This window comes from Anser anser (genome assembly GCF_964211835.1).
Source record: "Anser anser genome assembly, chromosome: 30".
Lineage (NCBI taxonomy): Eukaryota > Metazoa > Chordata > Aves > Anseriformes > Anatidae > Anser > Anser anser.
The window spans coordinates 1,049,380-1,104,005 of record NC_139751.1 but is presented as its reverse complement, the minus strand read 5'-3'; the positions used below and the strand labels follow the sequence as shown (position 1 = coordinate 1,104,005).

The window sequence follows — 54,626 nt, the reverse complement described above, 5'->3', positions numbered from 1 at the left end:
CCTCCCCAGTTTGGGGTTGGGGCTGTGCCTCGCAGGGGCAGCAGAAGGTCTGCGCCGAGGCACGGATGGATGCAGGGGGAAGGCGCCGCCGCCTCCCTCCTGTTCCCCCCCCAAGCCTTGGCTCGCGCCGGGCTCCCCGCGCCGCCTTCCTCCGGTGCCAGCTTCTGCCGCGGCTCGCAGATGAGCCGGGGGCGGACGTGCACGGAGAGACCTTGGCTCGTGCCACGCTCCTGCCGCACAGGGGACGGGGACAGCCAGGGACAGCGGAGGATGGAGGCTTGTGTCCCCTCGGTGAGACCCGCAGGGGTGGCTGGCTGCGATCCGGTGGGGGCACGGGCTGCTCCGCTCTGCCATAAGCGGCCGGAATGATTTAATGAAGGCTGATTTTTTTTTTTTTTTGGCTCGGAGGTGGGAGTGGTTGGGGAGCTTGCGCCATCGTGCTGGCGGCACTGCCCCGGCGCGGCCGGCACCGCGAGCACCCATCCCGCTCTGATTCAGCGCAGGGCTGGCACCCCGAGAGCCCGGCACGAAGCGTGGCGGGTGGGAGGCATCGGCCTCCTGCTGCACCACGAGCTGGGGGTGGCCCCGAGCTGTGTGAAGGCGAGGAAATATTCGGGTCAGGGCAAAGGCTTGGTGCTCCTGGGTTCGGCTCTGCTGCTGCCGAGCTCGGCATCGCCGCGGTTTGTCCGCCTGTAGAGGCGGGCAGCGCTGGTGCATGGGAGCCGGGCACAAGGCTTCTCCTCCCCTCTCCTTGCTGCTCAGCCTCCATCTCCCAGCCCTTTCTCATCCCGGTGCTGGAAATCACTCAGAACCATCCTTGCCCTGCTGAAATCCTGGTGGCAGACCTCAGCTGTCGAAACCCCCCTTGGTCCGCCTGTTGTTACAGCCGGTCCCGGTCTCGGGATGAATATTCCCGAATTCTCCTTCAGCTCCAGCGCGAGGCGCGCGAGCCTTCCCCTGCAGTGGGGTTCGAGCCCTGCCCTCGTTGCAGCAGCAGCACTGCTGGCAGTGACGGATCAGCCGTCCCCAGGGCTCCCACGCGCTCTCCCTCCTGCCCCTGCGCTCCTCAAGCCGCTGCACCGTGGGAACAGGGACACACAGCGGCTTCTGAAAGTTTTTTAAAATCTCTTTAATTTCCCCCAGTGGAGATCACGGTTAAAAACAAATCCAGGTTCCCAGCGCGGAAGAGAGCAGCGCCTGAAGCAGAGCCCTTGCTGGAAACCGCGCATCCTGTGCCCGGCTGCTGAGGGCAAAATTCGGGGCCGCTGCCCCCCCCTCGAGCCCCCCCCCCCCCCGGGAGGGGCTGGCGGCTGCAATCTGCGCCGGGGCAGAGATGGTCACGGCGATAGGGCGGCTGCAGCACAGACTTCCTCCGGCAGACAGCGGCTGCTATCTGATGGAAACTGCCCGTTTCCCATGCGTGGACGCCGGCTCCGCAAAAATTCCTCCCGCCTCCGCCGCGGGCAAGGTCACGCACGAAGGCTCCGCGCGTTTGATCCTGGTTTTGTGCTCTTGTTTGTCTCACTTCCTCCGTCGAGGGTGATCGGGGAGATAGCGGAGGAACCTCGGGCAGGACCTCAAAGCTCCACGGCCGAGCTCTGCCACCAGTGCCCAGGCGGGGAGGCCGCGGCGGCTCCGGGAAGGGTCGTGCTGCAATTTTGGGCTCCTGATGCAATTGGGGTTTGTGATGAAACGGGGAACGGCGAGGGAAATCAGGCCACGTAGCTCGGTTAGGAAAGAGGATGCGACGCCAGCCCCGGTGCTGCCGGCTGCATCCACGTGAGCTGCTCGAGGTGTCTGGAAGGAGCAGCTGGGGGAAAGCTGGGGCTGGGGGTGCTGGGGAGGAGGTGGGGGGGGGACAGACGGACACAGGACCCCATCCAGGGTGGCTGAAACTGCAACCCCGGGGCAGCAAAAGGGGAAGCGCCGTTTCCGCTGCCCGCAGTGGGGTTGGCTCCGTGCGCCCCACGCCGTGGGAACGGCACCACCGTGGGTGTCCCAGCGCAGCTGGGCGGTCTCGAGGATGGTGGCACGTGGGAGACGTGCCCGTGGGTCCCTTTGTCCCAGCCCTGCGGAGAAGGCTGAGCACCCCTTGGTGCAGTGCTCCTTGCGCTCCTAAAGTCCTACTGGGGACAGCACTGGACAGCTGGAAAGCCCCTTTGGTCCCCCGTAATGTTCCCATCCCCACAGGGGACAAGCACTGGTGCAGTGGGAGAGGTGGCCCAGTGCTCTAACGCTAACCCACAGCATCCTCCCTACCCCTGGTACCCCCAGATAAACCCCACAAATTGAGCGGCTGCGACTCTGCCGGGTGCAGGAGCCTTTGGGTGCTCTGGGTGCAGCCCCAGGGCCTCATCTGGACTCAAAAGTCAGGAAAATTTGGGGAAGCAGCTGGTGAGGGACAGGGGCGGGAGGAGCGGGACGAGGGAGAGCAACCAGGATGGAGCTGGGGCCCGGTGTGCGGGAGGAAGGGAGGCTGGATGGGGATGTGTGCTCAGCAATAGGAAATGCTTTATTAGCTGGGAGTGGTGGAGAAAAGCCAGGCAGGAAGAGGCAGTAATAAGAAACATTTTTGTGACTTCTCCCACATCCAGACCACAGAGCGTTCGCCAGGCGGCTGCGTCGGGGCAGCGGGGCCAGGACGGGAGCCGAGCCTCTCCGGGGTCCTGGGAGCAGCCCCATGAGGCTCCCCAGGGTGCAGGGCACGGCCAGGAGCGTCCCTGGCTGAGCCTGGTGTGGGACACGGGGGGCCACGGCCAGGAAGCCTCCCCAGGAGCAGCAGCACAGCCGGGCAGCACCCACGGGGCCGGTGCGGATGCTGTAGGTGAGTCGCAAAGCGCCGCGCGCTCTCGGGGTTCAGCCGTGGGGAAGCTGCAGGGAGCGGAGCCGCGTGGGACCCCCACCTCCGTGGGGCCGAGCCCCCCAGCCTGGCTCTGCCTTCCGCTCCCGGGGGTCCCCGCCTTCTTTCCTCAAAGCTTCCATCACCTTTTAACTCCCAGGGCAGCTGCTGCCGAGCACAGGGCAGGGGCTGATCTCTGCCGAACATCTCCAGGCTCGGAGATCGGCCGGTTTCCCTCTGGATTTTCACCAGCGTGGCCAAAGTCAGGAGCTGGCCCCATTCCCATTGCATTCAGTGGGACACCAGGGTTTATGTCAGGGTAGCAGATGCTGGAAGCTGGATTTTGGGAACATAAATCTGGATTTACAGCAGCGTAGCTGAGAGCAGGACCTGCCCCCGGGCCCTCGGCAAAGAGCTAAAATAATATACAGCTGCTAACAAGACCCTGAGCTAATGAGAGGGCTGGGAAATGGAGGACAGGGGTGCATCTTTAAAAGGCATGAGTTACAGTGAGGGAAAGTTCAAACCGCAGCAGCCGGGCTGGAGGCGAGGCACGGTGCAGTGCCCCACGCTGCCTGCAAGCACGGCTTCTGCTGGGCAAAACCCGGTGCGAGGGCCGGGGCAGGAAACCTCTCCTGCACTGCTGCGTGCAAGGAGATGCGTGCAAGGCTGGCATCGCGTTCCTGTTTCTCTTATTAATGTGTCTGAGCTGGTTTTGCTGCTCTCTGCGTGCGTCTTATGGCGCAGCAACCCCCGTTGGTGCAAGGGGCCGGGGTGCGCAGCCTGTCCCCGCGGGTCCCCGCTGTGCCTGAACTTCGCCTCCATCCTTCCTGCGCCGTTTGGAAAACCTTCCTCCTGCAGGAGATGGGGTTTGCTCAGCTGGAAGCATGCAAGCGTGGCCACGGGGCGCTGCAGCCCCGTTTCTGCCCGGGCACCCAGCGGGTCCGGGCTTTCCCGCTGGCTCCTGTCCCCAGTGCCGCTTCCCGAGCAGCCCCTTGGCCTCTGCCTCCATTCCGGGGCAGGGAAATTCCTCTTCCCCAGGCTGGGTCTTGCTCAAGACTTTCCCAACCGCAGGGACTTCCATCTTTTCAGCCCCTCCAGTGCAGAAGGCTATTAGTGCTACAGCCGCTGCCTGGCCAGGGATGCTCCTGCCCAACCCTAACCCCCCCCCCAAACCCCAAGGGTGGATTTGTCCCATTTTTTTTCCTCCCCCTGTGGCCGAAGCTGCTGCAAATCCCCAGGGATGACAGGACGTAAAGCTGTGGGGTGACTCGCTGCCAGCCCTTTGGGGCTGGAGGTGCTGCTGTGGACCCCCGGGGGGTGCGAACGCTGCAGCTGGGCCGTGTGCGTTGAAATGGGAAGGAACTGGGGGGGCGTCGGGGCTGGGGCTGGTTTTGACCCGTTGCAGATGTGTCCCGGGACATTTCTGACCCTGGGCCTCTACAGCTCGGTGCTGGGGACGGCTCTGGGTTAGGGTTTGCTTTGCTTGCGAGCCGTGCAATTTTGTCTCGTGTGCAGTGAAGTTTTAGGTGAGGTCCGGAGCATTTTGTGTTGAATGGCAAAAACCCCGCAGGCCTCTGACAAGGCAGGGGTTTGCTTGGTGGCTTCCTGGAAGCGCCTCCAAGGAGGGGATTCACTGCACGGGAGTCTCAGCTCCCATCTAAAAGAGACGCACTCCCTAGCACTCCAAATTGCGAGGTAATCAACATGCCTAGGAGCATCCCAGGGGCTCACAAACCGGGAGCTGAACAGCTCCAGCTGAATTTATTTCCCAAACCCCATCCTTGGAGGGTTGACCCCGTGCTAGCCGAGGGACCGGACGGTGAGGAGCGCTGCGAGCGGCCAGGCACCGCTCCTGCCGGGGCGGATCCTGCTCTCATGACAGCCCTGAGTTCGGGTCACCGTTTCCTCTCCACGAGCTACAACAAAGTGAGCTATTTTGGGGAGGAAAAGCCCATTTTATGCTGCGCAGTGGCTGGAGCCGTCGCAGCTCTGCCCGGGACGGCCACGTCCGTGTGCCTTTCAGCGCGCCGTGCTTGCGTGACTGCCTTTCCCCATCAAGGCCAGAATCTAAACAATCTTGATTCCTGTCCTGGCTGCCATGGGCAGGGCTCCTTGAATTGCAGGAAACGGCGACTTCGGCGTGTTTATATTGGGAATCGCGGGCGACGGAGAAGGGAGCGAGGTGGGGCTGGGGAGCCAGGGCCCGGCCTCGTGGGAAGGGAACGCGCGGCGGTGCCGCGAGGGGCTTGGCCAAAATTTCCTCCTTTTACGAGGAGCTATTGAAAAAATAAAAATCATCATAACAAAAAATAAAAAATCACGGCCAAACCTTCCCCAAAGGCGCAGCTGGGGAATTCTTGGCTGCCCGCAGTGACTCCGCTTGTGTCATTGATAAGCTCTGTACAAAAGCCCCCTCCCGGATTGCAGCCAGCCGCCGGGGCGGCTCCGGCTGCGGCAGGGACCTGGGGGTGCGCAGCGGGGCGTGAGGGCTTCCAGCCCCATCCCGCGGACCTCCAGCCCCACCGGTGTCAGTGGGACACGCCGAGGTACGACCTGTGGGGATGGGGGAGGCTGTGGGGGCCTCGTGGCCGTGGCGATGCCCCCTTCCTAGCCCAATTCTCAAGCGCTGTGGGGCTGTACGGGGCGTCCCGGCATCCCGCCGGCTCCGCATGCGTCTGCAGCCATCCCGGGGAACTGCTCGCAGGAAGGGCTGCAACCGGGACGTCCGGAGCCGAATTCCACTTGCAAGCAGCACATCCTACCTCGCGCCGCTGCCCTCCCTCCCTGTCGGACACCGCGTCCCGCTGCTTCCTTCCCAAAGCCACCGCGCGGCTGCGCCCGCGTTTCGCCCGGCCGCCAGCCCCGGGATGTTGGGGGTGCCCAGGGCTGTGGCTGCCATTGTCACCCCCTTTTTTTTTTCTGCAGGAAAATGTCCCAAGAAGCCTGTGGCGGGGCCATGCTGGCGCTGCTGACCTTCTCCCTCAGCCTTGCTGCCGGTGAGTAGCAAAACAGAGCAGAAAATGAAGCTGGGGCCGTGCCCGACGCCTTCCGCCACGCGCGGGGCGGTTAAAATAAACTCGTGGCTGTTTGGAAACTTAATCGCTTGCTCTGCTCAAAATAAACGGCTGCAGGACGTAGCTCCGGGGAGGTGTTGCTGGTGGTGGGGAGCAGCAAGGAGCTGCTCGTGGTCCCAGGAGAGAGCCGGGGGGACCCGGGATGGATCCAAGCTGGGATCGTCCCCTGTGCCTGCTCTGGGCAGGGGGCACGTGGAGCCCCCGAGCAGCACCAGGGATGGTCCCCAGCCCACGCCACCAAGCACAGGTCACCAGCATGGGGCCGTGGGGGGCTGCGTGCGGCCGGCCGGCCGTCTGTCTGTCCCCTTGCCACCGTCCGTCTGGCTGCCCTCGTGCTGAACTTGCTGGTTCCAGGAGGGATATTTTCTGCGCCAAAGGGCAGAGCTAAATCGGGAGGCGGGAGCGCAGCCGCCCTCTGGCCCCGCAGCGAGGGGCTGCACATTCGGTGCCTGGATCCCAAAACACAGCACCCCCAGAGTCCAGCTCCAGCTCCAAAGCTCCCTGGGGCTCCACGGGCAGGATGCGACCCCCGGGCTGTGCGCTGCGAGCTAGGGCAGCCCAGTTTGTTGTTACAGCCCATGGGATGGATCCGTTTTCCCTGCACATCCCCTCTGCTGCCTCCTGGTGGTCCCAGGCTGGTTCAAGGGTCTTGAGCATAGATCCCGTTGACCCCAAAGCCACCAGCATCCCCGAGACGGGTGGCCGCTGTCCCCGAGCGGCGCGTCCCGGCCCCGTGGCACAACGCGCGCTGTCCTCGTGCCCGCAGACGAGCTGCTGTGCGTGTGCGACGTGCCGCACTGCAGCGTGCCCACCTGCACGGGCAAGGTGTGCTTCGTCAGCAAGCGGCGGGAGGACGGGAGGATCACCCAGCACCGGGGCTGCTTCTCCAACAACCTGCTGGAGAACTGCCGCCCGCACGTGATGGAGCAGTACGGCACCAGGTGCTGCAACTCCAGCATGTGCAACGCCGAGCTGGAGATCTACCTGCCAGGTACGGGAACCCGCGGCTGCCCCCGCCTCGCCTCTGGGCTGCCGCCCTTCCCTTCGAGGAGTCAGGGGGAGAGGGGCAGAGCTTTTCGAGGGGGTGGAGACGTGTTTGGGTCTCGAGATAATCCCTCTCCTCTCTCGGCATTGCCAGGGTCCCCCTTTGCAATGCAGGATGGGGCCAGCGAGGTGCCCCCAGTGCCCCTCCTTGGGCTGTGCCCGCGGAGCTGCCACCCATGGGGGTGACCCCAATGCAGAGCCCCCCTCCCATGCCTAAGCCCCAAAACCTCCCCAGGTCCAAGTCCAAGCCCCACCTTCATCCCCCCACCCATTGTTTCCCCTCCACCAGGAGAAGAAGCCCTGGAGAAGGCGCCGTCCCTGTCCAACCTCCTCCTGATGATCTTCGTCCCGCTGCTCGCGCTCCTCGTCCTCGCGGCGCTCACGGCGCTCTTCTTCTGGAAGCTGGCCCAGCACCGCCGCGAGAGGCTCCTCTTCAAGCACAGCGACCTGGGAGACACGGACCTCATGCTGAAGGCCTCCCTGGTGGGAGACAGCACCCTGGAGGTGGGTGGGCTCCAAGGGGGACCCCGGCTGTCCCCAAAGGAGGGGGACGTGCTGTGCGGGGTGGCCACCGAGCTCACCCGCTGCCTTGGCTCCGCAGGACCTGCTGAACGACGACTGCACCACGGGCAGCGGCTCGGGGCTGCCCTTCCTCGTCCAGCGAACGGTGGCTCGGCAGATCACCCTCGTGGAGTGCGTGGGTGAGGACAGCAGGGCCCAGAGCCCTTTCCCGCAGCCGCCAGCGATGGCACCGCGATGCCAAACCCACGGGGAGGTGTTGGACCCAAGCCTTGTAGCCAAAACCCCGTAGAGACCCCAGTCCTCGGGGTGGGTGGCACTTGCCCGAGGTCAGCCCACCCCGATATAAAGGGCCCTGCATCGCCCCGTTGCTATTCCCCACCGGGAGCTGGGTTTATCCCGCTGGGACGGGGACGGGGTTGGGATCCCTTGGGGTCCGGAGGGGCCGTGTGACGCGGTGCCGTGGCTGCGGCAGGCAAAGGGCGCTACGGCGAGGTGTGGCGAGGCGTGTGGCACGGGGAGAACGTGGCCGTGAAGATCTTCTCCTCCCGGGACGAGCAGTCGTGGTTCCGTGAGACGGAGATCTACAACACCGTCCTCCTCCGGCACGACAACATCCTGGGTGAGCGGGGGGCCCAGGGGGCTGGGGACGGCGGCGCGGCGGCTCCATGACCCCGCTCCTCTCCCCACCCAGGCTTCATCGCCTCCGACATGACGTCGAGGAACTCCAGCACCCAGCTCTGGCTCATCACCCACTACCACGAGAACGGCTCGCTCTACGACTACCTGCAGAGGACGGCCCTGGACGTGGAGACCTGCCTGGGGCTGGCGGCCTCCATCATCTGCGGCCTCGTCCACCTCCACGTGGAGATCTTCGGCACCCAGGGCAAGCCCGCCATCGCCCACCGCGACCTGAAGAGCAGGAACATCCTGGTGAAAAGCAACCGGCAGTGCTGCATCGCCGACCTGGGTGAGACCCCGCTCCCCCCGGGGGACGCGGCGGCGATGCCGGCGTGCTTCTGACCGCCGTCCGTCCGTCTGTCCGCCCAGGGCTGGCCGTCATGCACTCCCAAGGCAGCGACTACCTGGACATCGGCACCAACCCGCGGGTGGGCACCAAGCGCTACATGGCCCCCGAGGTGCTGAGCGAGCAGATCCGCACCGACTGCTTCGAGTCCTACAAGAAGACGGACATCTGGGCCTACGGGCTGGTGCTCTGGGAGATCACCCGGCGGACGGCGGTGAACGGTGAGCGGTGCCGCGGGCTCCAGCCCTCCGCGGGGAGGCTCTGCCTCCGCTCCCTCCTTCCCTCCTCCTCCTTCTTTTTTTTTTTTTTTTCCTTTTTCTTTTTTTTTTTTCCCCCCCTTCGCCCAGAAGATTAGCTGTAAATTATAAACACTGTAATCTAGTGTCAGCACCCGGCTCCCTGATTAAAGGGCCCATTAGACTCAATCAGCGTTCTGTTTGTTCAGTGCTGATTAGAAAACAAGCAGCATCCAGCGCTGCCTGGAAGCTGGCCACGGCCGGGACCTCCGGCCACGGGGCTTTGCTCGGGGACGGGGGCAGAGCTGGGGACCCCCGCAGAGGAGGCTCCTTGCCCCAGCCAGCGCCGCTCAGCACCACCGGCATAGTCCATTAGCGGCATTAATTAAATGGTGGGCGCTGGAGGGTGAAGCAGCAGGTCCCCCCCAGGCGCAGTCTGGTCGGGATAATCTCATTTACTGCCCTGGGGCTCCTTCAGATTAAACATTTACTCCGAATTACCGTGGCCATGTGCAGGGGACGACCTTCAGCCGCCAGCTTTAACCCTTGCAGGGACCCTGGGCATGCGTGCACAGCCCCGGGGCACCGAGGAGCCGGGATGGGGCTTGGGGTCACCAGTACCCCGGGGGTACACGGGGCTGTGGGGTGCTTGGGGCAGCCTGGGGGGAGGTAAAACCCCATGGACGCACAGCCATATGGAGGCACTAAGCAAGGATTAGCAGGGCCAGCTGGCGGGCTCACCATGGCTGCGGGGTGGTATCGGGGCTGGATTTGTTGCTGGAGCCCCCATCAGGGTTGGAGATGGTGCTGGGCCCCCCCCTTGCATTTCTGAGACGTCCCAGCAAGTGTCCCGTGATGCATCCAGTGCTGGGGCCGGAGCAGTGCACCCCAACACAGGGCTGTGTCCGTGCCACCCCGGGGACAGGCACAGGTGACAGCCTGGGCACCCCGTAGCCCCCGTTACCATTCCCCGTGCCCCCCGCTCTAAGTGCCCTGGAAGCGGGGACGTCGCCGCTGCCCGGCCCCGTGCGGGACCAGGGACGCATCCCGCACCCCGGCCACGCTCACGGCTCCCGCCCGCAGGCATCGTGGAGGAGTACCGGCCGCCCTTCTTCGACGTGGTGCCCAGCGACCCCAGCTTCGAGGACATGAAGAAGGTGGTGTGCGTCGACCAGCAGACCCCCGTGATCCCCAACCGCCTCTTCTCCGATTCGGTGAGGCTTCGGCGAGGGCTCGGCGGCCTCTCGGGAACCGCAGCTTCGGGGTCCCCCGGCTGCAAAGCGCCCATGTAGGGGCCATGAGCTCCTGGTGGCAGCGGGGGCGAGGACGGACGGAACCCGGGACCCCCACCCTAAAGCTTTTGCAAACCCTGGGGAAGGTGGGGGGAGCCCAGGGAGGTGAGGGGAGCCCTGGCATCACCCAAAGCATGGCTTTGACTTCCACCAGAGGCTCAGAACCACCGGGTGCGGGTGCCGCATGCAGCTCCCCACTCTCCCTCCTTGTCTGTCCCCCCTAGGTTTTGTCTGCCCTGGCTAAGGTGATGAAGGAGTGCTGGTACCAGAGCCCCTCGGCGCGGCTCACAGCCCTGCGGATCAAAAAGACGCTGAAGAAGCTGCACCACTCCCTGGACAAACCCAAGCAGGAGTGCTGAGCACCGGGCTGCAGACCCCTTCCCCGCGGCCCCTTGGCTTTTCCCACCCCAGTGGCTTCTAAATTCGCAAGGGAGAAAAAAAAAAAAAAGGAAAAAAAAAAATAACAAGCAAGAAATCTTCCAGCCCATTTATAAAAATATCCCCCGGAGCCGAAACTTGATGCTGGCTGGGGAACACAGCGGGCAGCCTGCGCCCGGCGCCATCCCACCCCGCAGCCCCCTGCCCGGCCGGATCCAACCCTGTGCTGTGCCCCAACGGGGCAGCACCAGGAATTCCCCGTCGGGACCCGGCACGGCGCTGGGTTTGGGGTTTTGCTGGAAAAGGCTGGTCCCAGGGCGCTTCGGGGCTGCGTGCCCAGGCGCTTGGAGCTGCGCGTCCTGGGAGTCCCGCAGAGCCACGGGAAGGTGCTGGGGGTTGAGACTGCTGGGGCCCGATCCTTCACCCGACGAGCAGCCGGCGCTTCTGCTTTCCAAGCTGTTTGGGTGTTTTCTCAGCGTTTTGGTGTTTTCCAGGCATTTTCATACATTCTGCGGCCGGCTCCTGCTCGTTCCCTGTTCGGGTCAGGGACTACTCACGGCCTAGCCCAGGACGTTCAACAGAACAAGACGCGTGCCCTTATTATTTAATTATTAAGATTTAATATATTTAATAAAGCATAAAGCTATTTTATCGCTTCACAGCTGCACAGCCTCCCCCACCAGGCGCTGAGGAGGGGACCCCGCGGCCCGGAGCTTGTGCATGGCTTAATTTATTGCTTCGACACGGGTGTAGCTGTCGTGTATCGGTCCCGCGCGCTCGGATCCCACAATAAACCTCGCTCCAGCCTCTCCGCAACCCTCTCCCTGCGACCGCCCGAGCTCGGGGCTGCCGGCCCTCGTGCTTCTAGGAATTTGCACCAAAAAAAAAAAAAGAGGACCCCGAGATGCCAAGAAAGCGCAGACAACAAAGGCCAGGTCTTGTTTGCGTGCGCGGGAAATCGCGGCACTGACATTGTTCAGGCAGGATAGCCCGGGCGCCTTATCGCAGCGGGTGCGCAGGAGGTTCCTGCTGATAGCCCGGGGGAGCGCGAAAACGCCCCCGAAGATGAAAGAGGAACTTGCTCAGAAGAGCTCGGCTGACATGGGGATTTTTTTCCGGCTCAGCCCCGTGCGGGATGTTGACCTGGCCTGGGACACAACACGCGCCCGGCGCACGCTGACACCGCAGGCGCAGCCCGCGGCGGGTGCCCTGCTCCCAGTTAGCAGCTGGGAGGAACTGGTCAGCAAAGGGCGGCTCTTGGAAGTGGGGCGCGGGCCGGGCGTTGGGGTGCTGAGCCAAGGGGTCCTGCGTGGGTACGGATCAGTCCCCGGCAGGCGGGAGCTGCACCGGGTCTGCAGCACGCAGCGCCCTGCCGGCCCTGTATTGCACCGCTGCATGCGCTGCACGCTGTGCATGCACTGCACACTGTGCGTGCACCGCACACGCACCGCACATGTACCGCACACGCACCGCACACGCACCGCAGTGCACAGCCGTGCAGGTGGCTCAGCACTGGCATCCCCAAGCCCTACCAGCACACACATGTATGGCCCTGTGCGCATGCATGCACATGCACGCACTCACATGCATACGTGTGTATGCACACATGCACACGCATACATATGTGCACATCCATGTATGCATGCACACACGTGTGCGTGCATGTACGTGTGTACAGGCATACATGCATTTAGATGCATGTTCACATGGATACATGCACACACATGTTCGTGCATACATGCACATGCATGCACACGCATGCACACACATGCATACACAAGCACGTACACACATGCACATACATGCACACATGCATGTGCCTTAGTGCACAGCACACATACATGCAATAAGCATGCATGCACATGTGCACATGTATGGATGCACACAAGCACGCACGTCTGCATACACGTGCACGCATGCATGCACACAAACACGCACACACAAGTATACACATACACATATGCTTATGCATGCACACATACACATGCACACACATGAATGCACATGTGTGTGCAAATGTATACACAGGCAAGTACACGTGTGCATGCAAACACTCACATGTATACACACATGCATGCACATGCATATGCACGTGAATGCACACATGCATGCACACACGTATACACACACACCTTCGAACACAATTTGCACACACACATGTATGCACCCATGTTCACACACATTCGCACACATGCACACACACATGCAAACACGCACAAACATGCTTGCACACACACACAGACACGTTTACACACATTAGCACACACGCACACATGCATGCACACATGCAAACACATTCGCACACGTTTGCACACACCTCCACACGCGCGCACACACACACACACACACACACACACACACACACACTCACACACCCTCGAGGAGGGGGGCGAATGTCACGACGGACAGACAGACCACAACAGACCCCAACCGCAGCCCCTTCCCAGCCCCCCCAGCTGACCTCATGCCCCCCCCCCATAGCCCATCTCTCCCCCCAGGGCCTCCCCTTCCGTTCTCCTCCCCCCCAAGCCCCCCTAATATGCTCCCCCAGACCCCCAGTTCCCTCCCCAGCCCCCCCAGCACCCCTCAGCCCTCCCAGATCCTCTTTTCAGCCCCCCCAGCTCCCCTGAGCCCCCCCCAGCCTCCCCAAGCCCCCTCCTCAGCCCCCCACTTCCCCCACTACCCCTCCAGCCCCCCAGTTCCCCCCTCCCAGTTCCCCCACTACCCCCCGTGCCCCCCCAGCCCCCCAGTTTCCCCCCTCCCAGTTCCCCCACTACCCCCCCAGCCCCCCCAGCCTCCCAGCTCTCCCCTCCCAGTTCCCCCACTACCCCCCAGCCCCCCAGTTCCCCCCTCCCAGTGTCCCCCACTACCCCCTCCAGCCCCCCAGCTCCCCTCACTCCCCCCATCTCTCCCCCTAGATCCCCTTTTCACCCCCCCAAGCTCCCTTGAGCCCCCCCCAGCCCCCCAGTTCCCCCCTCCCACTTCCCCCACTACCCCCCCAGCCCCCCCGTTCCCCCCTCCCAGTTCCCCCACTACCCCCCCCAGGCCCCCCAGACCCCAGTTCCCCCCTCCCAGTTCCCCCACTACCCCCCCAGCCCCCCAGTTCCCCCTTCCCAGTGTCCCCCACTACCCCCCCAGCTCCCCTCACCCCCCCAAGCTCGCCCCCCCCCCGGCCGCGCGGCCCCTTTAAGGCCCGCCCCGCCCCGCCCCGCCCCTCCCTCCCCTCCCTCCCCTCCCTCCCCTCCCCCTCCCGCTCCGCTGCCGCCCGCTCGGCTCCGAGGCCGCGGCGCTTCGCCATGGCCGCCTCCCCCCTCCGCCGCCGCCGCCGGCCCCCGCCCGCCCCCGCGCCGCCGCCGCCGCCGCCGGTGCTGCTGCCGCTGCTCGCCCTGCTCCTGGCCGGGGCGCCCGGCGGGGCTCGCGGTGAGTGAGGGCGGCGGCAGCGGGCCCGGCCCGGCGGCCGGCACAACATGGCGGCCGGCCCCGCCCCCGCCCGCACCGGGAACCTGGGGGGGGGGGGACCGGGGGGGGGGGGGGGGGGAAACGGGGGAGTTATGGGGGGGATTGGGGGAGCTGGGGGGCGTATGGGGGCGAATTGGGGGAGATGGGGGGGGTTTTGGGGGCTCTAGGGGGGAATTGGGGGAGATGGGGGGGGTTTTGGGGGCTCTAGGGGGGAATTGGGGGAGATGGGGGGGTTTGGGGGGCTCTAGGGGGGAATTGGGGGAGATGGGGGGGTTTTGGGGGCTCTAGGGGGGAATTGGGGGAACTGGGGGGGGAGAAATGGGGGTTATGGGGGGAATTGGGAGAGCTGGGGGGGGCCTTGGGGGCTCTAGGGGGGAATTGCGGAGGGGGTTGGGGGGGCTTTGGTTTCCCTAGGGGGGATCTTGGGCACCTGGGGGAGAGCTGGGGGGGGTTGGGGGCTCTAGGGGGGGTTGGGGGGGAACTGGGGGGGGGTTATTGGGGGAAGTGGGGGAGCTGGGGGGGTTTGGGGGGATGCTAGGGGGGAACTGGGGGTACTGAGGGGAGCTGGGGGAGCAATTGGGGGGGTTATGGGGGGGAATTGGGGAAGCTGGGGGGGGCTTTGGGGGCTCTACGGGGGAACTGGGGGGGCTGTAAGGGGAATTGGAGGTGCTGGGGGGTTGAGGAGGGGAATTAGGGAGCTGGGGGGGAATTAGGCGGCTGGGGGGGGGTGAGGAGGGAAATTGGGGGGCTGAGAGGTTCTGGGGAGGCTGAAGAGGGGATTTGGAGGGGCTGTAGGGAGAACTGGGGCACTGGGGGGGGCTGAAAAGGGGATCTGGGGTGCTCGAAGGCGTAGCGGGGGAACTGGGGAGCTGGGAGGGGGTAACTGGGGGGCTGAGGAGGGGAACTGGGGGGGTGGGGGAGGGCTATGGGGAGGAACTAGGGGGGCTGGAGGGGAACTTGGGGTCTGGGGGAGCATATTAGGGGGGCTGGGGGGGGGGAGAACTGAAGGGGGGGCCCTGGGGGGAGAGATGGGCTATGGGGGGGGGGGCATGAGGTCAGCTGGGGGGGCTGGGATTGGGGTCTGTTGTTGTCTGTCCGTCGTGACGTTCCCCCCCCCTTCGAAAAGGGGGGGCTGCATCGTACAGGGGAGGCCCCAGGGGGGCCTTGGGGTGCAGGGAGGGGGGAGATGGGGGCTGAGGGGGGGGTCTGGAGGCATCACGGGCGTGTAGGGTGTTGGTGGAGCCTTTTGGGGGGGGGCACAGAGGGGAAACGGGGGCTGATTTGGGGGAATCCTCCGTGTCTGCGAGGGATGTGCCGAGGGATGCTCGGGGAGAGACCGCCGGCCGGGGGGGGCTTCTCCCTGAATGAGAAGGGACCGGGGGGGGGGGGTCTGGGCACATCAGTGGGGCCTTGTGGGTCCCAAAAAGGCCTCTGGCCCCCCCCCCGATTGTGTGTGTTGGGGGGGAAGAAGTTCCCCCATGTCAGTGCTGAGCCTCGGGCAGAGACGTGTTGGTGGCCGTGACCAGGCCGAAATGGGGGGGGCCCCGGCCCTTTGCTGGCCCCCGTGCCCCACAGGCTGCAGTGCCCCCTCCTCGGGCTGCCGTTTTTTTTGGCAAAGGAACCTTTCTTTCAAACAAAACAACCCCCCCCCCAAAAAAAAATCGCCACAGCGTTGTTGGCGACTGCAAATATTTGTTTGGAGGGAGGGCAAACTCTTTGTTTCGGCTGCTTGCGGCCTTCGCCGCGCGCCTTTTGCCTTTCCCCGAGGGGGGGGGGGGAGCGAAAAGTACCACGTTTGTGCTTTTTATTAAAAAAATATCGCCTTTTTTCCTCACGGCGTGGGGTCCGATGCCTCGGGGGGGCACCTGTTGGCAGGGAGGGAGGCCGCGGCCTGGTCGGCCACCGAGGGGCTTCGCTTTTGGGGGGGTGGGGGGGCGACGGCCGCTTGTGCGAGGCCGGTGCCTGTTGCAGGAGGAGCCTTCCTCTCCTCCCCGTCCTCTCGCCTCGTCGTGGCAGGCGCTTCCAGGCGGCTTTCGAGAGGCAACCGCCTCTCCTCGTGCAGATCCGGACTTGTTGGCCTCACCGAGCGGCCCCGCCGGGGCGCTGGACGTGGGCGCCTTGGCGATGCCGGCTCCTCCGGGGTGGAGGTGGCAAAGCTGGGCACCGCAGGAGGCTCCCCACGGGTCTCCCGTCAGGCTTTCCTCCGTGGTTTGCACCGAGCTGCTGCTCGGGGAAAAATAAATATATAAACAAACAGGAAAGGGCCGATTGACCCCGTGCAGCTCGGCGGACCCGTCCGTGCCTTTGATCAGGGCTCCTATTGTTTCCGCCGAGCACACGCCGGCCGTTTGCAGCCACGCTGCCCGGCGGAAAGCTGCGGCCCCGGGGACCCCCAGGGAGCCGCTTTGGGGACCCCAGGGAGGTGTTTCGGGGTCTGGCATCGCGGCCACGGCTCCGCCGGCGCCGCGGCGGGGACCGGAGCCTCCGACCGTGCGTGCGTCGGCTGCTCGAGCAGCCATGATGCGAGCTCGGCGTGCCTCCGGAGCCAGCCAGGGCTGCCCTCGCTGTTGTGCTTTCTGCGAGAGATCTTAGCTGCTTATTTCAGGGTAGGTAGGAAAAAACATCCGAATTTCTGCAGTGCTTGGGTGCTGTAAACCCAACGTGTGCGTTGGTAAATAGAGGGGAAACCTCCCCCCCCCACCTCGCTTTCCTTTTTAAAAAGAAAGCGCACGGTGCCCGTGCAGTGATTCTTCCAGGGTGGCTGTAGGTAGGCTTCGTTTTCTGGCCTGAAACAAAGCAAAAAGAGTGGGTTTTGGGAGCAGTCTCTCAGACCAGCGGGTTTTATTCTCAACACCTGCTTCGAGTACGTATTTACGCAGATAAATCAGACCGAACGGAGCGGTCCGCAAGTTACATCTTAGAACTTTCCAAGAAAGATTTCTCCAACTGGAAATTAAAAACAGTGTCCAACGAGCATTCTTGAACTCCTTCGGCTCCTTGGCCAGACAGCCCGGATTTTTTTTTCCCCGGGTACGCGGCCGCTGCCAGTAGTGGATGCGCCGGAAATCGCAGTTGCGAAAGGAGTGAAGTCAAAAACGTCAATTCTCTGAACGCCAAGCAAAGTTCACTGGGTGTTGACCGGTGGAAATATGCTCCCCAGCACGCGGCCGGGGCGGTTATCAGCCCGGCGCGGGGAGTTGGTCCGTCTGCTCCTCTCAAGGGAGAAGAAAGCCGCGCTGGCATTCGGCGTTCGCTGGTGCTGAGCCTTTGGAGGCGAGCTGCTGCGTGCGGGCTCTTTGCAGGGGTGGGAGCGCTCTTTTTGTCCGGATTATTTAAGCCCAAGCTTTCCAGCCTCCCTTTTCTTTGTGGATTTTTTTTTTTCCCCTTTCTTCGCAGCAGAAAAGCAGACTTTGCTGCACATCGTGGCCCCCTGACAACGCTTGCTTTTCGAACGCTCGCTTTTCGAACGCTTGCTACCTTCTCTGGGCTTCTTAGAAGTAACCCGTGGCCTGCTAGGTGCTGGGATATCAACGGCACAGTAAGCAGCTGGTTATTTAGACCCCCCAAAAAATGTGCTAGCTGCCTGAGAATGCAGAGTCCTGGAAACCATCAGTGAGGGGCTGTCCATCTGCCTGGCTCGCAGGACTTTGTTCTGCAGCGCTGGTAGGGCATGGGTGGCTCCTGAACTGGTTCCCGAACAAGTCAAAACACAAAATAGGTGTCAGACCGGAGCATGGAGAGGGAGTTTGGAGCCATATGTCTGTTTTCTGGGTTTGAAGAGCAACAGCAGCAGAAATGTCAAGGCTCCTTCTAATTACGCTATTAATGATGAGGCTCCTGTCAATTCGCTTGTTTAAAATTCATTTAAAGCTCTCCTTTTGTGTTACTTGACTAGATGCAAGGAAAACCCTTCTTTAAAGGTGAAAGCACATTCTTCCCTCCCCCCTTTTTTTTTTCCATTTAGTATGGCTTCTAGTCAGCCAGGATATGTTCTTGTTGGGTTCAGTGCATGCCAGGGGACTGCAGCCAGCTTGAAGAAGTTGGGACTCTTGTTGCTAACTTTAAATATCCTAGTATAATTTTTAGTTTCTGGATGACTTGCATGCAAGTGCTTTTTTTTTTTTTTTCATAGCACAGCTAATTTTAACTCTGTTTCATTTAGCAGCAGTGGGTCAGTAGATTTCAGAAGCACCAGCAAGGAACAGAAGAGATGTTGAGATCCGAAAGTAGAGGGAGATGCTGATGAGGCAGCGAGATGTAGGGAAGGCATTCGAGATGGTGGCACTGTATCTGCAGAAGAGCAAATCTTCTGGTTTCTTCTGCCCCTCGGTAGGGTAGCAGGGGCAGCGTGAGCTCTAGAAACGTCCTGGTGCTCACTTTTGGAGGTGGAGGTGTCGGTGAGCTGGCACCGGGGCTCGGAGAAGATGCTGGTGTGCCACACGGCAGAGGCATTTTAGACCCAGACATATCCTGGGTGGGGATGTGGGGGGGTGCCAGTTGTTGACCCCAGGCAGCAGCAGAATTGAGATGAACGTGATGGAAAGAAAATCTTTGTTCCTAAAGACTTCATCAGGGAGCTTTGTGTATTGTCCTCCCTGCTTTTTTTGGAAATGAAGCCTGGATTGTTTTCTTGAAGTATCGTTCTTGGGGTCGTACGGTTGAACGAGGAGCATGCAGAGACTCGGAACAGACCTCAGCTCCCTCGCCGCGTGAGAATGGGTTTTATTTCTAGCCTACTCTTGGGCAAAACCCTCCATGATAATGGTTATTCTTTATTTCAGCACAGCATATAATGAAACCCTGAAAGGTATTTCTTTCTTCCAAGCATGTTTACACATGTCCCTCTTCATTATAGCATCTAAAGAAACAGCAGAGGTACAAACCCAATTGTTTTCCATTTCTCTTGCTAACATTATGCTGCTGCAGCATTAAAACATCACTACCAGATTGGGTCTCATTAAGTTAGGTGCTGTACAGAGACGTAATAAATTGCAGCTCCTGTTCCAGAGCCTTATGAAGGCTCAGAAGTCAGGGGAATCATTGTTCTTCCAGCCTCGATTCAAACTGTTGAAAAAGAACAGCAGCTTACAATCTCGGCAAAAATCTGTTTATCTGGTAAATACGTGGGTGGGCATTGGCAATTTTACCAATGATCATCTTCAGGTTAATTATCTTAATACATCTTGATCAGGTAGCATTTTCCCCCGGGGAAAATGTCATCTTGCGTAGCGCAGCTTTGGGAGATTTGGGGAAATGTATTCCAAGAGGTGGTTTAACACCATTACGTTAGATTTCGCTGTGAAACTTTTCTCCTGTCTAGCTGCGTAGACATCTTGACACATGCATTCCTGTGCGAGAATAAATATGTGCAAAATGAGCTCAGATAGTTGCTGCAAAAAAAAAAAAAATGTTCTTTGGCTGTCAAGGCTTAATATTTTAGCTCCCTGGAGCTGTAATCCAAGGACCCCCACCTGCTGGTTGGGATTCATTTTATGAAAGCAGGTTGTGTTTAGTGGGGGAATTTGGTACGAGGGGGCCTTCTCTTGTTCCCCCCCTGCTGTAGTTAGGGCAGGAGGATGCCCTGGGTTCCGCCGCAGCGAGGCTTTGCTTCGGCAGGGACACGAGCCCGATCCGTCTCTCTTTGGGAGAACAAAGCTTTCATTCTGAGGATCCGCAGCTTAATGCTAGGCTTGTTTAAACAGCTTCGTTTAAGGGCTGGGTTTGTGTCTGAGCAGAATGTCAGGAAGAGCGCGGAGCGGATAGAGCAGGCTCTGCTGCCAACTTCTGCAGCACCTTTCGTGCAGACTTATCCCCAGGCGCTCCTGCGAAAGGGGAGCGAACCGCCCCGGCGCTCTGAACTGCTCTTTTGTTTTCCTCTGCCCGATCTATTTTCTTCAGCCTGGTCGGTTTCTTTTATTAAGTAGATTATATGTTTTGCTCAATAGGAGCTTTTCTTCCCGAATAAAAGGAATGCTGTTTGGCATGAAAGATTCTTTCCTTCGCTCCTGGCTCCTGCTTTGCCCGGGCATCCCCGGCTGCTCGCGGGAGCCCCGCGGAGACGCCTGGCGTGGGGCTCTGTACCTGTCGCTTTTCCGTCCCCCATCCAAAGGAAAAGAACGTCTGCGTGTTCCTGGCTCCCAGTGCTACTGATATGTGAAGAATTTTCCCTTCTGGTTAATCAAACCTGAAATGCAAGCCCTGCGCAGGGGCTGCCCTGTAATTGTGCTGGCTGACGGAAGCCCGGGCTCCGGCACCGCCGCAGGACCGGCCCTCGGTGGGTGATGCCTGGGGAGGAATCCGGCTCCGGGCGATGGCAGGCCTGGAGGTGGGCTCTTGCGTGATACAGGTGCAGGCAGAATTGGCTCCTGGCTGCTCAAGGGAGGCTGGAGCTGGACTTCGGGGTCTACCAAGGACTTAATAAGCCCTAAAATTGGAGGGCGCCTGCCTGCAGCCCTCCCGTGGCCACCTGGAATGTCTGGAGGGCCCCTCGAGGGTCTCATGGGTGGCGCAGCAGCAGCACACGTGCCTGCTGGAGTCTTCATTTCCTTTGTTCACGCTGCTCTCCTTACCCTAGGGGTTTTGGAGAACCACTGTTAAAAAAAAAAAAAAAAGAGCAGCCGGCTCGGAGGGGGAGCGCGTCAGCTGGCGGCACCCCAAGGGGGAAACGAGGCTTTGTGGGGCTTACCCCTCCTTGGGAAGAAACTTTGTCTTTCTGCCCAGAACAGATAAGGATCTTTTGTCTCCAGTCCCCTGTGCACGGGGGTTTTGGTATCGGGGGTTTTGGTATCGTACCTTGCAGGTAGACCGATTGCTTTGTGTTTGTGTTTGTGTTTTTTGTTTTTTAACTCTGCAAATGAAACCGAGAGGATACAGCCAGTGCCTCAGCTTTTGTTCTTGAAAGGATGCTTAGTTTCGGGCCAGATATGGAAGAAAGAAAAAGTTTACAAAACCAGCTTTATTAGAGCACTGAAGTGTTTTGTTTACTTTTGAGCTTCTGGAAGTGAAATCGCCGTAGCCTTCATCTTTGACTTAGAAATGAGACTAACAGGAACCAAGTTCGGTTTTACTGCATCTAAATCAAGTTGCAAAGAGCCTGCATGGTGAAACGTGTTGCTTAAATGATTTTAATTTATACCTTGAGGTTTTGATAAAGTAATAAAGGAGATGCTTTAAAACACTGTTTCCTTTTAAGTAGACTTGAAGGTAGGAATGTGCCCTGGCTGCTCTCTCCTTTCTCGTGTTTTCCTAAAAGCTCCATTACAGCCAACCTTTGTTCCCCCGAGCGTGCGTGTCTTTTGGAAGACCTGTCCTTTCGCTGCCCCGCTGACCACTGGAAAGCGGCGTGCTCAGAGCTGCGGGGCGGGCGGGCGCAGGGGGCTTCCCTTCGTGAACATCCCCCTGTAAAAGCCGAGCGATCCTTGGGTACGGTGTGCTCGGCTCTCCTCCGTAGGGCTCGGTCTTGGAGTCATCCCCCTCTGTTTTCTGTCCTACGTCCCTTTTCTTCGGCTTGTGCTAAGCACAGAGTAATAAGCTACAATTGCTTACGGCGCTTTTTAAAGCCGTCTCGCTCAGCAGCTCTTCTGTATTTCACTGGCTTTTTAGTGCTGCTTTAGTTTTGGATCTGTTGGTTCAAACCCACTTGTGCCTGCATTTAGCCTCTCCAAAATACTGCAGCCTGCCTCGGAGCTGTTAAGCAGCACACAGCAACAGCTAGGAAATGAAGAGCACGGTGTCCAGAGAGAATTGAGTGAGTAGCAACGTAATTAGCCTAACTGATTTACCTAGGACACTGGAGATAAGGGATAACGGGTGTCTTCCTCCCAAACAAACCCCAAAGAAGTTGGTCAGGACCTGCTTATTTTCCCTTCGGCTCACGGTGCCCCCCGCAGCCCGACTCTGCTGCGCGTTGGCTGGGAGCAAAGGGGCTCTTCCCGGGCCGTGAATATCCCTGGAGGTTTGGTAAACGTGCAGATGGCAGCGATGGTGCTGACGGAGGGCTCTGCGCTCCCCCTGCCCCGCAGGAAGGTGTCTGACACACACGAGCATCTTCATGACTTTCGTGCGTGTCCTGCCGCTGGCAGAGCACAAACAGGCGGAGAGGATTTAGCTGCCGGGCTGGGGAGAGTTAACCGTGGCGCTTGTATCTTTTAAAACCCTTCTTCAAACCCTCTCTACCTGAAAGACCATTTCTGCAGCGGGTAAGTACATGTTTCTGAATCCCTCCGGGGAGGCTGAGAGATCTGATGAAAGCCGAAGGAAAAAACTGCGTGCTGCTCTCCAAGCCCCACCCTTCTTCTTGACATTGTTGTACTCGCTCTTTGTTCCCAACCGTGGCGATGCCTGGGGATTTGCTTACAGTTTTTCAGGCAGCTTGAGAAAAGCACAGTGACGGCTGGGAGGCCGAAAAATGTGGGAATCCGCCTCGGAGTGTCTCCTTCGCTCTTTACCCAAATAATGTTCACGGAGAGCAGGCAGAAAGCCAGGAATGTATTTGACCCAAGGTAGCGTCTCGGATCGGGAAAGCGGTTACTAAATAAGTGACCGATCTGGTTGGGTGCAGCACGCTTGGCTTGTGGAGTCGGTTTGGGTTTTGGGTAGGCACCTGCCAGCTGCCCGTGGAGGCGGATGCCCCTCGCTGGCCTGTGTCGGGCAGCTCGTCCGTGGCGTGGCCAAGGCCTGTGCAGGGCATTTGGGTGCGATCGGTGCGCCAGGAGGAGCGAGCGCTCTGCCTCGGTTTGCATTCCGACCCTAGGTCGGACTGGGAGTGGGTCTTGGTAGAACGTAGCCTAGTTTGCAGGGATGACTTGGGTCATCTCTGCTAATGGTTGGTTGCAACAAGGGCAAGACGAGGGCAGTGCCACCAGTCACCTTCTGGAAAGGCGTTGGTCTTCCACGTTGCATTCGGTGCTCAAGGCAGGTTTTTGCGTCTACAGTACCAAATATGACTTGTTCTGCTACCAAAGCCAATTCTTCCCGGACCTAAGAATGGCCCGTTCCCTCTGAAGTGGGCAGACTGGGGAAGAAAGTTTTCTTTTTGCTTGAACGCCTGGTCTCTGGCGAGTTTTAAGGAGCTGATCTTGTTTTGATTTCTGCAGCTTTGACATGTTTGTGCTCCGACTGCAAACAAGCAAACTCCACGTGTGAAACGGACGGCGCGTGCATGGTGTCCGTCTTCAACCTGGACGGCGTCAAACATCACGTTCGGACCTGCATTCCTGAAGCAAAACTGATTCCTGCTGGGAAACCCTTCTATTGTCTGAGTTCAGAAGATCTGCGTAATACTCACTGCTGCTACTCCGATTTTTGCAACAAAATTGATTTAATGGTTCCCAGCGGTGAGTAGAGAGCTAAATAAGTCGTCTGTTTGAAGTGCGGAGGATAGAAGCTGTCCGTTTGGGATCAGGAATGAGGTGTTCTCGGCACTGTTTTCACTTTTTCCCTTAGGTTGCTGTGTGAACTCGAGCGCTTGGCTTATTCCCTTGATTTGTAAAGTGGAAATAATAACAAACTACTTCAAATTAAAATGTGAAGTTGCTTGAACTCCCCTGTGGCAGACAAAATGTCACCAGATGATGAGGTTGTACTTAGGGTAGGAGAAGCTTCCAATGTTTGGTTGTGTTTTTCCTCCCCCCACCTTCACTCAGCAGCTCCGTGTTATGAGACTCCTCTCGCCTTATCAGCCCTGCTGCTGATAGCCGCACAGGCCCCTGAAAGCAACAGCAGATACGTTCATCTGCAGTTAAATTTGAGCTTCTGCTGCATGGTGCTCTGTGTCTGCGATGGCCTGAGGTCAGTGCATGCTTTGTGGGCACAGCTCGGATCCCTTTTCCAGCGCTGCCTTGCGCTGCAGCCTGCCTTTTATCTGATAGATTTGCTTTCCTTCCTTCAGGACCACAGATCTTTTCAGTGATGAGGCACGAGGATGGGAACGGTGCAGCAGCTTTGGAGGAAAGCGTGTGGGGTGGAGGGGTGCCCGAATTCTGAATAAGCATAGAGGAAGCAGCCCTGCCTTTGAGTGAGGGTGTGGGAAATGGCTGCTGCTTTCCAGTTCTTGGGACAGAGAAGGCACGCAGTACTTCCTCATACCTTGTTCCTCTCCTTTTTGGGCTGATATTTAGTGGGTCTGGTAAAGACTGCAGTACCCATTTTCCTTGGGTGCACTAGGAGAAGTCCTGTTTGTTCTCAAGACAAGTAATTGCTGTCTTTGTGTACAAGTCTTCATTGGCTATTGCAGGACGAAGGGGACAGAGGCAGAGCTGAGTCCTTACTTCTGGTTGTTTGGTGTTTTTTTCCCCCACTTGGAGAGTTCCAGTGGAAGGTAGTATGCAGGCTCTTCTAGCAAAGGTGGCCCAGAACAGGCTCCCACCCCCTTTTAAATAGCAGGTGCTGTAACCCCCGATGCCACAAATGAAGCACCGTCATCTTTTGTGGGTTTTCGCTGTAGTTTGCCTGCCTGGTGAATCGATCATTCCCATGTTACCACTGTTATTTGATGTGTCCTTTACCATCCTGGAGCAGCAAGCTAAAATAGTCTTGGCTCTGAGAGGATAATTAAAACACAAGAAGAAGGTCTTTAAAGAACACTGAAGGAGTGACAATTTTCTAAAAGAGCCTCTGTTTTTTCTCCTCCCTTTTTCTCTCAAGGGCACCTGAAAGATAACGAACCCCCATCCAGCTGGGGTCCTGTGGAGCTGGTGGCGGTGATTGCTGGACCTGTCTTCCTCGTGTTTGTGGTCATGATCATCGTCGTCTTTGTTTTTCACCACCACCAACGAGTCTATCACAATCGTCAGCGGCTGGATATGGAAGACCCCTCTTGTGAGATGTGCCTGTCGAAGGATAAGACTTTGCAAGACCTAGTCTATGATCTCTCCACCTCCGGCTCTGGCTCAGGTATTAAGATACGACTGGAAATGACCTGGTAACGTGTAGTTGTAATGGAGTAGTCTGTTCTGGCTCTAGTCCTCACAGCTTTGCACTGGTGGAAGGTCCTTGCCTCATCAGCCTGTTCAGGTTGCCTTGTCATGAGTAATACGGAGGGCATATTTTAGTTTCGGTCATGCAGCAGACTCTGTAACGTCAGTGTCCAGTGCTTAGACTAGGTAAGAGCAATGGTTTAACTCCTCCTTAACTGGCAATGTGTAAAAACAGCTTTGTGTGGCTTTCCTCCTTGTCTGCAAAAGCATAACTCACACGGCTGCATTTATTTCAAATTTAGCCCTGAAATTGGATTTGGGTTGGAAACAGATGTTAATTGCTAACCTGTGGGTTATTGGCTTTCAAAGGGGGGTGCAGGATTTCACCTGCATCAAATCGGGCAGGAAAATAGGAGAGATTCCAGCAGCTGAAAATGTGTGCAAATGCTCTTTGTGCAGCCTGTTTCATCCCAAAGAGTCCTTGGGTATTTCAAAGTGAACAGTGTGTTCGTGAAGTGTACAGTGTTCACTTTCGTAGCAGTTAAAAGAAGTCATTCCTAGAATAGCTAGGGGAGTAATCATTTTATTCATGGCTTTGAACTATGAAAGCAGTTAGGTTAAAAAAAAAAAAAAGAACACACAAAACACTGAATTTTACAGCAGATGGAAACTGTAGGATAATCCACAGAGGCAGAGAATATAGCAACCTGATATTCAACCAGGGAATAAACCTTCAGCACCACATCTGCTATATATAAAGTGTTTAGGGATCTCTTCTGTACTCACGGTCCGCAGGTGAGCTCCGTAACTTACGTAAGAGGTGGCAACTTCGTTGGGACTGCTTTCTTAAGAGAAGTTCGGGGAATTCACTGCTTTTTAGCAGAGTCTGTCTTCGAGTTCCCCTCTCCATATTCAGGCTAAAGTTTCTTTGATCTGCTGTGGAGCTGTAGTTCCCTGACTGCTGAATGCCTAATCACTGGTGGTTTGCAAGCTACTTCAAAGCGATATGCAGATGCTTTCAGAGCAGCCAAACGGTACATCCTACAAGGCACAGGAGCTACCACCGTTTGCTGTTTTGGGTCTTAGGCAAGCCGAGCGTTATCAAATGCAGAGCCTTCTAGGTTTGATAATGCTCCGCTTCAGACTCCAGGGCTTCAGGAGTTTCTTTTGCTGCAGCAGACATTCAGTTCTCCATTTTCTTGTTCATAGGCTTGCCACTTTTTGTCCAGCGGACCGTGGCTCGGACAATTGTCCTTCAGGAGATCATCGGCAAAGGCCGCTTTGGGGAAGTGTGGCGTGGCAGATGGCGTGGAGGTGATGTGGCTGTAAAAATCTTCTCTTCACGTGAGGAGCGTTCCTGGTTTAGGGAAGCGGAAATATATCAAACCGTTATGCTGCGACATGAGAACATCCTGGGATTTATTGCTGCAGATAACAAAGGTAAAATGTTCCCCAGTCCTGCGAGCAGAGACTTTGAGTGTGTAGTCTGCTTCTAGGAGTAGTTTCTTCGTTTGGATTTGCAGTTAAATGGTTAAAGGAAACCATCAGCGTGCTTTTCAAATACTCTACGTATTTGACTGTTTCCCACCAAAGGATGGTAAAATTTACTGCTGTTGTTGACTCACTTGCCCCCAGGTTGGCTGTTGAGCTGCAGCCTTACCCGGTAGTTCTCCTCTGTACCAAAAAGAAGGGGTGCAGGATGCTCGGGGGTTTTGTTCTGTCCCTGCATTGTACCCATCTGAGCGCAGTCTCCTTCCTGCTGCAGATAATGGAACGTGGACTCAGCTGTGGCTTGTCTCTGATTACCACGAGCACGGATCTCTCTTTGACTACCTTAATCGATACACGGTGACTATTGAGGGGATGATCAAGCTTGCCCTGTCTGCTGCGAGTGGGCTGGCCCATCTACACATGGAGATTGTGGGCACTCAAGGTAAGAGCAAAGTCTGGGAAGATGCTGGGAGTTCTTACTGGGAGAATAAAACAGAATTGCTTTCTTTTGGTCAGTATTCACCAGCAACGGACTGATTGTTTTTGCTGGCAGTGGAGTGTGTTCGCCTTCCTTCTGGGAATTAGACCAGCATTTCACATCTGCATCCTAAAATTGGTGCTGCTTGGGTGGGAAGTTAGCACAGGCAGCAGCAGTTACAAACTCCTTAAGTCCACATAAACATGCCTGGTGCCTGGGATGGAGTTTATGTCCCTCTTGAGGCCTCTGGATGCTACTGCATCAGCAGTACCTCTGAAGCGTAAATGGAGCCTTTGCAAGCCATAGGCGGGCAGCACTGCTCTTTTTTTCATCACTGAAGTGTATCCAAACAGGAAAATGTGTTGCAACACTGAGAATTTAAATAATGCCGTGAATCCAGTCCTGCCTCTGTGCAATTGAGGCTAACGGATCTCACCAGACCTTGATCCCTGCTACTTGTTGTTTTGTTCTATTAGGAAAGCCTGGCATTGCTCACAGAGACTTGAAATCCAAGAACATCTTGGTGAAGAAGAATGGCACGTGTGCCATCGCTGACCTTGGCCTGGCCGTCCGGCACGATTCGGTTACGGATACGATTGATATCGCACCGAACCAAAGGGTCGGAACCAAACGGTAGGGGAGCAGCGTTCCTGGCCGGCATTTGAAGGCATCGCAGTTTGACTGAGAAATGCCTGAGCTGCTGTTTAGCGCTGGTGAAATTTTCTGTCTTAAATATTTCCAGTGTCTTGCAGAGTGTCAGCATTGTGCTCAGAACTGGTGTCCGTTCATCTCTGGGTGCCATCGGGCTGAGAGGTGTAGGCCAGCTTTGTAAACTCAGCACCAGGGAGCTCGTTACAATGCTTGACAACACGCTTGGCATTCTCAGAAGCCTTTTGGGGCCTGTTGTCTGGAGCTTGATGTGCTTTTTGGATGTTTTTGCCTCTTTCTCAACGATTCTCTTTAGAGTTTTGTTCACTCCATTGGACTGTTGGGCCCAGTTCTGTACTGATTAAGACCGCACGATACCCAGCTTCATCTGCTGAGAAGTGCTGTGAGGGAGAACTTGCCATTTACTGTCTTAGAGTGAATCCCCTCTCCAAACTAACATGCTGAACCCTTTCTGTTCTGCAGATACATGGCACCTGAAGTCTTGGATGAAACCATTAACATGAAGCATTTTGATTCATTTAAGTGTGCCGATATCTATGCTTTGGGCTTGGTCTACTGGGAGATTGCTCGAAGGTGCAACGCAGGAGGTAATACCCATTCAGGTGCTTGTGCCAACAGCCTGGCTTGCATCTGGCTTTCCCAGCCTCGATGGTCTCTGCTGGTTGGGTGTTGGAGGCCCTGGAGCACGGGGCTGCAGGAAGATACGTCCATGTGCGTTGCTACCAAGGGAGTCAACAAAAGTGACCCAAAGCTCCTGTTAAGACTGGCCTTTGTGGGGAAGTGGGAGTTAATATTCTGGGCGGTGTCTGTTCTTTTGGATGGATTTTTAAGTAAGTGGTGGTGCCAGTCCGGTGGCTAACTTTCTTCCCCTTGAATTGGTATGAATGAGTGACTTGGCACATCCAGCTGCGAGCAGGAGCGCGGTGCTGTCATGTGTGCAGCAGTCCTGCCAACTGCAGCTCAATTGAGGTTCCTCGACCCTTCCTCTGTGGTGGGAGGTGTCGATCGCAGCACGCTGACTCTGTTCCAGTTTGGGCAGCTGTATTTTATTTCCCTGAATTTTTCTTGTAAACTCGAATCCCAGATTCTTCGTTTCTGTTCTAAATAACTGCGAAGCGTTGACGCATCTCAGCAGTGAGTCATATAGTCTAAACCAGAATCAGTCTGCCTTCAGAGAGCTCTGTGGGGATGATCCATTCGCCCAGAAATTGCATTTCCCCTTCTCTTTCCTTCAGGTATCCATGAAGAATATCAGCTTCCATACTATGACCTTGTACCCTCTGATCCTTCGATTGAGGAGATGCGGAAGGTTGTATGTGACCAGAAATTAAGGCCTAACATCCCAAACTGGTGGCAAAGCTACGAGGTAAGATCTGCTTTCGCCTTCACGTTCCCTTTTCCCCTCGATAAGGTGAGTAAAGAGCGGGTAGCGTAGGCTGAGCTCTGGTTTTAGGAGGGGCAGAGGGCTGTGCCTGCCTCAGCCGGGCAGCTGCAGCCCGGCAGGCTGTCCTGGGGTCGAGGAGAGGACTGATGTCTGCCCTTGTTTCTTGCCTAGGCACTACGGGTGATGGGTAAGATGATGCGAGAGTGCTGGTACGCCAACGGAGCGGCTCGACTCACCGCCCTCCGCATTAAGAAAACCCTCTCACAGCTCAGTGTCCAGGAAGATGTGAAAATCTAGGCTCTGAGCCCCAGCATGAGGAAACTGCACAAAGCTGCCATGCTAGAGTAGACGTGTGATGGAGGCCTACCTCGTGTTTCTGCCCAATCTACTGCTACCAACCAGACAGCGTGACCTACAGGCTGCTAGGTGGGGTGACGGAGCCTCTTGAATTGCTCTCTTCCCTGCTTGGGTATGAAACAATCAGAAACCTTTTATGATCACCTCCTGACAGCGTGAAGACTTGAGAGGGACTTACCTGAGGGATCTCAGCCATGATCGTAACTCTTGTTTCTTTAATGGAAATCCCTGTAAAGTTCAGTGCGCGTGACGCACCCGTTGGCAGTGTTTGAGGCCGGGGTGCTAGGTGCTGGGAGTGGGAAGGGAAAGGGAAGGTTTTCTTGCCATGCTCTGAGGGTTTTCCAAGGACTGGCACATTAATGCAGAAAAAGCATTGCAAAACAAATGGTGCTCCCTTCTGAGAGGCTGAGCCTGAACAGTTGATCAGCTTCATGAAACCATTTCCCTCCTTTTTCTTAAGCTTGAAAAATTCTAAGTCAAAAAAAAGAAAACAAAAATCTGACTGGCTGTCAGTGTGCGCAATGGTGTATGCATGCGCAAGGTGCGCGTGTCCCCTGTGCCTGTTCATCTCCTTCCGTAGACGTGCAGTGTCTGCCCGTAGGGTGGCTCATCTCCGTTCGTGCTTTCTGTGCATGTGCAAATCTAGAGTGTCCTTTTTTTGAGCTGTGCGTGCTGGTGCTCTCCTTGTTCTGTAGTGAGCGTTGTCTGGCTTGGACAGGCTGCTTAGAACCAGATCCTTGGCTCTCCGATGGGTGCTGTGGCCTTGCCGCCCGTTCGCCGGCTGCAGGAACTTCCCATCAGGTTGCCTCACTGCCACCCCCTCCCTTTTTTTAAGACAAAACAAACGAGGAACTGACTTCGCTCCCGGAGTCCGGGCTTTTTGCCTTGAGCCCCTGGGGTTTGAATTCTTGGTAGCGTGGAAGGAAAGCCGGGGGAGATGCCACAGAGCTGAGATGCGTGTCAGAGACGGAGCAGGCACTGCGCCCGGCTGGAAGGAGATCAGGCCGTGGGGAAACGCAGGAGACCGTTCTTGTAGGAACGCGATTCCTGAGTCCACCGTCGAGGCACCCTTGCAGGAGCGCTCTGCGGCTTGGGGCAGACCGCGAGGGGCCGGGTGTCTGGCGCTGCTCTGCACCTCCTGAGAGGCACTCAGCACTTCGCAGGATCTGACGGCGGGGTGTGGGTTTGGAAATCAACGTCCATCTTTTTAATATACATATATAAATATCTCATAATCTGGAAGTGGCTGTGTATAACTTGTGGGGTGGGGGGAACTGCATGACTTTTATTTTGATTAAATGCCGAATCAGGGTGAGGTAGAGTTGGTTCGACTGTTGTCTGCAGCTGGGCCTAGCAAAACCAGAAGTAGCTTGAGGACTGAGTCTGTCGTGCTGACTGCAGCATCAGAGGCAATCTGGGAAGTGCTGGTTGTTGGTTAGGTCAGTATCTATGGTATATAACTCTGAAGCCATAACTTTTAACTGGAGTGGTTTTGATTATTTTTTTTATTATTATTTTCTGGGAGGGCCTGGATTTTAACTTTTTTTAATGTTGTTAATTCTTTATAAGAGAAGAAAAAACAATCTATAATTATTACCTCTTGACCTGTTTGTTTGTAAAGAAATCACTGCAAAAAAAAAAAAAGAAAAAAAAAGAAAACCAAATGCACACAGCTCGATTTACACTGGAACTGTTTCTACTCAAACCTTGCGCCTGTTCCGTAAGGTGAGGTTTCATCTCTGCTCCGGCCGCCGGGGTTAATTTTTTTTTTTAAACACTCTGTTCTTGCTGTCTGTGTATCTGTCTGTGTGTCTGTCTTTCCCCAGACCCCCAATCTTGTCTGTGACTGTATCTGTGTAAAGTGAGGAGTGTTTTTTTTGCATCGTGTTTGGAGCCATTTTGCATCCTCCCATGGATTTTTAGCTGTCGGGCAGCACGAGGCTGCCTCGGGAGGGCCTGGTTCATGGAGCAGTGTGGAAGTGTGCGCTTTGTGAATGTACAGCTTCCCTTCCCTTCCCGATTTGTTCTGACTCGTTTCCCAGCCAGAGGTTACCTTGTGTCTCCAGTACCGTCCGTCCCTTAACCAAACCCTTCTGCATTTAGAAACGGCGGTGGTGGGCACTTCACAGAGAACCCTAAAGACTCTCCAGCTGCTGTAACGGGACCCTGGCGATGGCCCCATCCCGGCGGGTTGGGGAGGAAGTCTTAGCTGAGACTGTGAAATAAACTGCCGTAGGAAAGCCCATCACGCCGGTAGGTACGTCTGCCGCGCGCTCCCCTGCGAGCGCCGCACGTTCTCCTTTCAGAGTACGAGTCTCCTGTCCCTGTTAACCGTGCAGGCTGCTTCTCGAGGACACTAAATCAGCTACGTAACTTGCACTGATTCACTCACCCGCCCCTCCAACTGTAGCCACACATGCATCTGCCTCAGCGCTAAACCAAACAGCGGAGCGGATCAAGTTAGAAGGGGTGAGGGCAGGATGGCAGGGCATCCCCTACAAGGAGGAGTAGAGAAGCCTTGTTTTTTGTAGAGAAATGCCATCAGAAGATACTCAAAACTGAGTAGGATCTGAGGTGGGAACGCTGACTATGTAGCATTTATCCAGCACTTTTCATGCAAAACATGTGCCGGGGAGGTGCAGTGCTTACTTAGCTGACTGGTAGCAAACATAGGAATCACTGCCCGGCTCTGAAATGTGCCCGGCTCAGGTGGCTGCAGCAGCTGTTTAAAAAAATGCAACACTACAGACAGTTCAGGACAAGAGGCTGACGCCGCAGCAGTTGGAAGCGAGGAGGGGAGACGTCAGATACTCGCGAATCGCCTTGGGGAGGTGCAGAGGTACAGAGCTCGTGCTTCTTGTCTGTGGCGCAGGGTTAATCAGTGGTACGCTGGCTTCAGAACAGATCTCATGGTACTTAATCTGCCCCTTTTATTTGTTTGGTTTTGTATATTTTATTAGAAATGGACTGTAAAATAGCCACTTAGACACTTTACCTCTTCAGTATGCAAATGTAAATACAATGTAATATAGGAAATCTTTTGTTTAATATAAAACGAGGCTGTCGATTTCTGCTGTACATTATTAAAAGTTTGTTTTATTCACGTGAGGTGTTGGAGTCTCTCGCTGTTTGCTGCGGAGGGGTGGGAACTGAGCGGCCAGGACCCAGGTGGGTGCTGTGGGGTGAAGCTGCCTGTGCAGGTGGAGGGGGTGTCTCGAATCCAGGAGCTCTGTGCTCCAGCCTGTCCCCCAGCTTTTCGGCTGTTTGCTGAAAGCCGGCAGCAACCCAGACATCTGTTGTTCATCCCTGGGAGGAGACCAGACCAGAGCCACTTGGGGTCAGCTCTGTCCCTGCCCTGCCTGGTGGCACTGGCGTGAAGCTGGGGCTGCTGTCTGCCAGAGGAACAGCCCCCTGAGTCCCAGAGATAGCCAGTGGGGCTTGCTAAAACAATCTCCCCAGCACCCTGCTCAGCACATCTCAGCAGCGAACGTTCCCATCGCTGGCCCCGATGCGGCTTCTGATGTCCGCGGTGCAGTCAGATGTCCCGATGGCAGCGCAGGTGAGACGAGGGGGCAGAGGAGGATTTCCAGCCCAGGCAGGGCTCGGGAGCTGGGCTCGGGAGCTCTCCCCCTCCGGGTCCAGGGACCAGGAACAGGAGGGTGTATGCACAAGAGGCATCTCTCCGAGGCAGCCCCTGGGCTGGTGCCTCTATGCCCACGTGGGCACGCGGCTTCTGAGGAGGATAAATGGCAGCCCAAACTGCTCCCCGTGAAAATCCTGTTTGCTTGGAGGGCAACTGGTGCTCCTCAAACTGCCTGGGCTAATTCCCCCTAATTAGAGCCTCCTGTTAATGAGCATGTGAGTGGATCAAGGGGAAAATCCGCCGGTGTCTGGGGTCCCCCGTGGTCTCAGGCTAACGGCATTGGTGCGGCACGGAGGGGCAGCCGCCAGCTGGGCTCACCCAGCTTTGTTTGCAGTCCCTGCCCACGGCCCCGGGTCTGCCGCAAAAATAAGCCTGTTCCAAAAAAAACGAGGCACTGGGTGAGCTGAGTGAACGCTTTTTTGTTTGTTTTGTTTTGTTTTAAAGCGAAATCTGCCTTTACCTTTCTTCTAGGAAATGAGACAACAGAGGTCTGGGGTGGCTTGGGATGGAGGGGGCGATGCAGTCATTGTGCAGTATTAGGCAAACTTTTTGTGCCTTTTCTGCCCTTTGTAGCTCTCTGGGCACACGAGTGCTGCTCTGCATGTAAACCTGTGTGTTTTAAATACATTTTTCCTTAGTGACCTGCTTATTGGACTGGCTAAGGCTCAGACTACGGTGGTTTTCACTGGGCATTAAGCACATGCTGGTGCTTTTTCAGGCGGGTCCCTCTTGAATTCAGAGCTATAAAGCTACTGTGTTGACTCTATTGAGGGGCAAACCATGCTCCCCAGGTTTCATACTCTCAGGTTGGTTGTAAACGTTCTTGTTATGCTTACGCTATGTTTTGGGACCCAAATTTCTCTGTGGGCCCTGCCTGTTGAAAAATGCGCCTGCTTCGGCCTAGTTGTGTGTCAGTCGCACATCCACATCGGTACCAGCTTAACCGTAATGCCTGGTACTGGAGAAAAGTCAGCTGCACTGCTACAGGGGGTCACACTTTTTGTCCCGATACCTTCAAAGGAGGCCATTTCAGGAACTGTGAGTAATTCTCGTGGAGAAACAAAGGTTGTGTACCCAACGTAAACAGACCCATGCCTGCTTCATGCCAGGGAAGGAGAGAAGTGGATATCTCGTTTTTTCTAGCAACACGGACTCTTCTCGAACAGTATTTTTGGCAGGTGCTGCCCTATTCAGTGTTCTCCCCGGCGCTGTTTACTTAAGGCTGGTATAAACCAGGGCAGGGGGCGGCCCCACGACACAGAAAATGGAGGGGAAAGGGGGGAGCCCAGCTCAGCCCCCCCAGGGGCTTCCCCTGCTTCCCTTCTCCCCTCCTCGGCCTCCGCCTCCTCCCACCTGCTGCTGGGCCCGGGGCCCTGCCCTGAAGCCCCCTCCCCGGGGCTGGGAGGGAGCAGGGCCCTGCCGGGGGGGCAGGGAGGGGGCCGGGGGGACCCCCAAACCCGCCCCGCTCCCCGCTGAAGCAGGCCCCAGTCTGGCCACCTCGGGACCCGGGGGCGGGGCTTGGCGGGGAGGGGCGGGGCTTAGCGGGGAGGGGGCGGGGCTTAACGGGGAGGGGAGGGGCTTAACGGGGAGGGGAGGGGCTTAACGGGGAGGGGCGGGGCTTAGGGGGAGGGGCGGGGCCGAAACGGCGGGGGGCGTGGCTTTGAGCATGGAAGGAGGCGTGTCCTAACGGGTTGGGGGCGTGTCCTGGGGTTGGGGGCGTGTCCTAACGGGGTTGGGGGCGTGGCTTAGTGTGATGGGGGCGTGTCCTGGCGGTGCTGGGGGCGTGTCCTTCGCTGGCCCCGCCCCCGCGGGCTGATATAGCGGCGCGCGGGGCGGAGCGGCCCGGCCATGACCCTGCGGCGCCTGCGGCGGCTCCGGCCGAAGGAGGAGGATGCGGCCCCGGCCCCGGCCCCGGAGCGCCCCGGCCCCGCCGACGTCTACCGGGCGCTGGCGGCCGCCGGCGGGACCCTGCCCCGCGTGCGCAAGGTAGGGCCGCCCCGGGACGGCGAGGGGTCGTTTGCCGGTGCTCCCCCCCCCCCCGAGTTCGCGCTGGGGAGGACGGGGAGCCGCGATCGGTACCGGGCTGGCGGGGAGCGCGGGGGCCCCGTCCGCTGGGGAGCACCGGGGGTTGTTGGTTGCGTCCCGCGGCCGGCTCGGCGTCGCCGCCCCGGGGGGTCCTGTGCCGGTGTCGCCCCTGTCCTTAAATCCGTGTCCTCCCCGATCCCGTCCTGCACCCGCGTCCTGCCCCAGCGCCTGCCCAACGTCCCCGTCCTGCCCCGGTGTCCCCCCAACCCAAGCGTCGCCTCCTGCCCCAATTCCTGCTCCCAGCCGCAGCACCTTCCCCGCGTCCCCATCCCGCCCCAGTGTCCCCCCCTCCAAGCCCCACGCCGTGCCCCAGTTCCTCCCCGAGTCCTCCCCCGCTGGCTTTGGGGTACGGGGACGGGTCCCCGCTCCCCGTGCGCGTGCCCGTGCCACCAGGACAGACGCGTCCCCACGGCCCCCGTGCCTTGGGAAAGCCCCTCTCTGGCAGCGCTGGGCCCGTCACCGCCCTAGTGCTCCCCCGGGCCCCACGGCGCTTCCTGAGCGTCGGAGGGAAGCGAGAGCGGAGCCGACATCCGGAGCAGAAGTGGCTCTCGCTGCCGTGCACAGTCACGTGCCGTGGGCCTGGCTCCCGCCTGCTGACCGAGGCCACCGCAGGAGACGTCCCTAACGGGGCCAGGGCGTCCTGCGTCACCTCCCTGTGCTGCGGGTGACGTGGGGGCCCGACGTGATGGGCTGCGTCCTTCCCTAGGGGGTCACGTACCCAACGCCAGCTGTTCTGCGCTCAAACTTTTGGGGTTGCATTTGGGACAGCCACCCGCTCCCGGCCGTGGGCTTGGTGACACCCGTTAGGCGCAGGGCAGGGGGACGCGGTGGCACCTGGCCGCCAGCAGGACGGGCAGCATGTGCAGCTCACGATGGGACCGCCTGCGCCACGCCGGGGAGTTTGGGGGAAAGCTCCGTCACCTCTGCCCCCGTGGCAAGGGTCCTACTGGTCCCTCCGCCTGCCCACGCCTCCGTGCCCTCCACAAAGGGACGATTGTCGGGGCCAAGAGGCGGCTTTGCACGAAAAGCCCGACGCTGTGATCCCAACAGGGCCCCTCTGTGCCGGCCCGCCCCCGCCCCGAGCGTGACTTGGGGTTCGGCACAGCCGACGTCAAAGCGTGGGGCGAGCGCAGAGCAGATGTGAGGGCGGCTTTGAGCACGGATAAAAGCCTCGTTATGCCCATCCGGCCGGGGGGGGGCACAGGGCGCTGGGTGCGCCCGGGCACGGGCACTGGTTCAGTGCCGGCTTGGCATGGTGCTCGTCCCCATGGGGTGCCCCGTTTTGTCCCCGGGGGGTTCCGGGGGAATGTGAAGAGGTCGGTGCCCCCCTGCTGATGGCTCTGCTTCTGCCGCAGGATGCGGGGTTCAAGTGGACGTCCCCAAGCGAGTCCCCAGAGGAGCACAGGTAGGGGCCAGGGTGGGGATGACAAGGGGGGGACATGCGCAAGAGTGGGGCTGGGGTTGGAGCGTCCGTGGGATGCTGCTCCAGACACCCCACGGTGGGGTGGAGACAGAGGGGAGCCCAGGGTGGGTAAAGGATCAGCTGCCAGCGGGGGGCACAGCTCCCCACAGGGACCTGACACCCCCAGACCCCACGAGGTCCCCGCATGACACGGGGGGGGGGGGGTCCCACAGCTCCCACGCTTTCCCCGGGCTTTCATCCACCCAGCGCCGAGAAAAACCCAAACCGCGAGGCAGCGTTCAGTTAGAGAAGTGGCCAAACTCTTGGCGGGCCGGGCCGGGGGGGGGGGGGGGGTGGGCTCTGCCTTGTCCCTCACCCTTGTGTCCCCCCAGGAGGGTGGTGACGCTGGAGAAGAAGGCGGAGGAGACCTTTGGCTTCGAGATCCAGGTGGGTGCCGTGCCGTGCCGCGCCGCGCCGCGCTCCCCACCCTTCCAGCCTGCACCTTGCTTTGCATGGAGGGTATTTTTAATTTGCCTCTGAGCCACGGTTTATTTTTAGCGGTGACGGAGCTGCCTGGTTACCGAAGCCTCCCCTGGTGGGGGTGGCGGGGGGGGGGGGGGGGGGGGAGGATGGACGGGCCCTTCTTGGGGGCGCAGGCATCCGGCGCGAGCCCCCCCAAAGCCAGGGCGCTGCCCCCCATCGCCCGGCAGCCCCAGGTGCTGCTTAAACGTTGAAATTTCCCCCCCCCCCCCCCCAGGCCCTGTGGCTGTTGTGGGGGGGGAACCCCGGTGTTTGTTAAAGGGGGGGGCTGCTCCCCTAACCTCGCCCCCACACCCGTTTCAGACCTACGGGCTGCACCACCAGGACAGGAACAGCGTGGAGATGTTCACCTTCGTGTGCCAAGTGCACAGCGGGAGCCCGGCCGAGGCGGCGGGACTCAAGGCTGGTGAGCACAGCCCCGGGGGGGGGTGGGCAGGGGGGGCCCCAGGGCGGGGGGGGAGGCTGGCATCCCTGATCCCATCTGCCCCCGCCTCCAGGGGACACGATCACGGGGGTGAATGGGCTGAACGTAGAGGGCATCCGGCACCGGGAGATCGTGGAGATCATCAAGAGCTCTGGGAATGTGCTCAGGTGAGCCAGGGGAGTGCCGGGGGGGGTCCCGAGGTGGCCCCCAGCCCCGTGCTGACGGCTGCTGCCCCGCAGGCTAGACACGCTCTACGGGACGTCCATCCGCAGAGCTGAGCTGGAGGCACGGCTGCAATACCTAAAGGTGAGGGGGAGGTCTGGGGGGGGGGTCAGGGGAGGTGGTCTGGGACCCCTACACACAGCTCTTGACCCCCCCCCCCTTTTTTCCCCGCAGCAAACGCTCTACGAGAAGTGGGGGGAGTACCGCTCACTGATGGTGCAGGAGCAGCGCTTGGTGCGGGGTGAGTGTGTGGGGGGGCAGCTCCTTGGGGTGCCCCAGATCCCCCCACCCCCCTTTCTGACTTCCCACCACCATTGCCCCCCCAGCAGGAGTGGTGGCCAAGGACCCCAGCATCTACGACACGCTGGAGTCCCTGCGCTGGTGCCTGCAGGGGGGGGGCCCCCCCGGCTCCCCCCGCGCCAGCGCCGCCGGCAGCGACGACTCCTTGTACCAGACCTGCGTCTTCGCCGACTCCCTCGACAAGGACGAGGACGGGGACGCCTCGGGACCCGCGCCCCCTCCGCCCCGATCCCGGCCAGCCCTGACCCGCAGCTCCAGCCTCAAATGCAGCGGGGGCGCGGGGGCCGCGGGGCTGCTGTGGGCACGGGCCGGAGACCCCCGGCCGGGGGTGGGGGTGGGCCCCCCCCACAAGGCTCAGCACAGCAGCTTCCGCCAGCGGTTGCTCAAATTCATCCCGGGACTGAACCGTGCGCTGGAGGAGGAGGAGAGCCACCTCTAGCTGGGGGTGCTGTTCACACCCCCCCCCATCAAGCCTAATTTATTTATTTATTGCAAGAAGCGCCCCCCCCCCAGCAAGGCGTGGGGGTCGTGGCACCGAGGGACACAAGCGGGGGCTGTTCCCAAGGTCCCAAGGTGGCTTGCGAAGCCACCGCTCATCTCAGGAACTGGTGGCCTCTGTGCTGGGGGGATGGGGGGGGGGCTGTGTGCCCCCTACCCCCCCCCCCCCAAAAAAAAAAAAGGGGTTTTGTACTACGTGGCGCACTCATTGCTCGCCAATACAGAGACTTTTTTTGCACCCACGTGTGGCTGTGACTCTGGCAGAGGTGGCCTTTGGGGACAGTGTCCCATAACGAGCCCCCGTGGTTGCAGCCCGCCCCCCCCAGCATAAAAAAGCGTTTTGGCCTTTGTGGTGACCAGTGTCACCCGCTGGCCTGCGCGGGGACACCCCAGTCCCACGCCTCCCTGCCTGCCCGTGGCCCCGGTCCCATGGCCCTGCTGGGCCCCGGCCAGGCCCCTTCCTGCTCCGCTTCCTCCGGCAGCCACGGGAAGCCGCTCCCACCCCTGTCCTTCCGTTCCTGGGGTGCCCGGGGGGGAACGGGATGGGCACCGGGGTCCCCCACGCCTTATCCCTGCCCCATTGCCCCCCCAAGCCCCCAGGTGCTGCGCCCCGATCCCCCCTCAGCCGTTTCAGCAGCACCCATGGGTGCTCCGGGACCTGCTGCCGGCGTGCCCCTGGCACCCAGCGCCAGCCCACAAGTGCATCAAAAAACTGGGGCGATTTTTTTTGGGGTGCAGCCGGGGGAGTCTTTGCACGAGGGGGGGGGGGCCTTGTCTGCGCCGTGTGCACCGAGAGCCCCCCCGACGTGTGCTGCAGGCGAACGGGGAGGGTCCCGCTCCATGCCTCAGTTTCCCCATCGCCTCGTGCCCCTCCCTGGCCAGCCAATTTGGTGCTGGGGGGGGGGGGGGGGGGGGGCACGACATGTCGCATTGCACCCACAGCTGGGGGGGGGGCACGAGGGTGTCCAGCCGGGGCTCGGCACCCGGGCACGGCCTCACTGCCCAGGGGCTTTGGGGGATGAGAGGGACGGGGGGGCTGCATGTGCATGCCTGGTGTGTGTGTGTGTGCGTGTGCGCGCACGCCTGACGCCTGTGCAGACACATGTGTGTGTGTGTGCTGCACACCACGTGCGCACCGCCCGGGGGTGTGCCTGGCCGCCCCCCCCCCAACCCAAGTTCCCCACCGCTCTCCTGCCTTGTCCCAGCTCCAGGAGGACTCCGTGCGTGGACATTTATGGTGCGGCTCACGGGGCCGCCCGCGCGCGTGCTGCCAGGGTCAGGGCACCCCGTCCCCGTCACGGGACCTCCCTCCCCCAGCAGCTGCCGCGCCACGCGGGGGCTTTTTTTAGCCCCAAGCTGGAGCTCCACGTGCCTGGGCTGGGCAGGAGCTGGTGGGCACGGGCTGGGCACCATCCCCGTGGGCTGCGGGGTCACGCGTGGCACCGAGACATGGGGGTAGGGGGGGGGTACAGCCTGGGAACGCCCCGCTGCAGCCTCTCCTTACGGACAAATGGAGGGAGCCAGCGGCAGCCCGTGGGCAGCCCAAAAATCCCCCACCCCGTGCTCCTGGCCGAAACGTGGCAGCCGGGCTGTGGGTGCAGCAGCGCGGGGTGACGGATGGCACCGGGTGCTGGATGGCACCGGGTGATGGATGGCAGGGGGTGACAGATGGCACTGGGTGACGGATGGCACGGGGTGATGACACAGGGACACAGATTGCATGGGGTGGCTGATGGCACGGGGTGATGGATGGCACGGGGTGACAGCACAGGGTGACGGCACAGGGTGACGGCACAGGGACACAGACTGCATGGGGTGGCTGATGGCATGGGGTGCCCGATGGCATGGGGTGACGGCACAGGGTGATGGCACAGGGACACAGACTGCACGGGGTGCCCGATGGCACGGGGTGACGGCACAGGGTGATGGCACAGGGGGACGGATTGCATGGGGTGCCCGATGGCACGGGGTGCCCGCCACATCCCCACGGCTGCCCTGTTGTCCCCCAAGGGCCCCTCGGCCGTGCCTCGCCGTGCCGCCGGGATTACGGGATTACGGGGTGAGCGCGTCCTCCCCCGGAGCGGGGCGGCGGGCGCTGCGGGTACAGCTAATCCCGGTGCGGGGGCTGCCGGCCGAGCGTCCCGGGCCGGCTTCGTGGGCACCGAGGGGCTGCAGCAGCCGTGCTGCTCCGGGCCCCCGACGGCTCCGGTTCCCCGGGGCCTGGCCGTGATCCCCGGCCCGGCACCGGTTTTGCCCCCGCTCCGGCCGCGGGGTGCGGGGCCCCGGTGGGTCCCGCCGAGCGCCGGGGCCGACCCTGCCCGGGGGAATCCCCGCGGGGGCGGCACCGGTGCTGCCGCCGGGATTCCGTGACGTCAGCGGCGGGCATGACGTCACGGGGCCCCAGCTCGGGGCGGGTGGCGCGCGGCGGCGGCGCCGGGAGCCGGGACCGGGACCGGGACGGGGCGAGGTAACGGGAGGCGCGGAGGGGGCGGCGGCAGCGCCCGGCCCCCGGCCCGTTCCCCCGTTCCCCTCGAGTCCCCCGGTAGCTCTGCCCCCCCCCCCCCCAACACCCCCTGCCGGTGTCCCCGGGCCCCCCCGGTCCTGGGTTTCGCCCCTCGGCGCTCCTTGGGAGGCCCGGGCGGGGACCCAGAGCCGGCGGTGGGGTCCCGAAGACGCCCCCCCAGGGGGCCCCTTCGTGCTGGGGGGGGGCACTACCGGGGGTGCCACTACCGGGGGGCAGCGGTAGTGCCACCGGACAGAAGGCTGGCGTTGAGCGGAGGGGGCATTGAACGGGGGGGGGGGCACTAACGGGGGGGGCTCGGACTGGGCGTGGGGGGGGAGGGACACTAACGGGGGGGCTCAGACTCGGGGGGGGGGCACTACCGGGCGGCACTGCAGCAGGCCGGCATTGCCGAGGGCGCTACCGGGGGGCTCCTTGCCAGGGCTGGTGGGGGGCAGCAGCCGGGGGGCACCGGGGGTCTCGCCCCGCCCCGAGCCCCCCCCCCGGTCCCGCGGGGGCTGAGCTCATCTCCCCGGCCCGAAGCGGTTCTCCCGGCCGGGCGGTGCTGGGCGGCCGCCAGCAGCCGCCGCTGTTTCCATCGGCCCGGCCAGGGTCTCCCCGCGGGCAGAGCGGCCGGGGGGGGTGGGGGGGGGAGCGGCCGGGAAAGGGGGTCCCCAAGGGGGGGCTCCCGCAGAGCCCTCGGGGTGGCCCCCCCCGCGGTTCGGGGCACCGGGGAGGCCGCTAACCCTAACCCTAACCCTAATCCTAACCCTAATCCTAATCCTAATCCTAACCCGAGCCCGGCCCCGGTGGGAGTGGGACCCGCAGCCCCCCCCGGTTGTAGGGTGCCCCCCCCTCCACACGCCGGTTCGTTCCCCCCCCGGTTGTCCCGGGTCCCCCGCGGCCCCGCTCGGCCCGGGCCGGCCGCCAGCGGCTCGGCACGAAGGCGCCGCCGAGCCCGTCCCGGCTGCGCGGCTCTCGGTCACCTGCGAGCACCGGGGCCCGCGTTAAAAATAGGGGAACCATCGGAACCGGCACCGGTGCGTCCAGGAGCGGGGACCGGCGGCGCCGAAAGCCCCGCTCCTGGCTTCCACGGACGGGAGGAGGGAGGTGACCGGACCGGGGGTGCCCCGAGCGCTGGGTGGCACCGGGGGAAAGCTCGCTGTTGCCCCGCCGCCCCCGCCGGTAACCGGGTCCCGCACGGCCGGAGCTGCCCGGGGTCCTCCCGGTGCCCGCGGCCCCGGGAGCTTCTCTGGATGCCGGGGCTCTGGGGAGGACACCGGGGGTACCGGCACTGGGAGGGCACGGGAACTACCGGCACCGGGAGGGCACGGGATCTACCGGCACCGGGAGGGAACCAGGGGCGCTGGCACCGGGAGGGCACGGGAAAGTCGGCACCGGGATGGCACCGAAGACACCGGCGCCCACCGGCATCGCGGCTACCGACCCCAGGAGGGCACTGGGGCCACCGGCACCGGAGCTACCGACGGCGGGAGGCACCGGGGACGCCGACACCGGGAGGGCACCGGGCGTACCGGCACCGGCAAGACACCGGCACCGGGCTACCGCAGCGGGACGCCACGGGGAATACCGGCACCGGGCGCACGGGCGGCGGGCCCGGGAGCCCCGGAGAGGGAAAGGGATGGGGGGGGAGGGGGGGGGGAGGGGAGGGAAGCGGGGGGCGCCCGGGCTATTTTTAGCCGGGGCCGCGCTGGGGTATTTTTAGCGCGGGCGCCGAGGTTGCGTCAATGGAACCCCGCGTGCGTCACGGCCGCGCCCCCGCCGGAACCGCCCCCCCCGCTCCTTCTACGGTGCCGCCGTGCGTCACGGGCCCGCGCACCGCCCCGCGCGTCACCGAGCGCTTAAGAGAAAGTAGTGGCCGGGGCCCGAGCCCGGCGGAGCCACCGGCAGCGGCGGCGGCGTGAACGGGACCGGAGCGCCGCGCCCCGGCACCCGGGTACGGGTCGGGAGGAACCGGGAGGATGCCCCCGGGGGTGGGGGGTGGGGGGGTGGAGGGACCGGGATGCAGGAGTCCCCGGTGGGGAACGGGGGCGGTGCGCGCTCTGCGAGGTGCGGGGGGTTGGGGTGGCCCGGGGGCAGCGGGGGGGGCGGGGGGGGGCGTCCCGGTGGGACGGGGGGCGAGGGGGGCGCGGGGTCGGGAGGTACGCGCCCGGTAAGGTGCGCGGGGAGCGGGGGCGCCGGGGGCGCCGGAGGATGGAGAGCCCCGGTAGCACCGCGGGTAACGGGGTCAGGGCAGCGCCGAGCAAGGAGCGTGGAGAGGGGGCGGCCCGGTGGTGACGCCGGGGGGAGTCGGGGAAAGGGAGCGAGTGGCGTGCGGGATCCCCGGCACGGGCAGTCCCGGTGTCACCGGGGAGAGCCGCGACGGAGGCTGCCCCGGCAGCACCGGGGAGCGCTGGGAGCCAGCGGCGGCGCGGGCAGACGGAGCGAGGGGGTCCCGCCGGCACCGGGGCGGCCGGGCTCCGTGCACGGTGCGCGGGGTTGGAGAGCTCCGGTGGCACCGGGGAGAGCCGGGGCTGAGCTGCTCCGGGGCGCTCCGTGCGGCTCTGCGGGGGGGAGCCGGGCAGCGGCGGGACCGCGGTTCTCGGGGCTGCCCCCGGCCGCACCGGGCAGCACCGCGGGGCCGGGACACGGCTGCTCCCCGCGCCCCCCGCCTCTGCCTGCAGCCGGGGGGGGGGGGGGGGGCAAAGCCCCAGCCCCGGCGCTGCCTTCCCGGTGGCACGGCGCAGGCAGCACCGTGAGGGGCCTGGCAGCGGCTGCACGGTGGCAGAAGGCAGCAGGTGCCGGAGGGAGGTGGGCAGCGCTCCCCCCTGCGCCGCCAGCTGCTCTCGCCCGCCCGCAGCCCAGGGCCCGGTGCCAGGGGCTGCCACCAGCCTGCGTCGGCAGCGGGCTCCGGGCAGGGCTCTGGGCAGCTTCCCGCGCTCCCCAGCGAGGAACCTGCAATTAATGCCCGGGCAGCGCTCACTGCCTCGAGCTGCGGGGGCTGCTGCAGAAATCTGGGCGCCGACTGCGCCTGGTCCCCGGGGGATTTCGTGCTGGGGACCCCAAACGCCGCAGGCAGGCAAAGGCACGAGCGTTTGAATAGGCAAAAGGGGAGGAAACAGCAACCGCGCCAAGTGCTGCCCGCTGCCGCTGGACGAAACCCGTGCGGGGTTTGTAGGAACGGGCTGGAGGTTTGCATGGAGCAGCGGGTGGGCAGCAATTTGCAGCCGGGATTTGCGTGGCACCGAGCTGCTGGCAGAGCCGCCGCGGCCCCTGCCGTGCCCCCGGCATCGTGCCCTGCAGGAGGCAGCCGGCGTTCACCAGCCCCTCAGAAAAATCTGCACCGTGGGAGCTCTTTGCGCTTCCCTACGTTGGCCTGGCCCCGTTGGCGGAAAGGTGCCACGGGGGGGGGGGGGGGGGGGGCACGCATGTCTGCCCGGTAAATCCCAGTGTGGCTCGGTCCCAGGAGGCCAAAGGCTCTATTTTGGGAGCACGGGACAGCCAGCCCACAGGGGGAGGTGGCGCTCGGCGGGGGACACTTTGTGTCTGTGTGGCACGCCAGCCACGATCCCCCTCTGCCCCGACAGATGGGGACAAACCCCACCATGGCACGGGGGCACTGGGAGCAGGCTGGGGCCGGTGCCACCAAGGGGGTAGCAGGGCCGGGCCCACGCAGGGTATTTTTAACCAGTTCCCCGGGTGGGTGTCAGCTTTCTGGACAGCGCAGCGCGAGAGCTGCAGGGACTTGGCTGGGGGTGGCCATCGGGCAAACTGGCACCGTGCTGTGCCGGGGCTCCGGCCCGCGGCCTCGGTGCCAGGCGCGGTGTGACCTTTAAAGGTCTGCGAGATGAATTACATTATCGTCTTGCCATGAGGGTCACCACTGTCTTGGCTTTCAGCTGGACCTGAGACTCCTGTTACGTGTCTCTGCGGCCGCGGGGCTGGATCCGGCCACCTGTGCCTTCCATGCTGGGGGCTCCTTGCCCCCATGCAGCGGCTCCGGCTGCAGCCTGCCCTGGGCCGCGTTCGCCATTCCACTGAGCTCCAAAACGGCTCCCGGGGGAGCCGAGCGCCCTGGTTTAGCCTCGTCTCAGGGCCAGCTTCAGCCCCCCCCGGCCCAAAGACCGGCTTCCCTCAGCCAGACCGGAGCTCGGGAATCCGCCGGCCGCATTCCTCCCTCCTTCCCTTTCGTCGGCTTTGCTAACCCAGCGTTTTGGGGAATGTCCTTTGCTCCCATTGGCTGCGGCGTGACCTTTCCTGGGGACAACAGCGGCTGCCACAGGGCCCTGGGCTTGCGAGGGGGATGCCTTGGCATGCACCAAGCCCAGCGCCGTGGCCCTCACCCCTCTCCATCCCTTGGCACAGGGTCCCCGGGGCAGGCGGGTGGGTGCGGGCAGCAGGGTGGGTGCAGCAGCAGGGTGGGTGCAGCAGCAGGGTCCCCGCAGCAGCAGGGTCCCCGCTGACGCCCCGCTCTCCCCGCAGAGATGCCCTGCATCCAGGCGCAGTATGGCACGGCCGGCGCTGGCCCCTGTGAGCGCTGCCCCACCGAGCTGCTGAGCCCCGACGGCGGCCGCTTCCCCATGGAGGTGGCCGGTGCCGACCTGGCGGCCGCTCCCGCCCTGCCCAGCTTCAGCACCTTCATGGAGAGCTACGCCGGGGAGTTCGACGCCTTCCTCTACCAGCTGCCGGCCAGCAGCCAGCCCGCCGCCTTCAAGCTGGAGGACTTCCAGGTGTACGGCTGCTACCCCGGCGCCTTCGGGCAGCCCGAGGAGACCCTCTCCTCCAGCGGTTCGGACTGTTACGGCAGCCCCTGTTCCGTCCCCTCGCCGGCCACGCCGGGCTTCCAGGCACCCCAGATGCCAGGCTGGGAGGGCTCCTTCGGGGCGTACTCGCCGCCGCCGAGCTACGAGGGCGGGCGGCCTTGGGCCGAGCCAGCAAAGGGCGGCGCGGCGCAGCCCCCCTTCTTCGCCTTCGGGCCCCCGGCCCCCAGCCCCGGTGGCTCCCCCGGGCCCCTGAAGGACCCGCGCCTGCTGGACACGGACGCCTTCGCACTGCCCCAGGGCTCCCCCGGGGCTTTCTCTGGGCTGCCTCTGGCCCCCGCCTCGCCACTGCTGGAGGGGCCCACGCTGGCCCCCGCCAAGACGCGCAGCCCCGGGGCGGGCGAGGGACGCTGCGCCGTCTGCGGGGACAACGCCTCCTGCCAGCACTACGGCGTGCGCACCTGCGAGGGCTGCAAGGGTTTCTTCAAGGTAAGAAACGCCGCGAGGGATATCCCTACCGCGCCTTGCAGCAGCGGGAGAACGCTGCGTTGCATCCCCGGGTGCGGGTCGCCCTGAGAGGGACGGGGCAGGGAGAGCGGCCCTAGCCCTGGTGTCCCCAACCCCAATGTCCCGGTGGCACAGCGGGCCCCCCCCCCCGCAGCTTTGGAGCCGGATGCGGGGCCGGAGCGGGCAGCAGAGGACAGAAGGGCTTTTGTTCGGTGGCTCCGCGCCCCGGGCTGAGCTCGCTCGCTCCTTCCCCGCCCGCAGCGCACGGTGCAGAAGAACGCCAAGTACATCTGCCTGGCCAACAAGGACTGCCCCGTGGACAAGAGGCGGAGGAACCGCTGCCAGTTCTGCCGCTTCCAGAAGTGCCTGGCCGTGGGCATGGTCAAAGAAGGTACCGGGGGGGTTAGGCGGGCACAGCTGGGGGGACCCCCCCAGTCCCTGGCTGAGGACGCCGGCGCTCATTGCACGTCCTGCTGCCCACAGTGGTCCGGACCGACAGCCTGAAGGGTCGCCGCGGCCGCCTGCCCTCCAAGCCCAAGCAGCCTCCGGACGCGTCCCCCGTCAGCCTCATCACCTCCCTGGTGCGGGCACACATCGACTCCGTCCCCAGCGCCACCAAGCTCGACTACTCCAAGGTAGGGCCGGGCCGGTGCCACCCCGTGCCACCGCGAGCTCTCCCCGGGGCCTGATCCTGACCACCCCGCGTCCCCATCTCGTCGTCCCGGCAGTTCCAGGAGGCGGCGCCGTGCCAGTTCGAGAAGGAGGACTCGGTGGACGTGCAGCAGTTCTACGACCTCCTCACCGGCTCCATGGACGTCATCCGCAAGTGGGCTGAGAAGATCCAGGGCTTCGCCGAGCTGCCCAAGGAGGACCAGGACCTGCTGCTGGAGTCGGCCTTCCTGGAGCTCTTCATCCTGCGCCTGGCGTACCGGTGAGCCGCGGCACGGTGTAGGGCGGCGCGGACGCTCGGGGCCGTGCCGGGGTTTGGGGGTGGTGACGCTGAGGCTGTGCCCGCAGCTCCAGGCCGGAGGAAGGCAAGCTCATCTTCTGCAACGGCGTGGTGCTGCACCGGCTGCAGTGCGTGCGGGGCTTCGGCGAGTGGATCGACGCCATTCTCGAGTTCTCCCAGAGCCTGCACCGCATGAGCGTGGACGTGCCCTCCTTCTCCTGCCTCGCCGCCCTCGTCATCATCACAGGTGAGGCGGGACGGGGGTCGTGCCCCCCCCCCCCCCCCCGCCACGGGCGTCCCCCCCGCGGCCCTCACGCCTCGTCCCTGCCTGCGCAGATCGCCACGGGCTGAAGGAGCCAAAACGGGTGGAGGAGCTGCAGAACCGCATCGTGGGCTGCCTCAAGGACCACGTGGCGGCGGGCGAGCCGGGCCGCCCCGGCTGCCTCTCCAAGCTGCTGGGCAAGCTGCCCGAGCTGCGCACCCTCTGCACCCAGGGGCTGCAGCGCATCTTCTACCTGAAGCTGGAGGACCTGGTGCCGCCGCCGCCCATCGTCGACAAGATCTTCATGGACACGCTGCCCTTCTGAGCGCCCCCAGGGGCTGCCACCAGCCCCTGGCTCACGCTCTGCCCCCCCCACCCCCCCCCAACAGCCCACCCCGGCCCCGGGGATTGCCCGGGTCCCCCTGGGGATGGCCGGGTCCCCTTGGGGACGCCCGGGTCCCCCCCCATGTGCCTTCACGGCGCCGGCAGCGTAAGGCCAGCCGGCGCGGTGCTCCCTCCTCCCTGTACAAACGCCCGCGTTGTAAATACCGAGAGGCCGGATCCTGTACATAGCAGGGGGTGCAGGGAGGGGGCTTCAGGCCGGCGCCCACCGGACCCCCCCAGCCTCCGCCTGCTCCCCTTATTTTATTTTTTTTTCTTCGTTTCTTTTGGCCTTTTTCTGTATATAAACTTGTACGTACAAACCGACGGCACCCACACCCCACATTTATATTTGCGCACGGCCCCCCCCCCCACCCCAGGGCTCTTTCACCCTCTCTCCCCCACCCCCCAAATAATATATTCTATATTTAATATATTGAAATTCGGACGAGCGCTGCCCGCTGCCGCTCTGTGAGCCCGGACGGGGTGCAGGCAGCGGCGGCTCCGGTGTCGGCGGCGGGGACAGCCGGGGCTCCGCGGCCACACGTTGCCCACGCCGCGGCCCCGCTGCCCTTGAACCGTCACTCACCCCCGTGGCGGCGGCTGCCGTGGCCCCGCACCTGTCGCCCGCCTGATTTATCCTCCCCAAAATAACCCGGGAAGCGTGACCGCCAGCCCCCAGCCTGCCGGGGTGCAGGGACGAGGCTCCGGGGACGCTGCCAGGAGGGGACGTTCAGGGGGCAGGACGCCGGGGGGTGGGGGTGGGGGGGGGGGGTCTCGCTCCCAGCCAGGGTCTTGCAGCCGCACTTGGGGGTTATGGAGGGAGGAGGGTGCATGGGGTCAGGGATGGGGGGGTGTCCCAGTACAGGGGGACAGTGGGGACAGGGATGGGGTGGGTGTCCCATGCATGGGGTCAGGGATGGGGGGGGTGTCCCAGTACAGGGGGACAGTGGGGACGGGGTATGGGGTGGGTGTCCCGTGCATGGGGACAGGGATGGGGTGGGTGTCCCATTGCATGGGGACAGTGGGGACAGGGTATGGGGTGGGTGTCCCAGTGCACAGGGACAGAGATGGGGTGGGTGGCCCAGTGCATGGGGACAGGGATGGGGTGGGTGTCCTTGTGCATGGGGACAGGGGTAGGGTGGGTGTCCTGGTGCATGGGGACAGTGGGGACAGGATGGGGTGGGTGTCCCATTGCAGGGGGACAGGAATAGGGTGGGTGTCCTGGTGCATGGGGACAGTGGGGACAGGATGGGGGTGGGTGCCCCATTGCAGGGGGACAGGGATGGGGTGGGGGTCCTGGCGCATGGGGACAGTGGGAAAAGGGTTGGGGTGGGTGTCCCAGTACAGGGGGACAGTGGGGACAGGATGGGATGAGTGTCCCATTGCAGGGAGACAGGAATGGGGGGGAGCCCTGGTGCAAGGGGACAGCAGGGGGGGGACACCAGGTTGGCACTGTCCCCTTCCTCCTGCTGGGGACAGCCCGCCCCCGCAGCAATGTTCCTGGGGACACCAAGGGCCAGCGCAGAACAAGGGGCGCATTGAGGCGGCGGGGCCCGGGGGGGCCGCGGCGGCGCACAACAAGGCGCCCTCTGTCCCCCCACGCCCACAGCACCCACCCCGCACACAATGGGCAGCGCTGAGCCCAGTGGTGGGGCCGCAGGCGGGGGGGCGGGGGGTGGCTGGGGGGAGATAGGAAAGCTGCAGGCAACGGGAACGGGGGTCCGGGGTGGGCACGGCATGGGCTGCCGGCACGGCGTGGCACGGCACGGCACGGCACGGCACGGCACCCCTCTGGCTGTGGGGCTCAAGCTGCTCTGCTTTTCCTCGGGACAGAATTGCCATGCCGTGGGGCAGGAACGACCAGGCCATGGGGCAGGGGTGGCCGTGCCGTGCCGTGCCGTGCCATGGAGCTGGCAGCGAGGCCGCTGCCCACCTCGTTGCCTTCCCCGTCTCCTTGGCAGGGGCTGCTGCGGGAGGGCCGGGGCCGACGGTGCCAGCGGGGCTGGGTAAAAATAGCCCCGGGGCTGGCTCGGGCTGCACGGCTCACCCGGGCTGCCTGGCGCAGACACGTGTGTCCTGGCGTGTGCCCAGCCCCGCGTGGCAAAGACACGCGTGTCGGGACGTGTGCCACGGCCATGTCCCTCCCTGCTGTGTCCCCTGGAGGTGTGGGCATCCTGCTGGTGGGACGGGATGGGGACACAGCGCGGTGCCATGCCAGCATCCATCTGCCCCCATGTCCCCATGTCCCCCTGTCCTTCAGGTCCATACGTCCCCATGTCCCCCTGTCCTTCAGATCCATCTGTCCCCATGTCCCCCTGTCCTTCGGGTCCCTCCATCCCCATGTCGCCCTGTCCTTCATATCCATCTGTCCCCATGTCCCCCTGTCCTTCGGGTCCCTCCATCCCCATGTCCCCCTGTCCTTCAGATCCATCTGTCCCCATGTCCCCCTGTCCTTCGGGTCCCTCCATCCCCATGTCGCCCTGTCCTTCATATCCATCTGCCCCCATGTCCCCATGTCCCCCTGTCCTTCGGGTCCATACGTCCCCATGTCCCCCTGTCCTTCAGATCCATCTGTCCCCCTGTCCTTCGGGTCCCTCCATCCCCATGTCGCCCTGTCCTTCATATCCATCTGTCCCCATGTCCCCCTGTCCTTCGGGTCCCTCCATCCCCATGTCCCCCTGTCCTTCAGATCCATCTGTCCCCATGTCCCCCTGTCCTTCGGGTCCCTCCATCCCCATGTCGCCCTGTCCTTCATATCCATCTGTCCCCATGTCCCCCTGTCCTTCGGGTCCCTCCATCCCCATGTCCCCCTGTCCTTCAGATCCATCTGTCCCCATGTCCCCCTGTCCTTCGGGTCCCTCCATCCCCATGTCCCCCTGTCCTTCATATCCATCTGCCCCCATGTCCCCATGTCCCCCTGTCCTTCGGGTCCATACGTCCCCATGTCGCCCTGTCCTTCATATCCATCTGCCCCCATGTCCCCATGTCCCCCTGTCCTTCGGGTCCATACGTCCCCATGTCCCCCTGTCCTTCAGATCCATCTGTCCCCATGTCCCCCTGTCCTTCGGGTCCCTCCATCCCCATGTCGCCCTGTCCTTCATATCCATCTGTCCCCATGTCCCCCTGTCCTTCGGGTCCCTCCATCCCCATGTCCCCCTGTCCTTCATATCCATCTGTCCCCATGTCCCCCTGTCCCTTGTATCCATCCGTCCCCGTGTCTCCACATCCCCCATCCCCTGTGTTCAGCTGTCCCCATGTCCCTGTGTCCCCGTGTCCCCCCCGTATCCCCCGTCCCCATTCACGTCCCCACGCCCTCTGTCTCCCCGCACCCCTGTTCTCGTGTCCCCGCGCCCAGGGGCGCGACACTGCGGGGTCACCGGGGGTCACCGGGGGGTCACCGGGGGTCACCGGGGGGTCACCGGGGGTCACCGGGGGTCACCGGCCCGGTGCGCTCCCTCCGCGGGGCCGCCCCACCATCACCACCACCAGGGGGCGCTGTGGGCTGGGCAGCGCCCCGAGGAAGCAGTGAGCCGCTCTGCGCCGCGGGAGGCCAACTCTATGGTGTCCTGCCTAGGAACGAACCAAACGGGCGGCGGCAGGGGGGGGGGGGCGGCAATCCCCGCCCGGTACCGGGGGCTGTGCTCGTGCAGCGCCCCGCGGCCGGGGATGGCTGCGGAGGAGGCAGAAATAAGCGAAAAAAAGCGCCAGGGTCGGTAAATGCGGCTTGGACGGGGGAAAGCGCCGCCGCCTCTGGAGGTGACGTCCCGGCTCTCCCCCAAAAGCGGATGGGCTGGCCCGCTCCCAACCGCCCCCCCCGCCGCCCCGTCAGATGCTCGGGGCCGGGCGGTGAGCGGGGACCGGGCCGGGGCCGGGGGCCGGAGCCGGAGCCGGGGCCGGGGCCGGGCGGTGAGCGCGGGTCGGGAACCGGGGGCCGCAGCCGGGGACCAGGGTCGGGGCTGGGACCGGGACTGGGGTCGGGAACCGGCGGTCGGGGCCGGGGTCGGGACGGGGGACCGGGGACCGGGGACCGGGGTTGGGGCCGGGGACCGGGGACCGGGAGTCGGGAACCGGGGCCGGGATCGGGGTCCGGGAACCGGGGACAGGGAACCGGGGCCAGGGACCAGGAACCGGGACTGGGATCGGGATCGGGGACAGGGAACCGGGGCCGGAAACCGTAGTTGGGGCCGGGGCTCGGGACCGGGGACCAGGGCAGGGGACCGGGAACCGGAGTCGGGGTCGGGGACCGGGAACCGGAGTCGGGGTCAGGGTCGGGAACTGGGGACAGGGGTCGGGGCCGGGGACCGGGAACCGGGGTCGAGAACCGAGGTCAGGGCCGGGAACCGGGTGCCGGGGGCCTGAGTCGGGGCTGGGGACCGGGAACCGGGGTCGGGGCCGGGGACCAGAGGCGGAGCCAGGAACCGGGACTGGGGACCGGGGCCCTTTGGGGGTGCGGGGGGGACTACGGGAGAGGATCCGGTAGCCGGGACCCGGTGCCCCCCCACCCCATAACGGCCCCGTCCCGGCAGCAGCGGCCGCCCCCCGCCATGAACTGCCGCGCCGAGGTGCTGGAGGTGTCGGTGGAGGGCCGGCAGGTGGAGGAGGCGGCGCTGGCCGTGCTGCACACCGTGCTGCTGCACCGCAGCACCGGCAAGTTCCACTACAAGAAGGAGGGCACCTACTCCATCGGCACCGTCGGCACCCAGGACGTCGACTGCGACTTCATCGACTTCGCCTACGTCCGCGTCTCCTCCGAGGAGCTCGACCGGGCCCTCCGCAAGGCGGTCGGGGAGTTCAAGGCAAGGAGCCCCCCCCCCGCCGCGGGGACGAGGCAGCGGGGCTGAAGGCAGCACGTTAAAAACCTCCGGGCACCTCCGGGCCGTTGGCTCGGCTGCGAAGGGAAGGTCGAGGCCGGCTCCCTCCTGAGCAGCTCCGCTCAGCCCCGGCTGCAGCTGGGGGTGAGCACTCGGAGCCTCCTGGCTCCCTGGGGGTGCGGTGGTTTCACCGTGCTGGGCAGCCGGACACCGCCGCCGCCGCATTCTCGCTCCCCCTCCTTAGAAGAGGAGGGGGAGAAGTAAAGGAAAAAATGACTTGTGGGTTGAGATAAGGATGACTTGATTGAAGGGGAAAAAATAATAATTGTCAGGGAAAGATTGTTATTAATGAAACAATTTGACTAAAGGGAAAAAAGAGGGAGGGGGAAAGGGGAAAAAACAAAACCAAAATAAAGGCTGTGTGGAAGTGCAGAGGAAAGAAATTACTCTCTGCTTCCCGCAAATGAGCGATGCTTGTCTGCGTCCTTGCAGCAGGGCCTCAACGCACGCAGCCGGCGTTCGGGAGGAGGACAGAGGTTTTCCCAACGAGAGCCCACCCCTCCCCTCGTCTTCCTTTTCCCACCTTTTATTGCTGAGCGTGACCTCAGACGGCGTGGAATATCCCCCCTTGGTGGTTCAGGGCAGCTGCCCTGGGGATGTCCCTTCCTCCCTTTTTTGCCCACCCCCTAGGGGGGGTGAGGGAGAGACCCAACGCTGCGCCAGCCCTGCTCAGCACCAGACACAACCCCGGGGTGACACCGCTGCTCTTCTAGCTCCAAGTGCAGAGCACGGCCCTACGTGGGCCGGTACAGGGAAAGTTAACAGCCCAGCCGGCCCCGGGACAGGGGGGGCAGCCGGGGTTTGTGTCCCCCCCCCCCCACACTAAGGAGGGTGCGTTGTCTTGGCAGGATGCGCTGCGCAGCTCGGGCAGTGACGGGATGGGGCAGATCTCGCTGGAGTTCTACCAGAAGAAGAAGTCGCGCTGGCCCTTCTCAGACGAGTGCATCCCCTGGGAGCTGTGGACCATCAAGGTGAACGTGGTGAACCTGGCCAACGAGCAGGAGCGGCAGATCTGCCGCGAGAAGGTGGGCGAGAAGCTCTGCGAGAAGATCATCAACATCGTGGAGGTGATGAACCGCCACGAGTACCTGCCCAAGATGCCCACCCAGTCCGAGGTGGACAACGTCTTTGACACCAGCCTGAAGGACGTGCAGCCCTACCTGTACAAGATCTCCTACCAGATCACGGACTCCCTGGGCACCTCGGTCACCACCACCATGCGGCGGCTCATCAAAGACACGCTGGCTCTGTAGGGCACGGGCCCTGGTCCCCCTTTGGGAGCGGCTCTCGGGGAAGGCGTCTCCCTCCTCTCCACCTCTTGAAAAGCTTCCGCGAGGAGCTGGGCTCAGCCCTGCCTTTAATTGTGGGTTGCTGCTGGTTTGGGGCAAGTGTCCTGTGGGGTGCTGGCCACGAAAGCTCGCCTGTCCCGGAGAACCAGCTGGGTGGCTGCGAGGCAGAAGGGTGACTGCTGCTCGTCACGGCACCGCCTTGGCGCTGGGGATCCTGCTCTACATCTTGCCTTCCCCCGGGGTGAAAATAAAGTATTTTCCCTTCCTGGGGAGTCCCGTCATGTCCTGGCTGCTGGTGGGCCAACATCCCCAGGGTGGGGAGGAAACAGGCACCGAGGCTGAGCTGGGAGACCCCCGGTGTGTCCCCTTGATGGGGGGGTGGGTCCTAAGATGGGGGCTGAGCCCCCTGGTCTGGGCTGAGCCCGTGGCCATGCTCCTTACTGCCTGCTCTCGAGATCCTCCGCAGGTCTCCCAGGGCCCCCCCCAGTGCCCTCCACCTCCCCCGGAAAGCCTCCCAGTGACCCCCAGTTTCCCCTAGGATGCCCTCAAGGCCTCCCAGGGCACTCTAGGGTGCCCTAAGAGTCTCCTCTTAAACCCTAAAAGCAAAATAAGGCCTCTTCCAGGACTCTAGATGCCTCTGGAGGTCTTACAGGGCTCTCTAGTGCACTCTCGCTCACACTGGAGGCCTCCTGTGGTCTTCTGCACTCGAGATCCTCCGCAGGTCTCCCAGGGCCCCCCAGTGCCCTCCAGCTCCCCCTGGAAAGCCTCCCAGTGCCCCCCCCAGTTTCCTCTAGGATGCCCTATGAGTCTCTTCTCATACCCTA

The 54,626-nt window shown here is 62.1% G+C and overlaps 5 protein-coding genes across 8 annotated transcripts; all 5 read left to right on the top strand.

Moving 5' to 3' along the window:
* Nucleotides 1-1,337: 1,337 nt before the first annotated feature.
* ACVRL1 (activin A receptor like type 1) lies at nucleotides 1,338-11,221 on the top strand. Its single transcript, XM_083814162.1, has 11 exons — nucleotides 1,338-1,468; nucleotides 2,595-2,824; nucleotides 5,768-5,838; nucleotides 6,683-6,907; nucleotides 7,250-7,464; nucleotides 7,562-7,661; nucleotides 7,955-8,101; nucleotides 8,174-8,449; nucleotides 8,530-8,727; nucleotides 9,826-9,956; nucleotides 10,259-11,221. The coding sequence occupies exons 3-11, from the start codon at nucleotides 5,772-5,774 to the stop codon at nucleotides 10,391-10,393; spliced, it is 1,494 nt and encodes a 497-aa protein (XP_083670288.1). The 5' UTR covers nucleotides 1,338-1,468; nucleotides 2,595-2,824; nucleotides 5,768-5,771; the 3' UTR covers nucleotides 10,394-11,221.
* Nucleotides 11,222-13,673: 2,452 nt separating this feature from the next.
* ACVR1B (activin A receptor type 1B) lies at nucleotides 13,674-30,830 on the top strand. Of its 2 annotated transcripts, none has more exons than XM_083814320.1 (9): nucleotides 13,674-13,832; nucleotides 22,967-23,206; nucleotides 24,516-24,764; nucleotides 25,997-26,227; nucleotides 26,553-26,720; nucleotides 27,233-27,389; nucleotides 27,888-28,012; nucleotides 28,661-28,791; nucleotides 28,981-30,830. In XM_083814320.1, the coding sequence occupies exons 1-9, from the start codon at nucleotides 13,709-13,711 to the stop codon at nucleotides 29,104-29,106; spliced, it is 1,551 nt and encodes a 516-aa protein (XP_083670446.1). In that variant the 5' UTR covers nucleotides 13,674-13,708; the 3' UTR covers nucleotides 29,107-30,830. The 2 variants fall into 2 exon arrangements, with proteins under 2 accessions (XP_083670446.1, XP_083670447.1); XM_083814321.1 differs by lacking the exon at nucleotides 13,674-13,832 and adding an exon at nucleotides 22,250-22,372.
* A 3,806-nt stretch (nucleotides 30,831-34,636) lies between these two features.
* TAMALIN (trafficking regulator and scaffold protein tamalin) lies at nucleotides 34,637-38,518 on the top strand. 2 transcript variants are annotated; one of them, XM_083814160.1, is made up of 8 exons: nucleotides 34,637-34,795; nucleotides 36,250-36,299; nucleotides 36,689-36,743; nucleotides 37,140-37,242; nucleotides 37,334-37,427; nucleotides 37,500-37,566; nucleotides 37,657-37,723; nucleotides 37,812-38,518. In XM_083814160.1, exons 1-8 carry the CDS (start codon nucleotides 34,658-34,660, stop codon nucleotides 38,219-38,221), a joined length of 984 nt encoding a protein of 327 aa, XP_083670286.1. In that variant the 5' UTR covers nucleotides 34,637-34,657; the 3' UTR covers nucleotides 38,222-38,518. The 2 variants fall into 2 exon arrangements, with proteins under 2 accessions (XP_083670286.1, XP_083670285.1); XM_083814159.1 differs by having other exon boundaries at nucleotides 37,809-38,518.
* A 4,032-nt stretch (nucleotides 38,519-42,550) lies between these two features.
* Nucleotides 42,551-47,966, top strand: NR4A1 (nuclear receptor subfamily 4 group A member 1). Its single transcript, XM_083814158.1, has 7 exons — nucleotides 42,551-42,737; nucleotides 45,263-46,029; nucleotides 46,309-46,438; nucleotides 46,531-46,682; nucleotides 46,776-46,978; nucleotides 47,065-47,243; nucleotides 47,333-47,966. The coding sequence occupies exons 2-7, from the start codon at nucleotides 45,265-45,267 to the stop codon at nucleotides 47,581-47,583; spliced, it is 1,680 nt and encodes a 559-aa protein (XP_083670284.1). The 5' UTR covers nucleotides 42,551-42,737; nucleotides 45,263-45,264; the 3' UTR covers nucleotides 47,584-47,966.
* Nucleotides 47,967-51,405: 3,439 nt separating this feature from the next.
* Nucleotides 51,406-54,069, top strand: ATG101 (autophagy related 101). Of its 2 annotated transcripts, none has more exons than XM_083814188.1 (3): nucleotides 51,406-51,548; nucleotides 52,169-52,438; nucleotides 53,362-54,069. In XM_083814188.1, the coding sequence occupies exons 2-3, from the start codon at nucleotides 52,187-52,189 to the stop codon at nucleotides 53,764-53,766; spliced, it is 657 nt and encodes a 218-aa protein (XP_083670314.1). In that variant the 5' UTR covers nucleotides 51,406-51,548; nucleotides 52,169-52,186; the 3' UTR covers nucleotides 53,767-54,069. The 2 variants fall into 2 exon arrangements, with proteins under 2 accessions (XP_083670314.1, XP_083670313.1); XM_083814187.1 differs by having other exon boundaries at nucleotides 51,418-51,548; nucleotides 52,172-52,438.
* The last annotated feature ends 557 nt before the right edge of the window (nucleotides 54,070-54,626 follow it).

Coding starts and splice junctions, on each gene's coding strand:
- ACVRL1 (XM_083814162.1), top strand. CDS start 5,772: ATGTCCCAAGAAGCCTGTGGCGGGGCCATGCTGGCGCTGCTGACCTTC. Junction 6,908..7,249: donor GCTGGAGATCTACCTGCCAG/GTACGGGAACCC, acceptor CCCCTCCACCAG/GAGAAGAAGCCCTGGAGAAG. Junction 8,102..8,173: donor CCGGCACGACAACATCCTGG/GTGAGCGGGGGG, acceptor CTCCCCACCCAG/GCTTCATCGCCTCCGACATG.
- TAMALIN (XM_083814159.1), top strand. CDS start 34,658: ATGACCCTGCGGCGCCTGCGGCGGCTCCGGCCGAAGGAGGAGGATGCG. Junction 36,300..36,688: donor GAGTCCCCAGAGGAGCACAG/GTAGGGGCCAGG, acceptor GTGTCCCCCCAG/GAGGGTGGTGACGCTGGAGA. Junction 37,243..37,333: donor GGCGGCGGGACTCAAGGCTG/GTGAGCACAGCC, acceptor CCCCGCCTCCAG/GGGACACGATCACGGGGGTG.
- ACVR1B (XM_083814320.1), top strand. CDS start 13,709: ATGGCCGCCTCCCCCCTCCGCCGCCGCCGCCGGCCCCCGCCCGCCCCC. Junction 13,833..22,966: donor GGCGCCCGGCGGGGCTCGCG/GTGAGTGAGGGC, acceptor TGATTTCTGCAG/CTTTGACATGTTTGTGCTCC. Junction 26,228..26,552: donor TATTGCTGCAGATAACAAAG/GTAAAATGTTCC, acceptor TTCCTGCTGCAG/ATAATGGAACGTGGACTCAG.
- ATG101 (XM_083814188.1), top strand. CDS start 52,187: ATGAACTGCCGCGCCGAGGTGCTGGAGGTGTCGGTGGAGGGCCGGCAG. Junction 52,439..53,361: donor AGGCGGTCGGGGAGTTCAAG/GCAAGGAGCCCC, acceptor TTGTCTTGGCAG/GATGCGCTGCGCAGCTCGGG.
- NR4A1 (XM_083814158.1), top strand. CDS start 45,265: ATGCCCTGCATCCAGGCGCAGTATGGCACGGCCGGCGCTGGCCCCTGT. Junction 46,030..46,308: donor GCTGCAAGGGTTTCTTCAAG/GTAAGAAACGCC, acceptor CCCCGCCCGCAG/CGCACGGTGCAGAAGAACGC. Junction 46,683..46,775: donor CCAAGCTCGACTACTCCAAG/GTAGGGCCGGGC, acceptor TCGTCCCGGCAG/TTCCAGGAGGCGGCGCCGTG.